The 72,089-nt window shown below is 37.3% G+C and overlaps 1 protein-coding gene across 2 annotated transcripts; it reads right to left on the bottom strand.

Moving 5' to 3' along the window:
* Positions 1–25,400: 25,400 nt before the first annotated feature.
* LOC105042871 (F-box/LRR-repeat protein At3g48880) lies at positions 25,401–38,003 on the bottom strand. 2 transcript variants are annotated; one of them, XM_010920218.3, is made up of 5 exons: positions 37,880–38,003; positions 37,747–37,796; positions 37,493–37,658; positions 27,217–27,590; positions 25,401–26,491 (listed from the first exon to the last, which is right to left on the bottom strand). In XM_010920218.3, exons 4-5 carry the CDS (start codon positions 27,570–27,572, stop codon positions 25,882–25,884), a joined length of 966 nt encoding a protein of 321 aa, XP_010918520.1. In that variant the 5' UTR covers positions 27,573–27,590; positions 37,493–37,658; positions 37,747–37,796; positions 37,880–38,003; the 3' UTR covers positions 25,401–25,881. The 2 variants fall into 2 exon arrangements, with proteins under 2 accessions (XP_010918520.1, XP_010918521.1); XM_010920219.4 differs by having other exon boundaries at positions 37,623–37,658.
* Between the last annotated feature and the right edge of the window lie 34,086 nt (positions 38,004–72,089).

Below are 72,089 nucleotides of genomic sequence, written 5' to 3'. Positions count from 1 at the left end.
AGTAATTTAAAATCATCATATTTGATATGTTATGATTTAGTAATAATTTTTTTTTAATATTTATGAATAATTTATTTTGTATTTTGTAAAAAATTATGATCATTAAATATATAATATCAAAAATAACCTTAATGTATGTCAAATTTTTTTTTTATATATTTTAGTTCTCATAAATTAAGCAAATATACTGACTGTTATAACAGTTATATTTAAATAAATCAAATAATTAAGCAAATCACCATTTTGTGATGAGAATCATCATTAATTTCTTAAAAATAAATAATTTATTATTAACTTATAAAAAAAAATGTTCTCAACTCTTTTATAGCCAATGTTAAATAAATTTGTATCATACATTTAACCATTTATTTTATTGTTGTTATTTTCATAAAGTGGTGAACAGTTGTATCAAGATAAATCAATGATGTATTATGTCAAAATAAATTAACGATAGAGAAGCTAGAAATTTTTCTAAATGATTCTTCTATATAAAATTTATAAAATATTTTTTCTTTGGTGCACAGGTTACTTGCTATTTTATTATTATTAGAAGAATGAGAAAAAAATTCTATCAAAAAAAAAAATAGAAGTAAAAATATTTGACATTAGATAGAGAAAAAATATATTGATTACTTTACGTACTATACAAAAACATGACAAACGCGTAAATTGAACTAAAGTACAATTGTACTTCCTTTTTCTTGTAGCTATTCTCTATCTTTTCTTTTCTTTTTTTTTTTTTGTTTTTATTTTTGTTTGGAGGTGGGGATGTTAGGTATGGTAATCAATTAGGTCACGAAACAAATCAACCACCCAAAGTCTATATTCTTTTGTAATACTAGCCTTTTTGGCCAACCAAGTCTGCTGGTCCATTACTCTTTATAAACTCTCTGAATTTATGACTAGCCTAAATATGTGCAACTTGGTATTTCAAAAGGAAAACAAAGTTGAATCCAACACTCAGTGCATAGATATAGTTCCAAGAAATTTGTGCTCATAGAATTTTAATCAAATATTTTAGGAAATAGATAGATCTATAAGGCAAAGCTGTATAAGAAAATCTATGGATCTCAAAATCTAGGCAGCTCAACTATATAGACAAATCTATGTGACAAAAAAAAATTTATAATTTTCTATATAGATATCAATATTCAGTAAACAAGAGAAATCCAATTAAACATAATAAATCAACATAAGTAAAGAAATCAATATCTCGCAATCAAGAAATCACTACAATTAGAAAAAAAAATAAGATGAGAATACAAAATCATTAACCATATAATATCAAAAATACCTCTAACATAGGCAAGAATGATTTTTTTATATATTCTAATTCCTATAAATTAAATAAGCATGCTGATTCTTATAATGGTTGTATTCAAATAAATAAAGTAATTAAGCAAATCAGTACTTTGTGATGAGAGTCATCGTTAGCTCCTCCAAGATAAAGACTTTATTATTAACTTAAAAAGAGAAAGAAAAGGCTCTCAACTATTTCTAGCCAACTTCTAGATGAATTTGTATCATAAATTTAGTCATTATTTTGTTACTAGTATTTTTAGAAAGTGGTGAACAAATTTGTCAAGATAAATCAATGATGACATACGTCAAGATAAATCAATGATGATATGTAGAGGAAAAGTAGCAATTTTTCTAAATAATTTTTTCATGTAAATTCATAGAATATTTCTTCTCTAGGTACATAATTTTCTTGTTGTTCTATTATTAGTAGAAGAATGAGAAAAAAAAAATCTGACCACAAAAAAAAAAAAAAAAGAAGTAAAAATATTTGATATTAGATAGAGAAAAAATATTTTGATTTTTTATATACCATACAAAAATATGATATATGCATAAATTGAACTACGGCACCATTGCACTTTTGTTTGAAGCTATTCACTGTCCTTTTTTTTTTTTTCGTTTGGAGGGAAGGAGGGGATGGTGGTATGGGAATCAGTTTGGTCACAAAACAAATCAGCTATCCGAAGCTTGTATTCTTTGATGATACTAGCTTTTCTGGCCAACCAGTCTACTGGCCCATTACTCTTTATGAACTCTTTGAATTTATGGCCAGCTGGAATATGTGCAACTTACAATTTCAAAAGGAAGATAAAGTTGAATTCAACATTGAGGGCACAGACAGAGTTCTAAGAAATTTATGCTCATAGAATTCTAATCAAACATCTTATGAAATAAATAGACCAATAAGACAAAGTTATAAAAAAAAATCTAAGCATCTCAAATATAAAAATAAAAATCCACAGGATGAAAAAAAGCATGATTTTCTACGTAGATATCAATATTCAAAAAATAAGGAAGATCCTATTAAACATAAGAAATCAGAAAATAAGAAAATCAATAACTCACAATCAAAAAATCACTATAGATAAAAATAAAAGAGGAAAAAAGAGAAAGGAAACAAGATGACAATCCAAATCCTTCACGGATGATACTTCTTCACAAGTGCTCTTTCCTGGACTGCTCTTTCCCGAGTGGTACTTTTTTCTGTATAATATGCAGGCATTTGGCCAATACTCAATTATTAAATCAAGGGATAAAATTATCCTAAAGTTTTATCTCAAGATCACCATGTTGGAGTAATTTTGGATACCTATCCTTAAGGATGGATTTCTCTTAAATGGTGATTTGAAAAATAGGGGTTGTTAGGAGTAATTTGGAATGGACCGGTGATGTATGGAGACTTAAGCCCATTATGATCTATCAAGTCCATATCGGCATCCCTCAGGCGATCTGATTGTTGTGGTCAGCCCAACTCATAGTTGGGTCGAATCCGAATGTCTGCTCCGACCTTCGGTTGGAGGATCAACTGGTCGACCTCTAGACACATCTGATCCTTATTTGGCTGGCATAATGGGACACCTCTGGTCAGCATAACAACTATAGGTTAGTTGGACTTTCGGATCAACCCGTCTAATCGAGCCTTGATTGGAAAGCTATCAGTCCTAATTCTTACTTGGCATGCCACACTCTCTGATCTTTCTTTGGAAGCAGATCAACCAGACCTAGGTATAAAAGACAGGCACTAACTGGCCATAGCTGTCATTCTTATTTGAGCGTAACCGCTTGATTCGGAAAATCATGTCGGAATATCCGTCTGATCTAGGGAATCTCACCAGTATAATAGCCTGATTCGAAGAATCGTGACAAAATTATTATGCTAGATTCGGTCGGCTAATCTTCCAAAAATGGTTACACAGCCATTTTCTCTATAAATATCCAAACCCTGAGGATCCAGATAAGTAATCTATTTTTATTAAGCTCAAAACTCTACTTCTCTATTTGCGTATTCTGACTTGAGCTTCGAAGGATCCTCGCCGGAACATCATATTTCGGCTCAAATTTTTTTGTAAGTTGTTCCAATGCTGTGTTTCCTTATTTTTCGGCGTTAATCAGAAACCAGCCACAACAAATAGAGGAAAGACCGAATCTCTGGTCCTATAGAAGAAGCAGACAAATAAAAAATTTTCAACGATGGCTCCACGTAAAACATCATCTCGACGAACCAACGCCTCCACTTCTCGACAGGTACAGAATGAAATAAATCATTCTGCCCCTGTACCTCCGATGGTGGAAGTTTCTATGCCGGCATAGCAACCCGCAGTGGTGACCGTGGAGCAGTTCAATCTATTTTTTCAACAGGTGCAGCAACTCACGACTGTCGTTCAGGCAGCGATTCAACCTCTGCCGGCACCTCGGTCGGTGACTCAAACCCAAATCCCTCCAGCCCAGCGAATGGCGGTGGATCAGACCCGAGAACTAAGGAGATAGCGGTCTCCGAGTTCTCTATCGGGGCATGATTCAAACCCCGACTGACGATCACCTCCGCACTCTGAAGTGCATACCAACTTAGATGTGAAAGTCGAGCGAAGACTTCGAGAAATGGATTGGAAGATTTAGCAGATTTGCAACAACCCATCAGCATCATCCGATGGGTTCGATTCTGAACCGCCTTTTGTGGCGAGCATTCTCCAGGAGCCTATCCTACCAAACTTCAAGATTTCTTAGCTGGAGAGCTACGACGGGACCACAGATCCCATCGATCATATCAACTACTTCTGAGCAGTTATGCTTCTTCAGGATGCTTCTGACGCTATTTTGTGTTGGACTTTTCCCTTCACTTTGAAGAAGGCAGCCCGATATTGGTATTCCAGTCTAAAGTCAACTTCTATTCACTCTTTTCGACAGCTAAGTCAGGCTTTTATTGCTCATTTCATTACCAGCCGGTGGCAGCAGAAATATTCGGACTATCTCCAGACCATCAAGCAAAAGGAGGGCGAGTCTATTCGATCTTACGTAGCTCATTTCAACAGAGCTATATTAGAAGTCCATGATCTAGATCACTCGATCGTAATGTTTATCCTGAAGAGCGGATTATTGATGGGGGACTTCAAAAAGTTGCTGTTGAAGACTTTTCTCCAGAATTTCTCAAAAATATTGGCTCAAATAGAGAAATATGTCCGATTAGAAGATTTTTTGACGGAGAAAACCGTTCGAGCAACCCCAGCTGTGGAGAATTAAGAGCAGAGAAGAGCTCGCTCACCCAAACAGAATAGTGAAAATTGCCGTCGCTCAAGGTTCCCGTCTAGGAAAAAGAATGTTTTGCCGAGGAGAAATCATTCACCTCCAAGGTGATTTGGTGATCTCACTCCGTTGAACACTTCTAGGAGAGAGATCTTGATGGAAGTTTGAGCCGAGCTGCCTCCACCTCCAAAGATGCGAACAAACCTGGGGCACCGTAATTCGGACAATTATTACCTCTATCATCGTGACCAGGATCATGATACTGAGGATTGTTACCAGCTCAAGAAAAAAATTGAGCGTTTGATCTGAGAAGGGAGGCTAGATTAGTTCATTCGATGATAAGATCCTCCATGTTGATATCCTCCAAGGGTTGGATCGCAGTAGCAGAAGCGCCCCGCACTTCAGCAGCGATAGCGCTAGCCTCCTTAGCCTCAACTGGCTCCAGCACAACCACAAGCTGAGGGGTAGGCGACAGTAGAAGATCAACCCCTGCGAGGCAAAATTAACATAATAACTGGGGGGTCGTCTGGATTGGTGGAGCCACATGTGGCAAAGAAGCCTCGGCTTAAGGAACCAATAGTCTTCACTGAATGAGATGCTGAAGGTGTACAAACTCCGCAGAATGATGCGGTAGTTATTACTGCTAATATCGCTGACTACAATGTAATGGAAGCTCAGTTAATATTTTGTACTTTGCTACCTTCACTGCAATGGGGTTTATTCTAGAATAGTTGAGTAAATTCAGTACTCCTATCCAAGGTTTCTTTGAAACTTCAGTAATTTCGGAGGAAACTATAAGACTGCCTCTTACGATAGGAACCAAGCCCAGACAAGTGACCATCCATGTTGATTTTTTTATGCTTAACTTACCGTCAGCCTACAATATAATTCTTGACTAATCAAGTCTAGGGGCACTGAAGGCAGTAGTGCCAAGCTACTATTTAATGATGAAGTTTTCGAAAGAGGTGAGAGTGGGACAAGTCCGAGGCAATCAAACCATGGCCCGAAATGCTTTGTTGCTAAGCTATAGACGGAGGAACAGCCAGTGGCATCCCAATTTGAACTCTTAATAGATTTGGACGCCCGCGATAATCTGGCTGAGGAGCATGCTTAGTCGTCTGAGAATCTGGTGGAGATTCCTCTGAGAAAAAAAAATTTCATCAAACTATGAAAATCGGATCATCCATAGATTAGGTAACTAAAGCTTAGCTAACTGCTCTTTTGTAGGACCTGTTTGCTTGGGCAGCAATAGATAAGTCTGGCATAGACCCGGGGGTGATGACCCATCACTTGAGGGTGGATCTAACTTTTCACCCTATAAAGCAGAAGAAGAGAAGCTTTACCCCAAAGTGCCAAAAAGTAATTGCTGAGGAAGTAGACAAGCTCGTCAAGGCTGGTTTCATTCGAGAAGTAATTTACTCTGACTGGCTTGCCAACATGGTGCTGGTCAAGAAGGTGAGCAAAAAATGATGCATGTGCATCGACTTCACTGACTTGAACAAAGCCTGTCCCAAAGACAGTTATCCTCTTCCTCAAATAGATCAATTAGTGGATGCCACTTCTGGACACGAGCTCCTCACCTTCATGAATGCCTTCTCTGATTATAATTAAATCTAGATGGCACCTGAGGATGAAGAGAAAAGGGCCTTTATTACTGACTTTGGGCTCTATTGTTACAGGATGATGCCCTTTGGGCTAAATAATGCAAGGGCGACATATCAGTGACTGGTGAATAAAGTATTCAAAGATCAAATCGATCGCAACATGGATGTCTATATGGATGATATATTGATAAAAAATCGAGCAATTCAGAACTACATAACCGACCTCCAAGAAACTTTCAGCACCCTGCGTCGATTCCAGATGTGATTGAATCTCATGAAATATGCTTTTGGAGTTAGCTCTGGAAAGTTTATCAGATTTATGGTCTCTCGATGAGGAATCGAAGTGAATCCAGAGAAGAAAAAGATGATTCTGGAGATGTTCCCACCAAAAAATGTAAAGAAAATTTAGCGCCTCATTGGAAGGATCGCTTCACTCAATCATTTCATCTCTAGGTCGGCTGAGAGATGTTTGCCTTTTCTTTAAACCCTCAAGCAGCCAAAGGACTTTCAATGGATGATTGAGTGTCAGAAAATATTTAAAGAATTGAAGCAATACCTCAGCTCGGCACCCTTGCTTACAAAGCCCTAATCAGGAGAAGAATTGCTGTTTTATATATCTTGCCATATCTCCAACAGCAATTAGTTCGATTCTTATCCGAAAAGAAGGATGAATTCAAAAACTAGTATATTACTTAAGTAAAGTCCTTCAGGATGCAGAAACCAGATATACAAGGTTGGAGAAGTTAATATTTGCTCTAGTCATCACAGTAAAGAAGCTCCGATCCTATTTTCAAGCTCATACTATAATATTGTTTACAGATCAATCGATCAAGGCAATCCGCCACCGTTCGAATATGTTGGGATGGGTTGAAAAATGTGCCTTGTAGCTCTCCGAGTTCAACATTAAGTTTCATCCAAGACCTTCAATTAAAGCTCAGATTTTAGCAGACTTCGTTCTTGAGTACACCATCCCTGATGAGGAGAGATCAGAGGCTGCAAAAGGTAGCTCGATGGTGCTAGAGGAACAAATAAATATGGACCCTGATCCTGAGGACCAGTGAATTTTTCATGTGGATGGATCTTCCAATTCATCGAGATCAGGAGCTGGGATCATTTTAACTAGACCAAAGGGTGATGTGGCGGAGTACGCTCTATGGTTTGAATTTTCAATAACCAACAATGAGGTAGAGTATGAGGCTTTGATTGCCATCCTCAGATTTGTAAAAGATGTGAGAGCCAAACACTTGAAGATCTTTAGTGATTCTCAACTGGTGATGGTACAAGTCAAAGATGAATATGAAGCTTGGAAAGAAAACATGAAGAGATACCTCGAAAAGGTGAAAGAACTGACCATATTTTTTTTAAGCTTTAATATCCAACAGGTACCTCAGATGCAAAATACACGAACAAATATGTTGTCAAAGCTAGCAACCTCCATACCAAATGAGTTTCAAAGAGGCTCTTACATCGAGGTATTGGAAACCTTGAGCTTGGAAGAACTTCATGCCATCCAGCAAATTGATGAAGAGCCCTATTAGACTGACCCCTTGCTAAAGTACCTCAGATCGGGTGAATTACCACCAACAATTGAAAAGCTCGAAAAATCCACAATCAGGCTACTCGATATGTGCTTCATGATGACAAGTTGTACAAGCGATCCTTCTCTCTTTTACTTCTGAGGTGTCTGCGATCGTCCGAGGTAGACTATGCACTAAGGGAGGTCCACGAGGAAATATGTGAAAATCATTTGGGTGCAAAAAATTTTTCTTACAAAATTCTTTCGATAAGACTATTATTGGTCTTCAATGCAAAAGGATATCTCAAATTTTGTTAAAAGGTGTGATTGCTATCAAAAAATTTCTAATATTCAACATCAACAAGCGGTATCCCTTGCTCCCATCGTCGCTCTACGACCTTTTACTCAGTGGGGAATGGATATTTTGGGTCCCTTTCCTCAAGCCTCAGATTAGCACAAATTCCTCTTGGTGGCTATTGATTATTTTATGAAGTGGATGGAGGTCAAGCCTCTAGCCCATATTACAGAGGCTAAGGTTAAAGACTTCATCTGAAAATCCATCATTTGCCGCTACGATCTCTCGAGGGTGCTGATAACTGACAATGACAGACAGTTCAGTGACTCCCGACTTTGAGAGTTTTATGAAGATCTTGAGATTGAACAACGCTTCACGTTAGTTGGATACCCACAAGCTAATGAAGAAGCTGAGGTGACAAATAGGACTCTTTTGTAAGGTCTGAAGGCTAGACTCAATCGGATTGGGAGTCCTGGGTGGATGAATTATATCATGTGCTGTGGGCATATTGAATGACTTAGAGGATTCCGACGGTGAAACCCATTCAATCTTGCATTCGAAATCGAAACCGTTATACTAGTTGAGATCGAACTTTCTTCCCTCAGGATCGAGGAGTACAATGAGGACACCAATTTGGAATGGTTGCGAACCAACCTTGACTTGGTTGAGGAGAGTAGAGAATGAGCTGCCACGAGAATGGCTTCCTACCGATAAAGGGTAGCCAGATACTACAATTCTCGAGTCAAGTCTAAGGAATTCTGAGTTGGCGATTTGGTGCTGCGGCGTATTGAAATCTCACAACCTACTGAGCAGGAGAAGCTATCACCCAACTAGGAAGGTCCTTATCAAGTAGATGAAGCAGTGCACCTCGGGACTTATAAATTGAAGCAGCTTGACAGAACTCCACTCCAAAGATCATGGAACTCAGTTAATCTCCGCATGTATTATCAGTGATATTATAAATTTATTGAAGTATATGCTCGAATGAATACTTCAATTTGCCAACGTTGGCACTTTTATATTTGAATTTGGTCTCTGATTGGTCTTGAGATATTTAAACTCGACCTCTGATCGGCCTTGAGATATTTAAACTTGACCTCTTATCGACCTTAGCCTTGAGATATTTGAACTCAACCTCTGATCGGTCTTGAAATATTTGAACTCGATCTCTGATCAATCTTGAGATATTTGAACTCGATCTTTGATCGATCTTGAGATATTTAAACTTGACCTCTGATTGATCTCAAGATATTTAAACTCAGTCTCTGATCGGCTTTGAGATGTTTGAACTCGACCTCTGATCGACTTTGAGATATTTAAACTCGATCTCTGATTGATTTTGAGATATTTGAACTCAGCTTCTGATCGTCTTGAGATATTTGAACTCAGTCTCTGATCGATCTTGAGATATTTAAACTCGGTCTATGATTGGCTTTGAAATATTTAAACTCGGCTTCTGATCAGTCTTACGATACTAAAAGCCTTTGATCGACTTATATTTAAACTTAGTTCTATGGCAATCATATGAAGTCAGCATGATTCGAAAAATAGAATATAAAGAAGAAAAATATAAATGCATGAATGAAAAAAATTACTGTTTATTTCGATGAAGAAAATTTACAGGAGTCTAGTCAGCTCTTTGTCTAACATTAAAAAAGAGAGAGAAATATATTAGACTATACGGATGGAGGGGCATCGTTAGCTGGTTGTACTTCATCAACCTCAGAAAGTACCCCACCATCAAGATCTTCGACGCATCGTACTCTATGGGAAATTACGAATTCAAAAAATATGTAAGTATTTTCTCACTTCTTCTTTAGCTATATTAAATATCATCCATGTCCATGTCGGGATTAGGAAGCTAGGACAGATCGAGTTTGGATATAAAACTCGAACTGCATTATGATAAGCTTTACCAGAATGACGTCTGCCAGCAAATACGTGTGGATCGTCAATTGAGAACTATCTATTAGCTGTTCATTGGATCGAAAAGAAGAAGCTCTTTCTCCTTCCATCGAAGATTGACCTATTGGTTCCTGCTCTTTCGATTGGGATCTGTAGCCATGGGTAACCGAAAGAGGCTCTCCTGGGCTGACGATAGTGATGGAGTGGTCACTTGGATACCTCGCTATTGTACATCCTTGGGAGCGATGACTATCTTTTTGCTATCCAATGCCTTTTGCAACTTTAAAATTTTTTTTTGACGTTGCAGAATTCATCTTAATTTGTAATGTATGCTCGACCTCGCCATCCAAACTCCTTGTACTTAATCAAAGACTCTAAGGCACGAATTTCTCCATGAGCAGAGTCAAGCTGACAACGATATACAGTCAGTTTTGTGCCACATCCCAAGATTTCTTTCCTGCTGCATCGGATATCCTCGATATGTCTTCATTAATTGTGCCTTCTCAGCACTATGAGTTTCAACTCCTCGCCGAACTTTTTGTTGGAGTTTGCTGGCTTCTTTCTCAGTCTCACCAAGTTTTTTTTTAATTTTTTACAGTCTCTTTCCCCAATTGACAGCCTTTCTCTCAAAAAATTTAAGTTTCTTCTCCAAGCTCTCAATATAAGTTTTAATCTCGACTGTCATCGCTGGAGAAAGAGGAGTGGTCAGTAAAGGAGAAGCAGCTATTGAGCCGACGTTACAAATTCATCCACCAACTATGCAAATAATTGAAAGCGGTAAATTCAAAAAGCTTATAATTTTATTTCATTAAATGAAAGTTTTTTATATAGATGGACAAAAAATAAATAAAAAAAAAGAGAGGCAAAAAGTACAAGTGTTTAATCCCCGACCTTCTCTTCGAGAGTCATATCTGAAGGAGGTTTCGAGAGACCTACGTCAGCAGTTGAAAAGGAGGACAGCTTGGCAACTTTCTTCTTCTCGAAAGCAGGGAGCTTGGAGACAGCGTGGATTTCCTTGCCATCTTCTTCTTCATCTTCATAGTCTAGGAAGGCAAGATCAAGCTCCAGTTGCTCCTCCTCTATCAGCTTTCGGTAGTCAGCCCAGCCTTCTTTGTGGGCCTGATGAAAAATTCTCTCACTGAAGGTCACGTGGCTATTGTAATTTTCTTCAGACGCTCTAAATATCTCGATCGCTCGAGCCATCTCCTCGACGAAGGTAGGTGATGCCTTGAATTTCTCAATGGAGGAGCGCCTGGCATCTTGAATGCATTCCTCAGTTCTTCTCTCCTCCTCTTTCTCCCTCTTTAGGGCAAGGGCAAGATTGGACTTCACCTGCTCAAGGGCCTTTGGAGATACTTGGTCTCAGCCTCCAGTTCCTTAGCTTTCACCTAAACTATCTAGGCATCCATCTCAGCTTTCTTCTCGACCTCTTGCGCTTGAGCCTCCCTGGCCGAGTGATCTGACAGGTTGACAAGAATATGAAGTAGCTGTATTTCAAATCGACTAAGTTAGAAGGAGCATAATGATTAAAAAGAAGAAAGGGATAACACAATAAATACCATACCTAATGGCCAATGGTCAAGGACAGCTTTCTTAGATAAAAAATGCTCATCTTGTCCATTTGCTCCAGCTTCGTCGGAATGACGGAGTTTTCGATAGTTTTTCGAGCTACTTTTCAATCTTGAAAAAATAAGCCCTCTGGAATGTTGTCAGAAAGAGCCTCATCATCATCGGTCTTCTTAGAAGACCCGTCCTGAGCAAAAGTCTTGGAAAATTGGGGTCGCTCGACGATCTCTTCTCGAGAGTCAGCGATCAAGATTGGAGTAGGTGCAGGTGTTGCCAAAACTATTTCGATCTCGAAAGAAAGTGCTTAGTCGACGGACACAGGCTCTTGGCTGAGCTCGACAGACTTCAATTTTTTCTTCTCTTGATCTCGATGGCCTGTGTCTTCCTCTTTTGTAGAAGAGAGGCCTTCAATTTCACAATATCTTCCACCGAGGGTTCCATCTCTATAATTGTTCAACAAACATTAAGTTAGAAAGCTATACATACATACACACACACACACATACATACATACATATATGTATATATAAAGAAAAAGAGAGAAAGCATGAGAGACCCCACTCACTTCTAGGTTCACTAGAAGAAAGTTTCATTGAGAAAAGAGATTCATCAGATAAAAGCTCATCCAGATGAGGAGCATTACGATCTAGAAGATCACTAAGTCTTCTCTTTTCCTCAGCACTCAACTCTGTGGGCTTCAAAGATGAGGCTTTGATCTGATCCCAATTTAGAATCCCTCAATCTTCTATCGACGCACAAGAAACAAAAAGAAACAGCTTTTCTAGCCATGAATAGATGAGGGAGCACCAGAGACTAGGGGAGTGATACCTCTTTGGTAGGAAACATACAATCAATCAGCATATGGATAGGTGTTTTTTTAATGTGAGGAGAGCTTGAAAGAGAGGAATCGAAGGTTGGACTCCCATCTGAGAGCAAAGGATAAGAAATCCTATGATATACCTAAAAAAATTTGGGGACACAGAACAGTAAGCAATCCCATAGAACCTAAAAGGCTCGAAAATAAAGGAAAAGATGAAAAACCTGAGATCTGCTCGAAGATGTTTCTCGTACACCACTAATCGGCCTGGAGGTGGATCGTGGACTCGAGCACTAGAATCTAAAAGTTCAAGGCAGAACCCATCCGGAATGGAGTATTGAGCTCGGAGCAACTCTAAGTCACTCAAAGTCAACTTGGGTTGAATCTCTCTGGGTCCAACTTGAGGATTGATTTTGAACCTAAAATTTTTTGGATCCTTTATTTTCTTTCACATGAGACTCACTCATAGAATTTTTAGAATCTGCCATGGAAGTAGAGACCTAAGGGAAAAATGAAAGGAAGAAAATACCAAAGAAGAAAGTAAGAGGGACTAACCTTCAAGTAAGAAATCAAAAAGAGGCAACTATCTTTCGAGAGCTCTTCACACAGTGAAGAAAGAAGAAAATCTATCTGTGAGAACTTAGGAGCAAGAAAAATAGCGGAGGAAAAAAAGACTTCATAGATAAAACAAAATAAGGGGAGGTAAAACAGAAGAAGCCATCCCTTTTAATAGAATGACGCATATCTCTTGAAGGATGTCAAGTCAATACCAATTCTAAAAATGAGTCACGCATCAAGCCTTCATTAGCTCAACAACTGGCTTATGGTCTTCATATTTAATGCATCCCAGTAGAAAAGAGCGGCATCTAGAGTGACGTCCGTGCAGATTTCAAAAATTTTATCATTAGTTCGATCATTTTTTTACCTAAAAAATTGCATGCAGATGCATAGTTTAAAAAGACTTTTCACATCTTCGGCCATTCAGAATATCAGAATAAATACTCCCATAGTCCGACCAGAGCTCGAACTAGAGAGTAGGGGGTATCTGTTAGGAGTAATTTAGAATGGGCTGGTGATGTATGGAGACTTAAGCCCATTATGACCTATCAAGTCCATATCGACATTTCTCAAGCGGCCTGATTGTTGTGGTCGGTCTGACTCATAGTCGGATCGAATTCGAATATCTATTCCGACCTTCAATCAGAGGATCAGCTAGTTGACCTCCAGACACATCCGATCCTTATTTGGCTAGCATAATGGGACAACCTCTAATCAGTATAACAACTGCAGGTTAGTGGGACTTTCGGATCAACCCATCTAATCGAGCCTTGATTGGAAAGCTATTAGTCTCAATTTCTAGTTGGCGCACCACACTCTTTGATCTTTTTTTGAAAGTGGATCAACTAGACCTAGATATAAAAAGCAAACACTAACTGACCACAGCTGTCATTCTTATCTGAGTGTAACCATCTGATTTGGAGAATCATGTTGGAATATCCATCTGATCCAGAGAATCTCGTCAGTATAACCATTTGATTCAGAGAATCGCGATAAAATCATTGTGCTAGATTCGATCGGCCAGTATTTCAAAAATGGTTATACAGCCATCTTCTCTATAAATACTCAAATCTCGATGATTCAGATAAGTAATCTATTTTCATTAAACTCAAAACTTTGCTTCTTTGTTTGGACATTCTGACTTGAGCATCGGAGGATCCTCGTCGGAGCACCCTCCTTCAGTTCAAATTTTTTTGCAGGTTGTTTCAATGTTGGGTTCCCTTATCTTCCGGCATTAATCAGAAACCAGCCGCAACAGGGGTGATCAAGGATTATTACTATACAGGATCACTGAGATGCAACTAAACATAGTGAACTCGTCACCTTCATCCAAATTATCCTTAATCCTAGGTGGATCACCCCATACCAAACACTTCTTATAAAGAATTTTTATCATATTTTAGTATATATATATAATAAATATAAAAATTTAAATGCAAGAATTAAAAAAATAAATCAAGTTGAGGCAATACTACTAGCATACCTTATATTTTTTATATTATAGACTTCGAGAATCATTGTATGCCAAAAAAAAGGTAATAATAAAGAAGAATAAAATGAGTAGAATAAAAATAGGCAATATAATATCAACTCATCTGTAATAGCCCAATCCTTTTTGGACTCTTGGATCCGATTTGAAGTAATCAGGGCCCGCCCGATATAGCACATGCGTGGCATGTGTATGGAAGGGAGGAAGAAGACTCATCTCTCTCGATTATATCAAGATCGGGGCCAGTGGTTGTTGGACTTAGGTTAGGAATCCTGTTTATAAGAAGCCCCCTTCCCCTCCCTTGGATTCCACCTCAGTTGCTTGAGAAATCACCATGGATCATCTGAGATTTCTCAAATTTTTCCTTGAGTTGGTGTTGGGAAGAGATTGTCGAAACCCTTCCTCTAGCTTCGTTGGATCTAGGTAAAGGATTTAGCCTCGCTTATCCTATTCATTTCTAAGTATTTTCCCACCATTTAGAGCTAGTAATTTATTAGATTTACCTTTAAATAGGGCAGTCCTTATTTTTCTTTTAATTCCATTGACTTCCATCAGCCATGGCTGCCACTATCAGGAGTCGCCATAGGTGGGTTGGCTCCGGGTCTTCCATCACCATACTTGGAAGAAAGGAAATGGGGAGGATATCTCCTATTTTGAAGAGGAAGAAAAGAAGAGAGGGTTCTTCTTTCTCTCTCTTTTTTTGTTATTTATTTATTTTCTCTCTCTTAGATGGATTAGAAAAATTTTCAAAAAAAAATTTTAGGGATTGGGGGGTGGACTCTGGTGAACCCCGATAAGGGTTCTAGATAATTGGTTCTATTTATTGGATCTTATTTTATAATATTACTTTGGTTTTGTAGAAGAACAATCCATCAGATAAGAGAATATCAAGCAAAATTTTTTGACTCTCAAATCATAATCTATTGAGTTCTATTTGTCACCTATTGAGGTAAGAATCTCCATACTAGATCATCGGTATAAATATTTATTTATTGACATATCCCATTGGATTTGCATCGTGAGATTTGATTTGCATGAGATGATATGGCTTATGTGATTTTCAATGTGAGTATTATTTATAGTTAATGTTGTATGTAAATATCAATGCTAAAGATATATTATGTGGCAAGTAACTTTAATCATTTTGAAACTTTGTAAGAAATTTGTCGATAAATTTGGAATCAAATTTGTTAAGACTAAAGCATAAATAATCAAATGAATAAGAAATGATTTTGATTAATCTTGTCATGGGATAGCCTTCAGAGTTTATATCTGGGATAGTTGGCTAGGAGTTTATGCCTGAGATAGCCTCCACAGGCTTACTGTGAGATAGCCTTCAAGAGTTTATGCTTGAGATAGCCTCCATGAGCTTATACATATGATAGCCTCTACGAGCTTATACTTGAGATAGCCGGTTAGAAACTTATGCTTGGGATAGTCTTTATTGGCTTATGCGTGGGATGGACTCTAGAAGCTTATATCTGGGATAGCCACCACGGGCTTACCTATGAGAATTTGATGGAACATGAATTGAGACATGATCTTGGTTAGTCCAAAGCTGGAAAGATAAAGATTATCAAATTTAAAATTATGAAAAAAAAATGAATGATAAGACTAGTGACGCCAAGGCTGAATGAAAGTTTGAATAAATTATAGAAACACCCCTTTAACTTTAACCTAATTTCATTTATACCCTTCAACTTTAAAATATGTCAAATTAATCTTTCAAATTTTTGAAATGTTTCAATATTGTCATACTATTCACTTACCAACTAATAGTATTAATTTTCTATTTCAATAGTCAATAATACTCTTTGTTCATATTAGATGGATCACTAAAAAGAAAGAGATGGAGGTAGAGAGAGTTACCGTGGAGAGAAAGAGTGATACCACAGAAGTCGGCATGGAAGGGGAGGACAGCATCAAAAGCCTCATAGGCAGGATTGGAGGAGGAAGAAGAGAAGGAGGAGAAGGGGATAAGAGGAAGAGGATGAGCAAGGAGGGACAGCACTCATGGGTGTGTTTAGAGAAAGAGGAAGATGATGAGAAAAAGTGGGTGAGAAGAAAGAAAATGAGGGAGAAAAAGAGAGGAGTAGATGGAGAAGGAGAGATGGACAGGCTTGGAGGAGGAGGAGGAGAAGTAGGAGAGGAGAAAGAAGAGGAAAGGGAGGCTGAAGAAGAAGGGTTCACCGACAAAATAGGCGGAGATGGAGGGAGCTACTATGGAGGAAGAGGGCTCACAACCAGTCTTAGAGGAGGAGGAAGAGGAGGTGGAAAAGAAGTAGATGAAGAGAAAGAGGAGGAAAAAAAGAGGTCGTGAGTGAGCTTGGAAGAGGAGAAGAATAAAGAAAAAAATGATAAGGAGGAAGAAAAAGAGGGAAAGAAGAGATTGCCGGTAAGAAAGAGACGGAGATGAGAGTCACCATGGAGAGGGATATGGACAGGCTTGGAGGAGGAGTAGAAGTGGGAGAGGAGAAAATTGGAGGTAAGGGCTTGGAGAAGGACGATGAGGAGAAGAAGGAGATGAGGAGTAAGAGGAGGATGCGGAAGGAGAGAGGAGAGATGTCGGCATCGGAGGTAGAGAAGGAGAGCAATCGGAGAAAAAGAAGGAAGAAGATAAGGATAAGGGTAGTTTGATCATTTTATAAAATAATGATATCATTCAATGAATGAGATAGATGGGAAGAACATATTAAAAGATCTTAAAAATTTGAAGAACTAGTTTGATATGTTTTAAAGTCAAGGGGGTATAAGTAAAATTAGACTAAAGTTAAAGGGATGTTCCTATAATTTTTTTTTAAAATTTTTACTTATTGGCATGTGATGATTCATTTCTTTGATAAAATATTTGATGCATTCATATATCAATATTTGAGTTATTTTAGATATATGATATCAGTCTTCATGTTTTCATTTTAATATGCTTATTGATATTTTTAATTTAATTATTATATTAGTGTAAATGTATGATGATTCTTATTGAGCTGGAAAGTTCATACCTTTATATTATATTTTTTTTAGAGACACATAATACTTGGTTATGGGTTGGGTGAGAAGAAATGCTGAAACTCTTAGTACATTAGTTCATTCAATTTTTGATACTTTTAAATTTTTTAATAATTATAATTGAACATATTGACTATATATTGTGATGAATCAACTCAATTGACATGTTTGATATTTATTTATTTTTTAAAAATATTTAAATTTTTATTTTATTTTTGGCCTTATATAATATCTAAGGTATTACTCTAGAGTTCATGCAATCGTATCATATGATCGATTCAGATGCTGGATTCGGGGTATGATAGTCTTATATTTTTATGAGGAACATTGGAAGAAGCTGCAAAAGAAGATTAAAGTGAAAAAAGGGTGTTAAATAGGAAGGGGAAGGGACATCAAATATTTAAGATAGGAGAGGATGAGGTAGGAGATTTGGGAATTGAACACACGCAAGCCCACACACGAGGACCATAAAGAAAATAGTAATTTTTATTTCCTAAAGCTGTACCTGAATTTATAGATACCATATAATAAAATTTTCAATGCTTTATTTGTGAACAAACTTGACTAACTCAAATATCCTACACTTGCTCTTTTGACATGTATATATTTATATTACAACTAATAAACATGTTCTTTTTTATATTTTTTAATTTTTTAAGGAAAAGCAAGATATGAATTGAAAAGGGTGGTGTTGTGGACCTCGATCTCGACCTTGGCCGACCAAGTCCTCGGGTATGGTCGAGATGAGTAAGAGTCGGCTATAGCCAACCTAAAGGAATCCAGAGAGTATGGTCCGTTTGGCAAGTCATCCTGATATAGCAAGATGATCATTTTAGATGAATAATTCTTCTTACTATTATGGAAAGGTCAAATGAAGAAACCCTAACTGTCAGGATTTGATTATGCTTCAAACGGCAACTATTAGCTAGCTTTACATCCCAAACATGGGTGCGATCATCGCTAACATGATCGATGTGTACTTTTTAGTTCTTCGATGTTACAACTCTTACTCACCCTCTATAAATAGGGAGAAAAAAGAATCCCAGATAAGCTATCGAAAATGCCTCATGACACTCCATACTTTCTCTCACTGTTCTCTAAGTTCCAGCTAACTAGAGGCCGGAGTGTCCCCATCAGAAAACCTTCCAATCAGAGATTTTTTGTAGACCCAGCCCCAACACTCAGGAGAACTTTTCTTTAGCACCATCTCTAGTCGAGGACCCCTCCACCTCATCTTCAGCCGAGGAGTCCACCACTTATCCTTCGTTTGGGTAGATCAACTCCAACCTTTTTGATTTGGATTTGACAGCAACAAATTGACGCTAGAAGATGGGCCATAATTCCTTATCAAAGCTTATTTTAAGAGAGAATATTTTGTATGAGGTCATAAAGAGGAGCTTCTAATACCTCTCAGCATTCCAATGACGCATGACCCAGTGATATCTCATAGGAAGCCATTGCGCCAGAATTGGTTCAGGTACCACCACCTCCTCAACCTGCACCAGCGATCTCCTACGACCAGCTTAATAGCCTCATTCAGCAGGTATAGGCTTTAACTGTTGTGGTAGAAGGAATGCAGCTGACTACTGCAACTCAGCCTACCTAAGAAGCCCTATCTCGAAATCAAGCTAGATTGATGAGACAATATTTACCTCCTCATAGTTCGAGATAAGGGCACAGTCGATACAGCTGACCCATGAGCCTCAATTGAGGATAGCATAGGCAGTGCTCACTGACCATGCAGTTTGAGAAGGACTCCACCCCAGGCAACCTCTCTCCTCAACATCACAAACTTCACACTGCTCGAGACGTCTAGGTGGATAGGGGATTTCAAGAGATGCAACAGTGAATCGAGACTTTGTAAGATCGAATCTAGTAGCATGGAGTGGAGCTCAGCTTTAACATCGATCCTGCATTTTCTAAGAGGATCATAGACGAGTCACTCCCCCCATAGCTCAAGATGCTGCAATTGGAGCCATATGACGAGACATCAGATCCCGTTGACCATTTGGAGAGTTTTAAAGCTCTATTGCTCTTCCATGGAGTAACTGATAGAACTCGCTGCTGAATATTCCCACCCATTTTGTGGAGAGCCACTCAATATTGGTACTTAAGCCTTCAGCCTGGCTCGATCAATTCTTTTGAGGAACTCAATGATTGTTTGCAACTCACTTCGTCAGCAACTATCAACAGCATCGTGGCTCGGATTCACTCATCAGTATTAAGCATGAGATGACAAGTCTCTCCAAGAGTACATTAACTTCTTCAATGCCATGACTACACGATTTGGATTAGTCAGTGGCCATGACTGCTCTTAAACTGGGCTACTCAAGAATGATTTTCTTTTCTCACTCAAGAAGAGATATCTTTAAGACTTCACCAAGATATTAGTGAGGGCGAAAAAATATACGAGTGCGAAGGAGATATAAGCTCGACATGGGGAACACCCTAGCAACGAGCCCCAAGGGAAGAAAGGAGACAGCGAGCACAAAAGCAGGGAGCATAAGTACATGCTGATAAGATGATAGAAGATCATACTGATCTCGGACATCTCATGGTGATCAGATGAGATCCTTGCTTAGATGCCATCGATCTAGATGTCCACCTCAGAGATTCAATAACCATACTCCCCTCAACATTCCTCGAATCCAGATACTAATAGAGATCGAACATGAGGGAGATCTATCGAGGCAGAGAAAAATGATGATAGCCCCACCTTACAAATGAGACACAAGAAAATACTATCGATATCATGGGGACCACGGCCATAATACTGAGGAATATCTATAGTCTAATGATGAGATCGAGGCATTTATCAGGTGGGGATAATTGAGGCAGTATGTCGAAAAATGGCCAAATCGGAGAAAATCAGGCTTGAACCACCTCGACTTGATGGTCTTCAGGAGAATGAGACTATGGGGGGTTGATTCATACCATCTCTAGAGGGCAGCTTGACAATTCGACCTCAGAACTTGGTTCAGCTCAAGAAGAGAAGTAGAAAAGGTAAAAGATCGAAGATGAAGAAATCATCTTCTCCGATGCTGACCTCCAGGAGATAAACTATCCTCATAATGATTCGATTGTAGTAACTTTAAATATTTTGATATGATATACATCATATTTTGATCGACAATGGAAGTTCCATAGATATTTTATTTTACGATGCTTTTATAAGAATGGGCCGGGCCTATGATCAGCTGAGGATACTAGATTCTCCTTTAGTCAGCTTTTCTAGCAATGCAGTACCAATGGAAGGGGTCTTCTCCCTCCTGATGACTGCAGAATAAGCTCTAAGATAGTCAACAATCCAGATCAACAAATTAAAAAGATCAGTGCAACTAATTTGTGATGCATATTAGATTGCTACTGGTGTCCATGTTCGGTTGCTGAAACATATTAACCTTTTCAAGTCAGCTTCGGCTTTGAGTTTCTACTCTTTTCAACCGATCTTGACCTAAGCTTGGACTCGAGAATGGGGGTAAGTATTGTAGACCTCAACCTTGACCTTGGCCGACCAAGTTCTTGGGTATGGTCGAGGTGAGTAAGGGTTAGCTGCAGCCAATCTAGAGGAATTTGGGAAGCATGGTTTGTTGGGTAGGTCATCTTGATCCAGCAAGATGACCATTTTAGGTGAATATTTTTTTTTTCATTCACGGAAAGGCCACATGATGAAGCTCTAACCATCAAGATTCAATAATGCTTCAAACAATAACTATTAGCTGGCTCTGCATCCCAAATGCAAGTGTGATCACACTAAGTGATCCATACGTACTTTCTAGGAATGGCCAATCCCTCTGACATACACGACTCTTACTCATCCTCTATAAAAAGAGGAAAAAAAAAAGGACCCCAGGTAAGCTCTCAAAATGTCTAAAGACACTCCATTACTTTCTCTCACTGTTCTCCAATTTCTAGCTAATTTGAGTGTTAGAAGGTCTTTATCGAAAAACCTTCTAGTCAAGGATTTTTTTTGCAAATCTCGCTCCCGCACTCGGGAGAAGTTCTCTTCAGTATCTCATCTCTAGCTGAGGATCTCTCCACTTCGTCTTCAGCTAAGGAGTCCACCACTTAGCCTTTGTCCAAGAAAATCAACTTCGATCTCTTTGATTTAGGATTTGACTGATGGCATTGGTATTTGGTAATCAAGGATTGTATAGGTTATTTGGCTAGCAATGCAACTGATAATTCGAATAACCCCTTATATGCATCGTACCAATTTAAGTGAGACATATTAATCTTCTTAGCCATATATCGAGAGCATCTCTTTGTTTTGTGCATCCTAAAGTATGTCAGTAACATGACTCAAAAATCCAACATATTGTTTGACTTGGATGAAAATTTGAGGGTGCTGAAGAATGGATGAATCAATTGCAAGACATGAATTCGTTCAGAGGTGAAAAGTCGGTGTCCACAATTTCTATATAAGATTTGGAAAAGGTTATCATTCATTTCATTTTAACATCTCTTCTCTAAAATTTGAAATGATTTTTTTTTTTTTGGAAGTGTCATGTCTGGCATGCACTATTTGATCTCCTTCAAAGTTGAAAATTATGGTTGAGTTGTTTTCTGAGTCAAATTTCTTATTTTTGCTCAATAAATCCATGAATGCACTTGGTTTTTACCTTGCAGGAATATGACATGGTATATGTCCTTTTCATTTTCAAAATAATATAATAATTACTAATAATTGATAAAAAAATAATTTAGTAATTAAAAATTGATGCTGTCTAAAACAAGATAAACATCATTGGTTAATTATACGAGAATTTCAGTTTTAATACATTATTACTACAAATGAACGCCAACACCAGAAAAATTATAAAAATGTAAATTTTGCATTTTACTATATATAAAGTTAAAGGTTAAAAGGTTGGATGCTGGTACGAAGCCTCGAGCCTCACCTCCCCTCACCATCCCCCAACCAAAATATAAACAAATAAATAAATAAATAACGGTATTCATCTACCAGCGGTCGTTCTCGCTGGTTTTAGTCTACATTTTTTTCCCTCAGCCACCCTGTGCGTTGAAAGACAGGAAGAGGCAAAAACAAAAGTCTTCCACGACTAAGCAAGGGGAAAAGGAAAATGTTTAATTTACAATGAGCATCGTTCAGCGATTAGAAGGAAAGATAGGTGTCGTCAAAGTCATCCCTTGAATATTTTTATAAAAAAATCAGTAAAAAAAATATTTAGAGCATGAAGAAAATTAGAATTAAAAGGATGCATGGTTGGACAACATGAAGTATTCGGGTCCCATCCTAGTGCGAGACATAGCTATCCCAGAAATCTAACGGTAGGTTAGACAACAAGAAGTATTAGCGTCTCATCTTACTGTGAGATATTTCTGTATCAATTGTGTCCCGGAAAACCTAACCCACCAACCTGCAGGTCCCACGACAGATGCATGGTTTTGTACGTCAGGGAGACAACAAAGCATCATCCCCTGTTCAAGTGTAGAGAGAAAAATACTCATAAAATAAATTTTTATTGATTATGAAATAATTTTATATTAATTTATTATGAAATATAAATAATCGTAATGAATAATTCAGAAATCTATAATTATCTATGATCATATTATTATTTTAAATTTTATTATTATAATTATTTGATACAGTAAATATTGATATAGATCTGATTTGATTACTGATTTATATAATGAATGGACTAATTAGCATTACAAATTGAGTTAGATCCATATTTTACTCCTATATATATATATATATAAATTTTAAGTTATTAATGATTTTTATATTCCTGAAGGATACTATCTCATTGAGAAGATATATGAAGATAGAAAGGAAGTTCTATTCTATCATTTTTTTTTTTTTCATAGAATATTGCTTTATCAATCATCAATGACCAGTGAGCACTCCCAAGATAACATAGAATTTTATTTTTAATTTTTTTTATAATTTTATGTTTTAATTTCTATATGCTGTTTATGGAAAAATCCTACGGGCTAGATAACACGAAGCGTTGGTGTCTCATCTTGCTGTGAGATATTTCTGTATCAATCGTGTCCCATAACCTAACCCACCAACCTGCGGGCCCCACGACACCTGCATGGTTTTGTACGTCAGGGAGACAGTAAAGCCTCAACCGCTGTTCCAGCGTAGATAGAGAGAGAGAAGGTACTTCTCCCAAATTTATTAATAAATAAAATTATTTGCAGCTGGTAGCATGGAGGAATGGCAAAGGATTTAATGAGTTGTACAAGTTGATACTGTAAGAAGTGGTGAATGAATCAGTGAGGGGTGAGCATCAGTGGGGAGAGGGTGCACATTAACTTTTTGTGGCTATATCACAATCTATCTCGGCGTAGGTTTCCCCACGGTTTAAAGAAGCCTCTTAGTCTTCCCTTCGCCTGAAGTAGACGACCTTCATTAATTTGCCAGACTTCATCTACTTGGAAATATCTCTAAAGCTCTGGACCCTTTCAGGCTAAGCTTGAGTTACGGTTTAGGTGATGGCTCTTCCATTAAGCTTCAGTTAGCTTGCAAAGATGACTTGAACATTGAAGAAAACTTTAAGAAGAAGGGATGGATTCACATCTTCTGCTGAATCCTTTATAATAATATAGAATCTATATCGATGGAAGATGCTTTCCTCCTTATTTTTATCAAAATTTATATATGGACGAAAGAAGCTCCATAGTTGCAAGAATGATCCCATGCACCATTGATAGCTCAATACATGAGGTATCATCCGTTCTCATCCATGAATTTCCCGATTTTACTGCACCTCACGTGGGATGGATAGTTTATTCCTATATAAACTAGAATCTCTCTCAACTTATCATCAATATAGGACTAATAATGCACTCCCTCTTGCACCTCAATGGACAAAAATGTATGAAATCTTATTAAATCTCGTGACCGACTAAACTGGAGAAGATAGCACTCAATTTAAGATTGGTAATTATCTTCTAAATCCAACGGGCATATCATCCATTCTTTAGGCTTGGTTCTTTCTATCCATTGCCACCGACTGGTCTCTTTGTAACTGAGAGGAGCGATGGAAGTATGGAACATTCCGCCAGAGAGTCACGATCACAAGACCGTGCTGTCTGAATCTTGTTCCGTGTTCATCTCTTGGAATATTAATTCCCGAGAAAACATCTTCCTCTTTCCATAAATTTGTACTCCTACTGGATAACTACAACTCGACCTCTTCCTCCATTGCTCTGTGGAAGTAGCTGTATTGATATTGTATTTTTCTGCACTTCTTATGAAGCGGGTGGAGTTCTTCTCTTCCTTTATATATATTTTTAAAAAAAGGATAGATTTTTCGTTTTTTTTTTTTGAATTTACGGTGCAAAGGTTTGTTTAGGCTACCACAAAAACGTAAAACAACAATGTACCATCTATAGCAATAGTGGTGATTACATTGGTGTCCGTATACTTTATGCAGCCAAAACATTATTAGGAATCCAAGAAATCACTGATAAATTTTGCAACATTTAAGGAATTCTGATGGACTGATTAAATGTTAGAAATCGAGAAATTATTTATATAGATAAAAAAGGAAGATATTAGATCTGTGCACATTGTCATATGTTTCATAGCAACAAGAAACAGATGGTGGTTTCCCTTACATCTCTAATGCTGTTATGAGGTATTTTTACCATTCATTAGGCAATATATATCTTTAACAAAAGATGTGCTTATCTGAGTTGTGTTGCATTGAAACCAACGTTCTGGAACAAGAATTATCTCTTAAAGTCCATAAGGATCATTGAAGCATCAACAGACTGACTCAAAAATAGCAGGATTTATAAGATTGCTTTAAAAAATATGAAATATGTTCAACAAACAATATAATTTACCACCTTCCTACATAAACTTCTAGTTCATATAAAACAATATAGTCCATTTCTACATGCAGATATATCATATGAGACCTAAATACATGCAACAAAAGTTTATCTATACCAAAAATAAATAAATAAATAAATAAACGTCCATTTGACCAACTATATACAACCCCATCTTGGTTTCCTTATATAATGAATATCAGCCAAAATAAAGAATGACATATACAAAAAGTACAATTAGTCTATGATTTAAAAGCTTCGAATCATAAGGTTTCAAAATACGAGACTCAAATAATAATTGTCAGAAATTTTTTCTTGAAAATCAAATAGTATGTGCCCATAAAATCATTTCGGACTCCAACCCACTAGCATTATGATTACACCATCACCCGAACAACAGAAAAATAGGTTTCACGTGAGAAGTGCGTAGCAACTCTGATACTGTCAAATCCTGCAAGATTTGCCACTCCACATTTTCCAATTTATATGTCGGTTAAATCGGGTCTTTGTAGAAATGGTGACACTAATTTGTTTCTGTATTTCTGAAATAAGGTAAGCAAAGAGCATGCTCTTCATCCATACCCACTTGCTCAAGTATACCAAACACCATCAAAATCATGCTCCTACTTGAATATAAAAAAGCTCAAAACAACTCTAGATATGAGTTTTAAAGCTGTTATTATTGTATGGTTATGGGGAAAAGTTACATGGAAACTCTCCTAAGGAAGGTTGGCATCCCTAAAATATTTTCTACATCATCATGGAGAATCAGTCTTGAAACCCTTTGCTGATGTCCTCATCAAACAACCTACCATAATCTCCCATATCAAGAGAACTCACCTCATCCTGGCGCCAAAACCAGGTTTCATACTGGTACCACCGCATAAGACCTTCATCCTTGATCATCCTCTGACATGTAATGCATAAGCTGCTCTGACATTGGAAGAATTCACGTAACCTTGAAGCTTTTTCAAGGATGGAGTGGTCTAGTTCCCTGAAAACCTGTTTGCGTCCTGCAGGTGAAAGGCCCTCCAGAAGAAGGCAGTGGGATATATTGAGTACCTCTAGATTATCCATGAAGTTCAAAATAAGCAGCAGGGCTTCCCTTGTAATTATAGAGCATCGCACACTCAACACTTTCAGCTTTGGAAGATGGGAAGCAATAGCTGATGCAAAGTGCACATCAAAAGTACCCATGATCTTAAGTTGTGAGAAGTTCTTGCAGCTCCTGCTTATTTCTTCCATGATATATGGTGGATGAGCAATTGTAGGCATCGTCAGTGACTCCAGCTTTTCCCACCGCTGGATAGCTTGGCAGATTCCAGTTTTGGTGATTCGGTTCCAAGCTGGCATAACTAGTCGTTTGAGATGAGGAGATCTGTTTTGAAGACACAGGTATCAATTTTAGTGATGCAAATTCAATGACCATTAAACTTATGATAACATCATAACAAATAAAGTTAAGTTTGTTTCTGGCTGATGTTGATTGCGGTACAACCGACAAGAATTTAGTGATGTTTGTGCCAAAAAAATTTTACAACTGGAGCAACTGATGCAAGTATTTTTGAAGTGATGATATGTGCTTATCTATAGTATGAGCACTTTCCATTTGATCATAAATTGATCATAGTTAAGAGCACATAAAACCACTCGAGCATCTTGATGCATGTCCCTGACAAATACTGTTTCCCAATAAGTGTGTTTCCTGAAGTCAAGCTCTTCTTCACAGGTTCAAAAATTGGGGGCAACTAACACTGTTATACATGATTATCTTTGGGATGTGCTACAAAATTTTGCTACGAACAATTTAATGAAGGAGAGAGATAAAAACAAATTGTTTTACCATGCATGTTATGTAATTATCTAATTACATAACATCAAATGTAGGTTTCAATGCAGATATGTCAAAAAAGAAAAGGCTAGCTTCAGATAAGGAAAATTGTGGGGTCGTAGTAGGCTAATAGTGACATATAACTCCTTTAAAATGTAATTTAAAAACAATATTTATGAAAAAGCTTATGACCTTATATTGATGTCTCATAGAAATTACGAACCAAAAAAACGTTCCCTATGGTAAAAATACATCATTATTAGGACCATTACCTCTCAGAAATGTAACTCAGATGCTCATCCTTCATATATAGATTATAGTGGAATATCATGCAAGTCACGTTTCCTCGACTGAGTGCCATTGCAATCCTCAGTACTTGTGTCAGCCTTCTGTCAGACCTTTCATTCACCCAGATGTATGGTGATGCCCTGGTTTGAATAAAATTGGATTTCAAAAGCCCAAGATCAAGAGTATTCCATATCAATGGATCTGAGCAAGCTAAGCGCCATGACCGACAAACTTGAGAAACTGGAGCCAGCTCAATCATGTTTAATTCCTTGAATATCTTCACTAGCACATCAATTTCCATATCTTCCCATCTCTTACCAATAGATTTAGTGTCTGCCATCCTTGACAACTCAAGATTCTGGGGCCAAAGTAAAGCATTAGTATATTCATAGATCGTCAATTCTTGAAGTTAAAAAAGACCAATGTTCAGGGAGAACATAAATTAACATTTCACATCAATGACACATATTAATGACATGCTGAATATTTCCGCACAATGATTTACATGTACTCAACATGTGTAGGCTATTGCAGTGAATACAGTATGAAAAAGCATAGGTGGCAACAAATTCCATCAGTCTCTATTAAGAAACTGCCAAATTAAAAAAAGACAGGAATGACATAGTCATACCAAACTATAACCATGTTAATCAAAACCTGTTCTAAACAGATCTAGTTAAAACTAAACATATGTAAGTTTACATGCTGAAAATATAAACCTAGATCTTAAAATTTTATTCTTATTTACATATGTATTAATGTGTTAATGGCTAAAAAAGTAGAATAGTTATTAAGGATTTATGGTTATTTTAAAACTCCAAAAGATGAGTTGAAATTTTACTTGTTCGGAAATTTAAATAAACGGGTAAGAAGATTTTAGGGTCATATGGAAACTAATTTGGGTAGTTCGGTTCATTATATATAGTCTCTATAAAGCTCCAGGTTTTAACGATCGTAGGAACCACATAGCAACAGTGGCATTGATAAAACTCCATCGACACCCCCTGCCTCTCTCCGCTATATCCATCCATGTGTTGTATTCGCCTATCCATTTGTTGTCTTCCACATTTTTTACCTTCTTTTTCCCCTTTTAATTCTTCTCTTTCTAATTCTTCTTCCTTATTCACACCATTGTCTTGTCTCCACTGTCTAATTTTGAGGTCAATAAACCACATTACCCAGAGGTCTTGGGAAGGGCAAATTGGTGACAAACCTAGCATTTGGCCTTTTTTATATACAATTTGCACTCGTCGGCCAAAGCCTTTACCACTGTACTGCTACCAAGGAAAGCCCCCTATTTTTAAAGAGGTCGATGTGCCATATATTATTTAGTTCTTATGAACACCAAGAGACAAGCTTTTTCTGCACAGCATGTCATATCTAGATGGAAACACAATGCTTAGAGATATTTATTAGGGCTCCTATGATATCCTTTTTCTTTACATAGGCATTGATCAGCAAACCTTGTAGACTTTTCTTCCAATCAAGAACTATTTATTTTAACTAACACAAATTTGGTATCAGATAAAGTTCCTAATCAATTAGGAAGAGCTTATGCTAGTGCAAATCATCCACATAAAAATTCACATCCAAACAAGCAAGGCTTCAAGTATCTATACAAATGGGCACCAGCATGGTTAATATCATTGCCATTCCAAAACACCCAAAAAATAAAAAAAAAATCTTTTTCATATTGTCGCATCAATTCATGTCAGGTGCGGAGATAGGCCCGATATGTTATATGCTTCCTGACACAACCAGCACTTGCAATCTTGAAAACAAGAATATTCTAGCATTTACTTTAGCTAGTCTTTGACTTTGATTTGTTTTAGATTAAAACTATTTTGTTCGAGGTTCACCGAACTGGCACCCTAACCCATACCAGTCAGCTACCAATGCTAAATGATACGGGTCTGTACCATGCCAAGTTGGAACATACCAACACAGGGAGGGGAGAGAGAGGAGAGGAAAAGAGAGGGAGGGAGAGGGGGAAGAGGAAGAAAGAGAGGGCAGAAGAGAGAGAAAGAGAGGAAAGCTGGAGATAGAGCCACCATGCCACCACTGCAACCGAAGCGAAGGGATATCAATGCGAGAGAAGGGAGGTAGGGAGGGGGGAGAGAGAGAGAGGAAGTGAGCGGTAAACAGGGCATCCGTGAGCTCCCCATGCATGGCTTAGCCACTAACTAAACAGCACAGTACCGAGGTCTTGATGGAGAGAGGGGGGGCGAGAGAGAGAGAGAGAGAGAGAGAGAGGAGGGAGGGGAGGCAAGAGGCTTACCTATTGGTCAGCGAGGGTGGTGAGGTGAGATGACCATGATGCTTGAGCAAATAGGAGTGCAAGATAAAAACAATCGATGAGCGAAGCAACAAAGTGATCAAGTCTTATCCCTGTTTTGGTTTTATGTGCTGAACCATACCGGTAACTGACTGGTCTGGTTCAGCAATATTCATCAAGCCATGATTGTTTTCCTACTAATATTAAAAAAAAAAAAAAGCTTATTGACATAGGTCAACAAAAGCCTATTCCCATGACCTAGGGTTCACTGAAGGATTAATTAACATTTAAATTAGTCAAAAGGTTTCTGTATGTTCATGTATATTCATATGTCAGGTTTAAAGAAAAGAAAGAGCAATTGTTGTTTGTGTCTTTTCATTTGTTTGCTCGCTTCACTAGATTTCTTAGGTGTAATTATTATGCACCATTTTGAACTTTGAGAGTGCATGCTTACTTCTTTGGATTATTAAAGTTGTTTCTACACTATCATGATATCTTTAGATGGGTGTTTGCTTGCTCTCAAATTCTATTGAGCTTAGTGCCTATCCAGACATTATTAGGATTGCTCATGTATTTTCATTTACCAGGAGTTGTTATGTACTTGGCTAGAATCATAAGAATGTTGTTTCTTGTGATAATAATTTTAGGGGTTCAGTTTGCAGTCCCAACAATCTCTTCACTATAACTGTATGCTCATCTCTTTGAATTTGTAGTAGCCCTTGAGATCTTCCAACTAAGGATCGCTCTCATTCCCCAGGGCCAAGTTAGTGAGCCTTTAAGTTAGCAAATGCCTTGTAACATGTCTCAGATTATGCCAAACACAAACAAGATTTCCATCAGGAAAACCAGCAAGATGCATCTCCGTGACAACAAGGCATGCTGCCACATTCCTTCAAATGCATGATCAAATGGTAGCAATGTTGCAGATTGTTATGAGAAAACCATAAAAATCAGAAAAATAGCCTGAAAGGGTCATGAGATGAGCAACCTTGATGGAGTTACACCTCCAGGATAAGTCAGGAAGACCGGCTATATGAGAACATTGTCAGGATTGTTGATGAGACTTGAGAGCAGGAAATTAAGATACCATAGGTGATTCTGAGGGGTTTTCAAGGCTATGTCACCTAGACACATCAATTTTTTTGAGGAAGTAAGAGTGATGACATTTTTCAAAACTTGGATGCAACACAACATGGCATGAGTGGCACTCCAAAAATGGTGCGCGTACATCTGTTGGAGTGTCCTAAAATAACATTGTACAACAATTACTGACTTTTGGATTTTAATTATGTTACTACTACAATTACCCAAAAAAAATTATGTTACTAGTGCAGAAAATTTATTTAACATCTCCAGGCTCGTTACTACAGAAAATTATGAGGTTCGTTCTTGATTTAATCTCATTGCAAGTGCGCCACATTCCATATGTATGTTTATAAGTTTATGGTTGCAGGGAAAACAGCAGCACCATCCTTAAGGACAATATTTAAATAACTATGCATCCTTGAAAGAATGAATCCTCTAAAAATGAAGGTGGATGAAACTGCTGTGCAGAGTAAACTGAAGAAAAAGTCAGACTTTTGAGTAATGGTGATTTTTAAATAAACTCAAGGTATTTGAGTTGTTGTAGCACTTGCATGAAAAGAAGCTAAAAAAGTTTAGTATAGCAAATTCCTGAGATAGTTAAACATTTGCTTAAAGAATTTGTGACCTTACTCAAGAAGACCATCCACATGGACTCCCATCTGTGACAGAGATCGATAATTATTTCAGAGTAAATGTAACGTTACCTCATTTGACTCAATTATGAATATGATTAATAGAGCATAAGTAATTGGAGTCAGAGTTGAAATAGGGAAGAACTTATTTTCGCCAAAACTTCTGGTAATGTCCTATTTCATTGACAGCAATAATTTTTCTGTTTGACTCACTTTTCTCTTGATATCTTCCTTTTTCACCAATTCTATTCAACTTTTTACTTAACCAACTTCCTTTCTTACCTACTTTATTTAACTTCTTGTCAACTTTCAAAGGCATGCATGGTTAGCTGCAGCAGCAAAGCTGACGCCATGGTTATAAAAACAGATCACATTAGGCAACACTACTTTCAAACACATAAGGTGGCCCTATTTCCTCATTTTCTTTTTCATACATAGATCATACAGTGTTCCCATTGAATTCAATTATACACTTATTAATTTTACGGAAGTCTCATTTGCTTTTCAAATGGTAATAAAACTAAACAATGCTTTTCTCCAGAGCCAGTCCAGTCACTAAAAGCATGCAATGTTAATGTATAAGCTATGATTTTGGGAAAATATTCCGACATTGTTTTTATTTAAGTAAATTGAAACTCAAAAGCGCAATCTCCATTCCCCAAGAAAAAACGATATCTCAGCTTAGATTATAAGATATCCCTCACATTCAACCAACCCTAATTTAGGTCCCTCAACACGCCTCACCACTGGATGTAGGAATGTCAACAAACTGGTCCACAGGCCTATTTGTATATCATTTTAGGCTGGATAATCAGGTCAAATCTACACAAAAGTTCGGATATGTTTGGCCTAGACCTATCCCATTGACAAGCCTACTGTAAGATAATGTATCAACAGCCCTTCTCCACCAGCAGCCTGACCAATGACCTAAAAGCTCACCAACCACACACAGCCCTTTTGAACAAGAGCATTTGATTTTGGAGGAAAGAGCATGAAAATTCAAAGTCAGATATCAAGAGAAATATGACCATAACTGCACAATCTCATCTAATATGAAATATTCACAAGAGAGGCAGTTGTGGATGAGCATCTTAACATCATAGGTCACATCAAATTGATTGCACAGGATTTCACCCATTTTTTGTAATATACCTTGTAAGACCTACCAATAAGAATCAATATTTTATTGATCCTAAAACAGCAATCTGTTCATGGCTAATTATAATGAGAATGTCAATAAAAATTTTGTGCCCCTCTTTAATTAAGGTTTAGCAAAATATAAAAAATAGTAAAGTCAAACTACAATACAATAAAACTACACTATTTTTTTGAACATTCTAAATACCACCAGAACAGGACAGCACCGCTGGTATCGTACCTTCAGGTTAAAGCTAGCAACAGAACACCCACTAGGTCACAGAAACATGTTAAAAATCAGGGCATCCCCATCATGTCAAGCGGGTTCCAAGTGGTATCGACAAGTAGACACTCCAATTCGACCAATATGATGCATGTATCATGCATTACAGCCACAATGGCCTGTACCACCTGACACTAAAAATTCACCCAGTTCAGAGGCATCTGGTCGAGACTCCTTTAATGCTGCAAGTACAGCAACACAATGGGGCCAGCATGGTGTTTATGAGCACACCTCATAAGAAGCACTGCTCTCTTTTGACTTGAGTGAAAAAAGAAGGGAGAGACAAAGAGAGAGAAAGCAAGAGAGAGGGAGGAAGAAAGAGAGAAAGAGGAGAAGGAGAGAGGAGTGGATGAGAGGATGCAGTAGATCAGCGAGGGAGGGCCATCAAAACAAGCGAGGCCCTCCTTCCCTCTTTTGCCAAAGGTTGGGAAAAAGAAAAAAATAAGGGAATCTGCATCTTTTTTTTTTTTTAACCTAAATTTCAGATATGTTGTGGAATGGACAATACCCTACAATATGGTGATTATTTTACCAAAAAAAAAATTCTATAAACTATTAACATTTTGATTAGGATATTGATAAATGTAAAATAAATGAAATTGAATTTGAAAAAGAGTACTGTTCTTGAATTTGTAGTGTGCCCACCCAAGCTACCACTTCTTGGCTTAGATAACATGATCTGGAGGCGCATTTTGGAGCACCAAGCCTAAGCTTGAATTTGTAACAGATATTGAGTTATGTCATGAAAATGGCATTGAATCAGCTAGTGAGAATATATATAGCACCAACTAGGGTGCTTATGAAAGCCCTGAAAGAAATCTATTATTCAAAATACTTCTAATTATTTAATTAAATTTTTCATCAAAACATAAAAATGGAAATTCTGAGAAATATAAAAAGATAAGCATTTATGTACTCTAATTTATAAAAGTTGTTGTCATGCATTTCAGTGGATAACAGATTATTCATGACTTTTAAACTATTTTTAAGGGAGAAAATATTTAAAATAAAAATTGATTAAATGTAAAAATATGGAGCATGCATTGATGACAAATAAGACAAATTTTAAAATGACTATCTCGTCTTTTATCGATTGGCATATTTGCTGTGATTTCTAAGTTATTTTTGGTGCAGAATTGATTAAAAAACTTTAAAAGTTTTGATTAAATGTCAAAAAATGGAACACCTAGAGTTAATAAGATATAGCATATTGAAATCTGATTATTTATGGTTGAATATGCAAGGAGTGTCGGCTTTTAGGTGGTACCAAAGATTGATGGTGGTAGGAGAGGCAAAGCAACATGCTCTTGTCTGAACTAAAATGAAAGTGAAAAACTAGAGAAAAAAAGTTTCGAGAAAAAATTTACCGTCATCATCATTAGTTAACCATCTTACTTCCAGTCATATCAGTAAAGAGGTTCACATAGAAAGAACTTATATGCAGGTTAATACAAATAGATGATTGATACACAGGAAACATTAAATGTGAAATCTTTAAGTCACTTTTAATGTTTCCTCATTGATCAATCATCTGTTTGCATTCAGCTGCACTTAATAATCTCTTTTCATGGGAACATTTTTATTGATGTGATTGGAAAGAGACGTGGTCAAATTTATGATGATGAGGGCATATTTCCTCTCTGGACTCTAATAAGCCTTTCAATTTCATTCTAGTCTGGACGGGAATGCTGCTCCACCTCCTCCACCACTGCTCATTTTCAGCATGGACAAATCTAAATTTTTGTGTCCATTTTAGAAATTTGAAAGTGAGCCATCATTGTAAATATTCTACTAGAATATTATGAATTTTTTTGTCATGTTTCATCCGTCATGCATCACTCCTGGTTGTTGCTAGTTTCTACACCTTATTGAAAGCAGAAGTGTCGGTAACCATATGGGTACTCTAACAAAGCATACGCCATTGAAAATCACCAAAACATGGAAAAACATAACAAAATTCAATTACTTTTCATATCACACATCAAAAAGTCCAAAACAATCAGAAAAACAAAAAAGGAAAAAAAAATTGCATCTGGGTACATGACCAAGAAGCAGTCCTATACCCCATGTTGGTACAAGATGGCCTAGTACCAAACTGCTCTGATAGAGAACCCATACGACAACCAGCAATGGTATTTAAAACCTTAATTATGTCTTTATAAATTAAATTTGTAAGACGACAACAACAGACACAATTAGATAAAAGTGAATATGACAATTGCACATAAATATATAAATTATAGCAAGGTTCCTTAAGAATCCATTAATTAATGAAAAATAAAAGAAAATCATGCTCTTATCTCCATGCACCATCAATTTGGATGCAAAAACTCTTGTGATTATTAATGGTTTTACCATGGTGGGTTACTTAGACTACTAATAAAAAAATGCACTCTGTTTTACTCCCATCCCATTTGTCCGATTCCCACAAATTAATTAAAAAAAAAGGACAAAAGATTGGCCAAGCCTCCTAAAAGGGTTTTCTTGCAGCCCCATGGCAAACCCATTGTAAAGCTTTTGCCTATTTATCCAACTAGACAGTCTAAGTGGACCCCTCCAATGCATGGACTCCCGACTCCCACAACCATGCCGTCCTCTATTGGTTGAATGATGCGTCCACCAATAAAAGTTTCAAAAAGCCTCTAATCATGCAACATGTTGCCATATGAACTCCAATTGATCTCACTAGGCCCTTAATTCAAGGTAAACCAATCCATTCCACATCTTCCCCACTTTCCATTCCTTCTATCTACCTTAAGTTGAAGAATATTTGATTGAAGTGTTTATGCCATCTAAAAATATCTAGTTCTGTATTTGAGCTTTCCCAACAACATTACAAAAAGATACAGTTTTCCTTTTAAATATGGAGGTACAGTTTTTTCACTCCTGCTTCTGTTAAAAATGTTCCCCATACAAGAACTTAATGCTGACATTATTTTTGGATATGATGAAATGTTTTTGTGAGGTAGCCCAACTTGAGGTTATTGCTCTATGTATCGAAGATTTTGATTGCTTCATAGCTACCACAAACTCTATTCTTTGATTTTAAGATATAATTTGATATTGTAATTCTCAATGCATCGGGTTGGAAACTAATTCAATACTTTACACTTCTATGGATAGAAAAAGCAAAATACCAATAATTACCAATTGTAGCCGTAATGCATCTAACCTACAATCTTCATTCACACGATACCAAGTTAGCCCATCTATGAATTCCAGTATAAAACTAGAAATTCCATCAAAAATCCTACTAGGTTTAAGGTTTCTCAGTCATGAGTATCTAAAGGTACAATCAACTTCAATTGAAAAAAAATAGCTTTTTGGTGGTCAATCTTGTTGGACAACTATTTCAGGTGACGAGGCATGTGGGCCCCATTCGACAATAGTTGAATAGATATATTGAGATCTCACTATCTTCTATCACATGAATTTAGCCTATTCAAAGGAGGCCATTAGCTGTAATATTCTCCTACAAATTTTACTGGTAACCATATCAAAGCCAAACAGAGACTAGGAAAGTTCTATAAAGCAGCCAGACTTCCTTTGCTCATCAATCCTATTACATAACTTAATTTGAAGCTCACTAATACCATCTCTAAAAGGAAAAAGGTAATTCTCTTACTTTTATCTTGTCCATCTCTATAATGTTCAATTTTCTCTTCTTCCACAAAAGATTACTAATGTTAGGAAAACCGCAAGTATAGTGGCAATCAAAGTTAGTAAAACTAGAAAATTAATGCTTATGTTAAGGGGATCTAGTAATTGGGAGTCTTATGGTGGACCATCAAGGTATATATGGAGTTCTATTACACATTTATGTAAATGTTTTTCTTCATTTTTTTTTTTTGAAAAAAAAATCAGGTGTTAGTATGAGATATTGTTTTGATCTACATAAATAATCTTATCTTTGTTCAAGCTTCAAAAATATGAGCGAAATTATGAATTTTGCAATTCTATATGTTTCATAAAAGTCATCTCAAACATATTTTTTAGCATCACTTGTCAATCCATCTTAATTACCTATGCACTATAGCTTAATATCTTATATTTCATTGATCACGAACTGCAAAAGCCTGATGACAACAATTTATGACTTGTTAACATTACATTTGATTAAGACTATGCTTGCAATAATGCAAGGGGATAAGACCATACAGGGTCATGCAACTCCTAAAGAATTAAAATCAGTAAACCTAAATTCTGCTACAAATTATATAAGTTTAGTTACATATGTCATACACCACCTAAAGGATCATAATGAGTATACCGAGTTTTGCAGGTAAATTCTTGATTATTATATACATAGCTTTAAGTGCTAAATATCTTGAGATTTATAATAACCACATTGTCAAATGCATCTCACAATTCTAAGATATCCATGATGCTTGTAACCGGAGTACTAATACACCACCTGATATGAATAGTTAAAAAGGGAAATGAGATCTGATTCATGGGAAGTGAAGAACATGTTTTGTGCATATTTTTCAATGCATCCTCTAACAAATCTGCTTTTCATGCTGATTTATAACTAGTCGGGGTGTATAACAGGGACAACATGTATTTATTCTCATGATAATTCCTTTCATTTGGGATATTCCTTCATACCGATCATCATTTGACAGCAATAACAGCTTTTATTGCAGTATAGATATCAAAACCTTGTCTAATCCACTAGAATTATGTCTTCCTAACGATTCTCAAACATCTTACACCAAAGAAGGCAAATAAAAGATAAAAAATAAAACAACCTTAATCATCAAAACCACGCATAAGGAAGAATGTAAATAAATAAATTCACAAATGGAACGATTAGCTAATGCCATTATGCAAACAAGATTACTCACACATCAAGAAAGGGGTAAAATCTCCCAGATTATTCACAAAGAAACTTTGCGTCGGATTATTTCACGATAATTGGAGGGAAAAATCCCCAATTTCTGCAATAGATTGACATTTCGGGGGAAAACCATGTACCTTCTCCACGCTCTTTCCACCTCCAAGAAAAATTGCCTGAAATCTCAAAGAGAAAAATCCTTTATCACACCAAAAAAAACGTATTTAAAAAAGAAAAACACGGACTTTTCCCAAAAAATGTCACCTTTTCTTCTTCCCTCCTCTCAAATCCTCTTCTCCAACCATCCAATCATTCTAATAGCATCACCAAGAAAATTAATTAACAATAAAAATACCACTGAAAACCAAAATTCATCAGAAGGAGTAGATCTTCATACACTGGAATTGGAATAAATACACAAAAAACTTCTACTTTGTCTTCCTCGGTCTCCTTCGCCGTCCCCGTTCGATGGTTTCCGTTCGGCCGCTCCGACCGGAAAGGGGAAATCCCTCGGATTTTTTTCTTTTACTTTAAAAAACGTGACTCAGCTCAGTCGGCTCCTTCGAAATTACCGAAATGCCCTTTATTCCACGTCGTTTACCACTTACAACGTGTCAGTCCGTTAGTTTGTGTTACCAAAATGCCCTTCCGCCGTTGGGCTTCAGCCACGCTAGACTGGAAGTGGCATCGACAGTTCTGAGGTATTTTGGTAAATTCGATAACGGTGATCTTTCCTGGGTTTGACGGAGGCAAAATGCTTGGATACTGTCGAGGCTTTGGCTTTCCTTCCCGTGGCGTGGGGGTCGGACGGACGGATGGGAGTTTGTGGAGGCCGGTTGGGTCATTTTAGGTAGAAAGATTAGGCCATCAAAGATGATTTATCGATCAATAAACTAATTTATTCAAAAATATCAGCCAATAAGATGATGGCATTTGAATTAGTATTTTAAAATTTTATATAATTTTATATTAAATATAATTATCAAGATTTTGATTTAGATTTCTATATTATCGATGAATAGCATAATATCTTTTATATTTTTATCTCTAGTTTTCATTTCAAACCGTACGTATTGGTTTACCTTTGTATCAGCCATCCACTAAAATAGCAGTGAACACTAATTTGAGAAGTTGTGTACACATCACATGATAAAAAAAAAAAATTCTGTGTTGCTTCTTGTTATTAAATATTAATTTTTTAATAACTACAGCTCTATCAAATAAGCTACATTATATTAAAATATGAGTTTTAAAATTATAAAAATTAATTTTAATTTTATATATCTATTTTCTCAAAATGCTTATTTACTTCGCTATAAAATATCTTGACTTATCATCTCTAACCTGTCCAATGAAACTTTTCTAATTAAGAAATCTCTTTTTTGCTCCTAAAATCTGTCTATTATCTTCCTTATCTCTCTTTGCAAAATATGCTTAATAAGATAATATTTAGTTAATAGATCTCTTTCTCATTATTTTATTTTTGATAAAAAAATCCTCTATATAAAAAGAGATGGTGCATAATCCTCAAATGCCAGTGAAAGCAGAATCTAACTCCAATTCATATGGTACAATTATCAAAAACTATACCAGATATGCAAGATAGCATAGTCTCCTTCTTTCTCACTTCAACATGAATCTCTAATTGGAAAAGAGCAATAGTACGAGACTCCTGTTGTATGCATAGATAATTCTCTTGTCATTATAGCAGAAAAATATTTGCATAACTTCTAATATTTATTTCCAAACACAAGGCTGGTTAATTATGGAGCTATCACATCTATGATTGTGGGTCCGATGAACTTTTTAAAGTGTTTTCATTTTTATCTCTATATCAATCCTATCTTCTTTTGATTTATATTCTCTTTTAGCAATCTCTTTTAAAAGAAATTTCTTTAAAAGAGATAGAGATCTAAGATTAATTAAAGGAGATTGAGAGAAGAAGTCAAGGTTAGGACCTGCATGAGTTCCAGGAGTTTCAATGGAAGACCACAAATCTAGATCAATTAATTAATTAGACTAGAAAATATAATAAAGGCATGATTAAGAAAGTAAATTTGAGTTTCAACTAGTAGCTTTCTCATCTTACTGCTAAGAGGGCTCTCATTGAGGAGTCTATTGACTATCACTTTTGAAATACACTACAAACGAGAATTTTACCAACTAACATGGTCATCATCTTCATTGTAGTCACCAAAATCAAATCCGACCACGAGGCATTAATCAAATGCCACTAAAATCCAGCCCAACCATGAGGTACCTCCAGACCAATGTCGATGAAATCAGCAAAGATTCAAGTCAAACCTGTAAGTCAGTCCGAGTCCTCTATTGGTCAAGCTCTGAGCTGAAAATGAAGTGGTCGTCTGTCGCTGTACTTATGTTGAGGATGCCAATCCTATTCTCCAACCTAAAATAAAAAAGAACATCCACTTGCTAGAATTTGTCTGACAGTATGTAGTGCCTTCCAATTTAGATTTTAGTTTGCAGCGGCAACTTGATATGGGTCGACCCATGGGATTCTCCAAGCATCTCCAACTTGATGAAATACTAATTTTGGCATTCTCCAAGCATCTTTATCTATTAAAAAAATTTTAATTTTTTTGAGATACAAATTTAAATTTTTCCAACCTTGTTTATAATTAACATGGTAGGATATCTTAGAAATAATGGACAATCCCAAACTCTAATCATATAACCTGTATCAAGGTCAACAATTAATTTTTTACACAACTAATAAAAATTGTAGCATATACTTTTAGATGAAAAAAAATTATAACATTAATTTCAAAATAATATAATCCAATAGTTGATGATGACAAAATTTTTCAGTAAAAAAAAAATATACAAGTATCACAACTATTGAGAGGTATATATATCAAGATATTGGGGCCTCCTCCACGTCCGCCTCTTGTAAATGCATGTCATCTCTGGCTGTTGGCATGATGGCTCAGGCATGGTATCAACTGATGGGAAGGGAGGTGATGGCATGCTTGGCCTATCAACATATGTCTGGCATCTACCTCGGATAACTCTCAGTCGATCCCGACCTCTGGCCCTCCCATGCTGATCAAAGTGCTGCTCATCAGATCGATACGATATGTCTCTTGGCTCGCTCATCCTCTATGATATAGATGCATCATCTACGGAGAGGTTAAAGTCCAAAAAGCCAGCATATAAGGTATGCTGGGCATATGAAGAGGTACTCAGATCATCCATTGATGGTACAGTATAAAGTTATCTATCCTCTGAGATAACTCGCATAGTATTAACAAAACCGTCCATAACATAGACAAGTACTCAATCCTTACACTCAACAGTGACTGAATGGAAGTCGCTCCTTACCGTATAATATAGCGACGTAATTCTCTGAAACTGTCAGTATGAAAAAAATAAATAAATATTATTCATAAGTATAATAATAACAACATAACAAAATGAGATAAAAATAAAATATACTTACCATAATATCCATCATGCTATCCGAAAGATGGAACTTCATCTTGGACCACTCACTCATCAATGGCGAAATGAATCACCTAGTGATTGAAAGAAAAGAAAGCCTATTTCTATCAAAAATGCAGCGGATAGCTAGGATGCATCTAAAAATTTTCTATAAATAGCTTAATAAAGATGAGATCTTTATCTGATATGCAGCAGAATAGAGATCAAATTTCAAAAATTTTGAATCCAAAGCCTTGCGTAGGTCTCAATTCATAAACTCTCTACTTCGTGCGCACGTCAAATTTTGCAGAAAAATGGGATGAAGTCTCAAATTGAAGTACTTTTGCAAGATAACAAAGGAAAGGGAGAGAGCCTCTAGTGTGACACCTCACACCAGCAAGAGGGATGTCCAAGAGGCCTTGATACCGTGGAGAGGTGGGATGCCCAAAGGAGCTCACGCCAAAAGGAAGGGGATGCCCACAATTCCTTTCACACCTCTTCTTTCTCTCTTTTTCACCTTAGCACATAATCTAATTGTTATACCATGATAGTTAGAGGTCCTCCCTATTTATAGATGATTTTTTATGATCCATAAGACTAAAATTTCTAATTCAAACAGGCTTTGAATTAATCTATATCTTATTAAAGGAGTCCTAAAGGAAAAAAGATTAGTGCCTAACTAGGCACCCTTATGCACCCAAGCCTATACCCAAGGGTGGAGCGGCAACAACCAGCACTCCATCATTTCTTGATCGACCATGAGGAGAGAGAGTCTCAGTAAACATGGACTCTAAAGATCTAATTCAAATATGGGTCAATTCGAGTCCAATTCAAATCTGATTCGAATTAATTTCGAATAAACTGTTAATCCTAAACTATTTAGGATTTAGGACCAAATCTAACTTAGATTTATAAATTCAATTAAGTTTAATTAAATCAAATCTAATCTAAATTAATTAATATTTAAATTTAATCTCTTATAGACTTCTTGGATTAAAGATCAAATCTCGTTCATCTTCGAAATTGAACTTGAAATATCATGTCTAGTGCTAGCTAGACATAATCAACTGTTTAATTTCGTATGACCTATAACTTAATTCTTAATTAAGTTAATCTATTTATTTAATCAAGTCACATATTTTCAAATTGAACATATAGACTTAGATCAATTCTTTCCTACATCGCTTGACTTTGTATGTGACTCCATAGGTTCGAATACTAAGTTGGTAGCATAGAACTATTTTCTGTACTAATCGAAGTTACCATCTAACAATAATTTCCAACATCTGGATAGATTGAATTATCGTAAGGCAATATTCAAGAACCTATGTATATGGTTCGCATAATTCATCCCTTTGATCCTGAATGCTCTAGGATGATCTAGGGTTAAATTGTCAATCCTGAAGGATCATCCACATTGTATTCCAACTTTTAAATCCATCACATAGATATCCTGATCAAAATTTTACTAAATTGAAATATAGTGATACATCAGCTCTTATAATTCGGAGAGATCAATTCTATCTTAATCCATACATAGACTTTGTAAGTATTTGACTGTACCCAGTAATCTTTCATTACTGTATTAAAAATATAAATAGTGCGGTATCAAAGGACAGTGAGTAGCTGGCAAGTCACTATGATGATCTCAGGTCTGAGGGACACTTATGCCTATATGCTTCGTGAGCTGCTCTTGACAGCAAAGCACTCAGCAGGTGAGCCATTGTTTTGTGATGATGTACTCCTATATCTCACTTGTATGCCATACTAGTATCTCTACACTCCTTAGTTAAGAGGACAACCAACCCATATGGCATACAACGACCTTCACTCGATAAACATCATCATCCTTTAATGACATATTATTTGATCACAATATGTTTAAGAACTATATGATAAATCTTTCTTTATCGATTACTTCATAGTTCTAAGAACATCACAATATGAGAGTTCTTCAAGAAAGATGTATTTTTGTGATGAATGATGTTAAAATAATTTTTATTCATTGATTAATAATTTATATACATATTATAAAATGAGCATAATCATCCAAATGATTAGCTTTAGGATATATTTTTCAATAACTTTCACTTGAACTAAAGCCAATCGGGATAATATCTTATGCCCATCTTCTACTTATGATCATCGAACTCTTTGATCCCAAGAGCTTTAGTGAAGAGATCAGTTATGTTCTTCTTTCATTGATCTTCTAAAGCTCGATGTCATCTCGATCCACGATCTCACACACAAAGTGATAGCGGCACAAAATGTGCTTGGTATGCTGGTGTGACTTTGGTTCTTTCACTTGAGCTATGGCTCCAGTGCTATCATAATACAATAGAACAGGACCATTAACAGAAGATGTAACTCCAAGCTCGATGATGAACTTCTGCAACCACATCACCTCTTTTGCAACATCGGATGCAGTAATGTATTCTGCTTTGCATACAGAATCGGTCACAATATATTGCTTAAAATTTTTTCAGCAAATTGCTCCTTCATTTAAAGTAAATACATCGTCTGACATACTTCTATTGTCATTATGGTCTGACTAAAAATTAAAATCAGTATATCTCATAAGTTTCAAGTCAGTATCCGCATAGATAAGTCATTGATCTTTAATATTTTTTAAATTCTTAAGGATTGTCTTTACAATCTTCTAATGGTTTTTATCTGGATCAGACTGATATCTATCCACTATCCCTAATGAATAGGCTACATTCGATCTCGTACATGTCATGACGTGTATGATAGATCTCACTATCGAAGCATATGGGATCCTACTCATATGCTCTCTCTCCTGAGGAGTTGTTGGACAATCCATCTTGGAGGGAGCAATTTCATGACCTATCGACAGATAGTCTTGTTGGAATTCTCCATATTGAATCATTTCAATATGGTATCGATGTACGTAGATTGAGATAATCCAAGTAACCTTCTAGATCTATCTCTATAGATCTTCATTTCTAGAATGTAGGATGCTTCTCTCAAATTCTTCATGGAGAACTATGATAAGAGCCACAGCTTTACACTTTGCAAAATTAGTATGTCATTTCCTATTAACAGTATGTCATCTATATATAGTACAAGAAAGATGATTACAGAATCGTTAGGCCACTTGTAAATGCAAGGCTCTTCTTCATTCCTAACGAAGTCATATTTTTTGATCACCTTATCAAAACACATGTTTGAACTCTTAGATGCCTGCTTCAGTCCATAAATGGACCTATTTAGTTTGCACACCTTAGATTCGTCTGTGGATGTAAACCCTTTACATTGTATCATATATACCTCTTCTTCCAGCTTTTCATCTAGAAAAGTAATTTTGACATCCATTTGTCAGATCTTATAATCTAAGTATGCTGCTATCGCAAGAATAATCTGGATGGACTTGAGCACTGTCACAGGAGAGAACATCTCGTCATAGTCAATACCATAACATTGACGATAATCTATAGTAACTAGATGGACTTTATAAGTCTCTACCTTTCTGTTCACTCCTTTTTTTCTTTTATAAATCTATTTACACTCTATATATTTTATCCCTTCGCGTGGATCAACTAGTATCCATACATCATTGATCTCCATAGACTTCATCTCGGATTTTATGGTCTCAAGTCATTTTTAGGAGTCGGACCTTTGCATGGCTTTCATATTAGTGATCAGATCCTCATTGTTCTCATCTAATTTGATAGAATCACTATTTCGGACCAAAAAATTATAGTATATGTCTGGTTGATGCAGTACTCTATCAGATCTCCTTAATGTTGCCTCTACAGACTTTGAATTCGATTCTCCAATCAAATTTGATTCTGTATGTGCCGGTTCTTTTACCTCATAAACTTCACCAAGTTTAATTTTACTGACATTAGTTCTTTCTCTAAAGAACTTTTTTTTCAAAAAGACTGTCCTATTACTGATGAACACCTTTTATTCTTCAGCGAGGTAGAAGAAGTACCCTTTAGTTTTCCTTGGGTACCCTACAAACAAGCATTTATCGAACTTTGGTCCAACTTATCTGTCTTTAAACGCTTGACATAAGCTGGACACCTCCAAATCCGAAGGTGTGAGAGCAATGGCCTACGTCCAGTCCATATCTCATATGGAGTTTTATCGACAGACTTGCTTGAAACTTTATGCAGAATATAGCAAGCAATTTCAAGTGCGTATCCCAAAAGGAGATTGACAGATTTACAAACCCCATCATAGATCGAACCGTATCTAACAGAGTTTGATTCTTCCTTTCAGACACCTCATTATTTTGTAGTGTTCCAGGAGGAGTCCATTGAGAGAGAATTTCATTCTCCTCTAGATATATTAGAAAATCACTAGTGAGGTATTCACCTCCTCGATCTGATTGAAGAGTTTTAATACTCTTTCTAGTCTATTTTTCTACTTCACTATAGAATTGTTTGAATATTTCAAATCATTCGAATTTATGCTTCATAAGATAGACATACCCATACCTCGATAGGTCGTCTGTAAATGTAAAAAAATAATAGTATCCTTCTCTGACATCTATATTCATGGGTCCACATACATCACTACATATTAGACCTAAAACATCATTGGCTCATTCATCTTTTTCTTTAAAAGATGATTTGGTCATCTTACCAAGTAGATAGGATTCACAGATCTGTAATAATTCACAATCATTAATTTTAAAGACACCCTCCTTGATTAACTTGTCTATCTTATTCTTGTTCACATGACGTAGCCTACAATGCCAAAGATAGAATCACTGACATTATCTATCTTAGGATGTTTATTCGATGTGTACATTACACCAACAGGTTATGATAATATATATATGTCATATTTTAATTATCCACGCATAATTGTAGTATCATTCACAATAATATCATAAAAATCATCTTTTATTAAAAATTTAAAATCAAGTTTGGCCAAAAGACCTACAGAGATGAATTCATCAAAAAGGAAGGACATTAATGACACTCATCTAACATGATACTTTTAGATTTGAAAACAAGCTGCATAGTTTCTAATGTTAGAACTGAAACAAGACTTCCATCTCCAACATTCAGAAACTGCTTGCCTTTTCTAAATTTTCTATTGACCTGCAGTCTCTGCAATGAATTATAAATATTAATCAGATTTTTGGTATCCAATACCCAAATAGTAGTATTATAAATAGAGAAATTATAAGGAGTTATCGTATAAGTACCTTGTGAAGCAATCGATTGCTTGATTCTCTTGTTCTTAGGCCTGTTTGGGCCAAGGATAGCTATATAAGCAGAACACTTTCTTTTCCAATGATCCAGCTTCTTGCAAAAGAAGCATTCTACCTGACTCTTATCAACTTTTGATTTTTGCTCTGCTTTGGCTTGAGATCGATGGTATAATTTTTCTGTACTTTCTTCTTCTTTCTTTTCTTAGAGGATCGATGACCTGCAGATGAACCTTCCACTACATGCACCGACTTCTTCTAGAGCTGATGATCTTTCTTGAATGTCTACAGCAATCCTAGCAAACCATGGTAGTTCACTGCAAGCTTGATCATTCTATAATGATTAAGAAGGGTAGGTAGAATTTTGATAGTGAATTGAGGATAGCATCTTTGCCTAACTATTCATGTAATGAAAAGCCAAGTTTGCTCAAACATTCAATCTGCTCAATCATATACAATATATGATCAATGACTGACACCCCCTCTCCATACAGGCATTGAATACTACGTAGGAGATTTTGTATCTCTCCGCATCTCAAGAGTGTCGAAGGACTCATTCAATATTTGAATCATATTTTCTGACTGTGCATCCTCGAACTTACAGCTAAGTTCGTCATTCATGGCTACCCTCATGATGCAATGCACTGTCGAGCGATCACTGAGCTACTTCAAGTAAGTATCTTTTACAGCATGGTGTGCATTGATAGCAGGTTCTTCAGGTGGTGGATCCGTAAGCAGTTACAGGATCCTCTCATACTCCAAGACGATCTTCAACTTTCGATACCAGCTATCGCAGTTGGGTTCGATAAGCTTGTTACTGTCCAACAGTGAATGGAGCGATAGTGTGTTGGCTATAACTGAAAAGAACAAATATAAACCTATTAGTATATGAATTATTTTTAATCCTAAAGATATGAACTTTAGTCTAAAGGTTCTCCTACTATTTTATACGAATTGGTAGCCTCTACCTCCAATTTGAAGAATTACATTAATTCCTTAGCGGGTACTAAATTTCACACAGACTGCATTCCGCTCGAGTGTGGCTCGACCAACCCTAGTGCATCCATAGGTAGATTCATAATCAATTATTTCTCAAAATAACTTCTAGTAATTAAGTTTTGCCCTAGACCTCTCTTCAGCAGGCATGTGGCACCTCCACTGAAAATCCTAATTAGGTCCAACCATTAACATAACTACACCAAGCACATCCAACAAATGAATGTCTAGGCCCAAGTGTGGCTCGTCCAACCTGAGCATTGATCTAAGAGGCACAACAAGATAGTTATATGATGAATGATAATTCCAATACCTAATAGACACCAGGCGTGTGGCGCCTCCAATACCTATTTAGATCATTGGACTCAGTATCACGCACCTTAATGAAAGGCTATGAATAAGTTATCTCCATAACTGTATCATTTTAAGAATCTAATAATTTAAAAAATTTAATTTATTGATTTAAGAATAAGAGAAAAAATTGACCTGCAAGTCATAAATCCTCCCATTGACTTCATCAAGTCATATAGAGGATTAGACACAAGCTGGTTTAAAGATACCCGAATTAGTTATACTGATTAACCTTAATGACATGGGTCAGCTCGAATCGATTAGTGATTTAATCAAAACATAATCTATCATGTTGGTCAAATAAGTGAGATCAGTGAGAGGGATATGTCATTCACTCAATGTAGACGCCATCTAGGTGAGTAGCTCCCTATTAATAACCATATGATCAAAACTGTCAAACTTATCTTAGATACCAACTAGTTAATCAGTTTTGATTTGATCCACCAGTAGATTCAGGCTCAATCACCGAGCCATGATCATGTTCCATTTAGTAAAGTCAAAAATATAGACTTGATCAAGTTTCAATTATTAAAGTTGATTTAGAGAAATTCTGATCTAATCTAATTCAACTCTTGATTAGATTTAATCAATTTCTCTATTCAGTCCATATTTATTTTTAACCTAAGATCTAATCCATCAGAAGGATCTGATTCATGCCAACCCATTGTCCATCAATTTATGTGGTGTCTTAGAAATATTCAATTATCAAATCTAGATCATTTAAATTGAAATCCAAATTAAGTATGTGAAACGTGTGTTTCAATTTGTAAAACTATTCTACTAGGATTTCAAGTGAAGCATACCATATATTTCATATCATGAAAATAAATTTTATATATGTGTTTAATAATTAAATATATATATATAAGTATGATCTAAACTTCATATATACATCACATGTATCATGACTACTTTTAGATCTCTATTAATTACATCTAATATAGCATGCTTTTTAAATTTTAAAATAATTTTATATCTGAATCTATCATATTATAATAAATCATAAATCACTTTAGATCTAATTTAAATTTATTTATGATCAAAATAATTTATAAAAATCTGTTTGCTCTTCTTCTTCATGAAACTGGATCACAATGACACCCCTACACGTCTAAGAGAATCCGTCGAATGGGTCAGAGAGGGAGATGAATCTCTTCTTCCTCATACGATTGGATAGTCTGGTGATCTTATCAATCCAAGTACTGGACTACAAAAATCTGAAATCTTATTTCATATGAAATCACATCAACATATAGTTCGACAAAATATTTTATATCATGAATATGACTTTGATCTCATCAACTATGTTCTTCATCTAATCTAATCAGATTTGATGCATCATATACATCATATCAGATCTAAAATATATCTTATACTAATTATAAAATATCAAATTCAGATCTAAAATCTTATAGAAAATTAATTAGATGCACATATGAACATATAAAGATTAATTTTTTGGTTAGATCTCTTTTGATGTTGTACAAAATTTTGTTAGAAATCATATATGAAAATTTATTAAAATAGATTTAATTCATATATGAAATAAGTCCAACTTTATAACCAAAATAATAATATTAAAATTTTATTAAAATAATTTAAAATAAATTTTAAAATAGATTATTATTCTAATAAAATTTGATAATAAGAAAAATCCTACTATAACAAATTTATAACAAATCTTAACCAACTATTGATTAGATTCTTGTAATCTAATCAAAATCAGATCATAAATTTTATTTAAATAGATCTAAATTAGATCTAATATCTAATATAAAATTTTAATAACATACAATATATAGATAAATCAAAAAAATTAATTATGCATCCATGTATCAAAGTCTGGCTCTGATATCAATTGAAGAAAAAGAAAGCCTGTTTCTATCAAAAACACAGTGGATAGCCAGGGTGCATCTAAAAATTTTCTATAAATAGCTTAACAAAAATTAGATCTTTATCTGATATGCAGTGGAATAAAGATCAAATCTTAAATATTTTGAATCCAAAGCCTCACTTAGGTCTGAATCTACAAATCCTCTACTACGTACGCACGTCAAACTTCGTAGAAAAGTGAGATGAAGTCTCGGATTGAAGCACCTTCGTAAGGCAACAAAGGGAAGAGAGAGAGAGCCTCTGGTGTGATGCCTCACACCAGCAAGAGGGATGCCCAAGAGGCCTTGATGCCGTTGAGAGGTGGGATGCCCAAGGGAGCTCACGACAAAAAGAAAGGGGATGCCCACAACTCCTTTCATGCCTCCTCTTTCTCCATTTCTCACCTTAGCACACAATCTAATTGTTATGCCATAATAGTTAGAGGTTCTCCCTATTTATAGATAATTTTTTATGACCCATAAGACTAGAATTTTTAATTCAAACAGGCTTTGAGTAATCCATATCTTATCAAAGAAGGAGTCCTAAAGGAGAAAGGACTGACGCCTAACTAGGTGCCCTCATGCACCCACGTCTACACCCAAGGGTGGGGCGGCAACAACCAGTACCCCATCACATCTTGATTGGCCATGAAGAGAAAGAGTCCCAATAAAAGTGGACTGTAAGGATCTAATCCAAATATGGATCGATTCGAATCCAATTCGAATCTGATTCGAACCAATTTCGAATAGACTATCAATTTCAAACTATTTAAGGTTTAGGATCAAGTCTAACTTAGATTTATGAATCTAATTAAGTTTAATTAAATCAGATCTAATCTAAAATTACTTAGCACTTAAATTCAATCTCTCATAGACTCTTTGGATCAAAGATTAAATCTCGTTCATCTCCGAAATTAAATCTGAACCTCATGTCTAGTACTAGCTAGACATAGTTAATTATTTAATCTCATATGACTCATAACTTAATTCTCAATCAAGTTAATATATTTATTCAATCAAATTACATACTTTCAAATTGAATAATATAGACTTAGATCAATTCTTTCCTACATTGTTTGACTTTGTGCGTGACTCCATAGGTTCAAACACTAAGCCGGTAGCACAGAAATCGTTGTCTGTACTAATCGAAGTTATCATCTAGCAATAATTCTTGATGTCTGGATAGGTCGAATTATCGCAAGGCAATATTCAAGAACCTATGCATATGGTTACTGCATAATTTATCCCTTTGATCCTAAATGCTCTAGGATGGTCTAAGGTTAAACTGTCAACCTTAAAGGATCATCCACATTGTATTCCAACTTTTCAAATCTATCGTATGGATTATCCTAGCTAAGATTTTACTAAATTGAAATATTGTAATGCATCAGCTCCTATAATCTGAAGGGATCAATTTCATCTTGATCCACACACAAGCTTCGTAAGTACTTGACTATATCCAGTAATCTTCCGTCACTGTATTAGAAATGCAGGTAGTCCGACACCAAAGCATAGTGAGTTGCTTGCAAGTCACTATGGTGATCTTAGATCTGAAGGACACTTATGCTCATATGCTTCGCAAGCTGGTCTTGACAGCAAAGCACTCAGCAGGTAAGTCACTTGTTCTGTGATGATGTACTCTTATATCTCACCTATATGCCATACCAGTGTCTCCACACTCCTTGGTTAAGAGGACAACCAATTCATATGACATACAACGATCTTTACTGGATAAACATCATCGTTCTTTAATGACGTATCATTTGATCGTGAACATGTTTAAGAACTATACGATAAATCCTCATTTATCGATTACTTTATAGCTCTAAGAACTTCATCACAACACAAGAGTTTTACAAGGAAGATGTATCTTTGTGATCAATGATTCGAAATAATTTTTATTCATTGATTAATAATTCATATACATATTACAAAATGAGTATAATCATCCAAATAATTGACTTTAGGATATATTTTCTAATAATGCTCCTGTACCACCACAGATATGGATCATGATAATCCATCATGGCGAGTATGGGTGGACCAGCACAATCAAATCCTTCCATCGCTCTCATGCATCAATATGCTCCTATCGATCTCATCATCTGCATCATCTGATAAGTGATGGAACGTGTCGCGAAGCCAATGAAATCTCAGTGAAGGCCTGACAACATCGCCTCTGGCAGTCTAATCCCAAATAACTCATCACATAGATCTGATCAGATAATTTGTGCAATACCGGTGATGGCAGGCCCATGCACCTATAATCTAAGAAGAACGGCAACATCCTACAAAGTGATCATTGCCTCCCTGATGCATAGGTGGAAAATGTGAGTCTCCTGACGCCATCACTCCACTATGGCTGTGATGAGGATCTAATCAAGCTGTATATCGCAAACTCTAAATAGTCCAAAAAAACTTGATGTGTGAAGATACTCTCGGATCCTCTTATGTGGCTGCTAGGCACACATAGCGGTCGAGCCTCTGTGTCTATAGTGTAGGGGTTCCATGTCTTCCACAGAATATATACGATCACTACGGTATCGAGTCTGGAGATAGAACATGGTGGGGTCAATTGATCTCGGATGCATGTCAGAGTCTGAACTAGCCATGTCTGAGATGCAAAATGTATAGACGAGCGTATGATAAAGATAGTAAGAAACATCAAAGATGGTAAGAAATATCAAAGATGATAAATAGCCAACATTAACAATAGGATCATTTCATAAAATTTTTCAAGCATTTATATGATATGATTATATAACCAAAATAGTTTAAAAAGAACATAAGCGATACATAAAGATAGTCCACATATCACCTAAAAAAATGATAAATCAGCACCGTTGGGGGCATCTGCACCAGTTGTGTCTTATTTTCTTACATAATGGACACCGTATAATATTTTGGCACTCCATTGCGTCCATATCATTTCGAAACCTCTTCGATTGTGGATGCTCCTTTTCTTATCTTCTTGTGGACAGATGTAGTATGAGTCTAGGTGCAGTCCACTCAGGCCAATAATGTAGACTTTCTGGAGGATGGAAGGTAGGTACATATAACTATTCATAATGTGCAATAGTATAACAGTCATCAACGAACTGTTTTCAGTCCAAATTCTTGCTAGCACATATAGCAAATAAGTGAGAGCATGAGTAATGCAGTAACTACCACTTCCTATATGTGCATGTGCATGCCTCTAAGTCGACTGTTTGTATATAATTAGATTTATTGGGGCTATAATACCTTCATCTCAATCAAATCTCATATAAACCCGATTGGTTATTGTACTTAACCATATAATGCTTCTTCGACTTTAGTTGGCATCCATTTAACTTTTGTTTAATCTTATCTATGAATATCCTACCAGCCTCCCTTCTTCGTGCTGCAAGTGCACATCTGATGCTAAACCACTTTAACAAGTATTCGAAGGAAAGACGAACAAGAGTGGTAATGGACAATGAGTGAGTCCCCTTCAACATCTTATTAAAACTTTCAGATAGATTGGTATTTATTATTTCATACCTACATCCACCTGTGTCATGCACTAGCGATCATTTACTTAGATCATCAAGTGGATATATTTTCAGATATTGAAAGCAATTGGACCATGTTCTTTCAATGTGTTGCATGCTTTGATCAAACTTTCAAGACTAATTTTGCTTTATAGTTTGATGAAAATAAGCTAAAAATACAGCATCATTGAATCGACCATTTAGGTTAGCCTCAATATGTCTAAGATATAATCTATGATACCCATATGATGCTGTCCATCTAACAGATTCATCTAAAACAGTAACTAATATTTTTTTGTGTCAGTCTGAAATTATACCAATCTCCATATAGTCACGTGCCACATAATAGCATAAATGTCATAAAAATCATGACCGATTACTATGACTCTCGTCTTCACAAATAGCAAATGCTAAAGGATAGATACTCCTATTTTTATCCCTTTCCACAGCAATAATGAGAGTACCCTTATATCGATCGTATAGATGTATTGCGTCGATACTAATCAGTGGGTGGCAGAATTGGAGCCCTGAATACATGGACCAAATATCCAAAAAACTCGATGGAACACCTCTGTGTTTGTCTCTATCGTAGAAAATTTTGTAAAATCTATCATGATCCCCTCGTTGGCATAATAAACTGTAGCTAATCAAAGATCCAATGTGTTATAGAACTTTATCCAATCTCCAAACAGCTCATCCATAACAAGTTGTTTAGCTATCCACATCTTTCTGTAAGATACCTCGCACTGCCATGCATCATGTATATAAGCCTGATAGGCTGATATGGATATGGATATCTCTATCCTAACTGATCTTTCAATGATATCGATAATCATGCATGCATCAAGCTGTTGGTGATCTCGCATCACATCTGTATTCAAGCATGTATATGATCCTTTATATATCGTAATCTTCTATCACTGCATCTTGATCCGAAAGAATGCACGAAGATGCCAACTGTAAGTATCAGACTGTTTACACATGATACTCTATTTAATCCTATCTGACTCGATGACTTTGAAAAGATGGTGGGTGTGAATGGCATATTGTTTCATGACATGTTGGACATGTTCTTTTGACTTGAATACCATTCTCTTTCTTAACTCTTCATTTCCATCAAAAAATGGATGCTTTGATAATGCTATATGGGATGCGGCCTCATCATCGTCGAATGCATTAACTAGTCTGAATTCAAGAACAAGAGGTACCTCATATGGTGGGACAGCCTCTTCTGTACTAAAATCTCCACTATCACTGCCATCAGATTTTGTATCATCATCATCATCTTCGTCATCAGTAGGATTAGGATCATAACTAACAGCGGCTTCATTTCAAATAAAATTATATTGATCGTTGCGGTTTCCAATCCTCTAAGTCTAGCATATGTTGCATGTGGCTGATTAAGTGGTACAGAGTTGTAAGGTTCGTGCTCCACATGCTCTATGGTAGCTATCACATAAGTAGGATCGACCTTCGTATCATCAAATATGGTATTATATGAATATTGATATACAGACTCTGTACCTATCATATACTGAGGATCATCAGTTACGGATGCTACTGATCCACCAACGGTACATACAGAGATGCCTCCGTACTTATATCTAGCTTCATCAACCATTGAAGCTGCATCAAATAGAGATCCCTCCATCTTTGATTACGTAAGTGGGGTAGATACAGTCTAAGATACACTTACATATTGTTCACCATCATTCGAAACTCCTACCACTGTCGGCTCAACAAAAATCTCAACTGCTAAAAAAACCCTCTATGATGGGATGCCTAAAATGGTATTCGTGTTCTGATCATCTTCAATAGGTACAGCTAAATACTGTCCAACAGTATGAATCAAAAATTTATATAGTAAAAGAACTCCACAGTGATTGGGATTCCATCCGATGATAGCATAGCAGACTCACACAAGTTCTTAGTATATTGCATTGCGGTCCATCATGGTCATCCAGATCTTTTTACCATCACAATATGTATTATTAGTGTCATGACTGATCCTTCCATCCTAGTGAAAGATAATAGTGATAAGATTTGGATCTATTTTATTGAAAATTTATTGTGAAAAGTAACTGCATGAACATATGAACATATGTTTACTAGAAGAAAGTACCTAATATTTAAAATAACTTACATAATAAATACATCCTATCATCAACTAATAGATATAGAAGGTCCTATCCCATTCAGAAATTATATTAATTCTATAGGTCAATTACAATAAATTAAATAATACACAATAAGGATCGAAAAAATTTTTGACAGTATTTTTTCTTAGTTCTCCCCACATGGTTGAAGATGTATGAGGAGAACTAAAGAAAAATACTGTTCAAAATTTTTTTCGAACCCTCTGCATATCATTTGATTACTATAATTATCTATAAAATTAATTACAATTCTCAAACTATCCAAATTGGATATTCAATTGATCAATGTACATAATTCTTCCATCCATATAAAAATATATAAATATACAGATGCCGTAGAATATATACATTAATCAAAAGATGGGTTTATAGTTCTATACAATGCAAATTTTTAAAAACAAGTGATTGAGTAGGAAAAAATAGAACATAAAGTAGAGTAAAGCAAGAGCAAAAAGAGACTCAGAAAATATAATACTGTTCTAATAAGGATCATTAATTAAAATTAGCAATCTAAAATTTTCATCGTAGTTAGGGCTGGAACTGGACCGAGCTAGGCCAGACCCTGCCCCTATCTGAGCCCGATCTGAAAATTTTTTCAATCTTCAGATCGAGCTTAGATCTGATGATTTTAGAAAAAATCAGGCCCAGGTCCATTTCTATCTGTGGACATAGGATTTGTCAGTTTAATGGAGAGGGGTTAGGCCGTGTAGACCTCCCCCTTTATGCCTTAGGACACTTAACGAATTATGATAACAAAACAAAACTAAGACCTCTGATCTCCCTCACGTGCTCTCCTTTCTCAGGAGCCGATCTCTCGGAGATTGAAAAAAATAAAAAAAATAAAATAAAAATGAAGACCCAAATCGAAATCGATCTCCCTCAGATGCACTCCTTTCTCAGGAACTGATCTCCCTGAGGTCAAAAAAAAATAAAAACAATGACCCAAATCAGAACCGATCTACCTCAGGTACTCTTCTTTCTTAGGAAAACCCAAATCAGAACCTAATAAAGACCTCTGATCTCCCTCAGGTGCTCTCCTTCCCCATATATCTCCCAAATTAAATTGGATGAAATAAAAAGAATAAGAAGCAAAAAAAAATTTAAAGGCTCGGATGAGCTTACCTTTTTGCACGTCCGTTGATGCACCTTCCACTTCTCCGATCTTTAGCCGAGAGAGGAGCTCTTTCCCGATGGCCATGGATGGGAGATGGAAAGGGTGTTGGTGTATGTGTGGTGCTTTCAAATCTTGAAAGACCATAAGAGGAGCCATGGGCTTGGTTTCAAGATTTTAGAATTGATTTGAATCCTAGGACTAGGACGAGTTTGGTCCTAGGATAGAGGTTCAGCCTCCATGGGCTTGAGGCCCAAGAGATTTGGGTCTCAAGGGGGCTAATTTATGTATAGGCTGGGTTTGGGTCCATGGGGATGAGAACATGCAAGATTTAGGCTTGGATGAGTGCTTTCATGTATGGATTAGCCCAGGGAGTTTTGGACTAGGGTTTTGGTCCATGTATATGCGTATATATATGTATATTGTAATCCTAATTTGATAAGAGAATCAAAGTGACTCTTTCTCCTTAACCTCTCCCTCTCTCTCTGGTCTTCGCACACTACCTAAGGAGGCAGCCAAAGGGGCTTCAAGCTAGGAGGAAGGGTGGCACCTCCCTCAAATCCTAGCGTCTAGGGTTTTGGAGGGGGCACCCCATCATGTGGGCACCTCCTTTGTGTGATCACCCAAGATCCTATCTCTCAGGTCTCCACGCCCCTCTTCTCTACTGGTTGGGGGTTTGAAGGAGGATATTTTCATATCTAAAATAAAGGATTTTAGATCCGGTATCAATAAGGTTTTGGAAGAGGAAGAACAAGGTGAAGAACACAAAGGCTGTAGTTTTGTAGAAGGTTGCAGGGTCTCTCTCTCTTGTGTGGTATAGCTTCAGTTGTTGGATGCCCCAATACCCTAATTTTTAAGAAGATGGTCAGGTGATCTCATGGAGAGGTTTGGGCTTTGATTTTGTTTAGAATCAGAGGTGTGTAGGGGCCAAGATGGAGCACACAAGTAAAGGCTGTGGTTTGAGAGATACTGCCATGGAGTCCTAGTCCAACAAGGACTCCTCCTCATCAAGATTTTAGGTCTAGATCTAATAGCCCCAAGATATCATATCTCAAGTCCTAGTTCTTAGAGCCTTGGGAGTGGAAGATCAGATTTGGAGGTGCATCCCAGATCTCTGGAAGTGGGGGAGATACGAACTAGGTCACTGCTACAGGGTTCTTGGTGCACAATGATCTAAGGCATGGTGTTTGCTATCCTTAGAGAGTCCGGATCGCCATAGAATTTTGTAGAAGATTTTTTTGTAGGTCTTCTCAGGTCCCCACAGGTGCATGGCAGTCCTAACAATTGGTAACAGAGTCTGGTGGAGCGTGGAAACGAAGGAGAAGTCATACATGATAAAGCTGAAATCTGCACACCTATTCCATGGTATGCCTCGGATCTACCTTTGTTATTACCGTGGTTTGGCCAATCAGGAGCAGTGGGTTGAAGGTGAAAGTTGAGAGGCTTGATGGGAAGGAAGCTTCCTAGGGTGGAAGGTTTGGATATATGTTTTGCTGATCCAACTTTAGTTGGATGCGGTCTTAGAGGAAAGGCCGGGGTGTATGACGACAGACGATGAAGTTCGCTGGTTAGGAGGGGTGCTCATGTGTTAGGGATTGTTTGGTAGATATGGTGTGCTAGAGGAGAGGTTCCCCAAGGGGTAATGGTCAAGGTGGAGCTGAACAAGCAACTATACAGCCTTCGGATGCTGGAGGGTAGAGAAGTAGTCGGGGTGCATTCAGCAGTTCAACTAGAGCATGGATTTGCGGAGCCTTGGGATGATGAACATGGCTGATCCACATAGTGTCACAGTTGGCTCAGAGGAAGGTGGCCCTCTGATAGTTTTGTAGGGATCTGCGATGTGCTGAAGGTCTGAAACGGTAGTAGCGACGATGGAGTTTAGTAGGAGGTCCAACAGGGCAGTGTTGGGCAGTTGATCTCGGATCAGGATTTGTCTTCTGTGGGGGCACTAGGAAGAGTTGTGATTCAGATGGAGCACCAGCCAGAAATGCCTCCATAGGTGGAGGATAGTTTGGTATAGGTTTAGAACTGAGGGGTGCAGAGATGGAGCCAGTTTCCAGCATTGACGGCAATGATGCACAGTATGGTTCTATGCAGGATGTATGGGCACCGGAGAGTCGTGGCTCTGGAGAGACCATATCAGATGGATTATTTGAAGCAAGAGAGAATCCAGATACCTATGAAGAGACTGAGACGAGCCTCAAAATAAGATAGGTAGGTCTGAGCCTTGACAGGGTTTGAGCTGCAGCCCCTTCAGGTGAAGTTGAAGCGACAGTCGGTGCAGGTGCAGAAGAGGATGATGCCAACAATCACAAGTGGGTGCTAGAAAGCAAGCAAGGACCTTCAATCCAAGTGGAGGAGGTCACCTCAGAGGCCTCCAGGGAAGCTCAGGATTGAAGGATTTGGCATTGACGATCGAGGTTTGCACAAAGAGCTGTCAAGGCATACAGTGACAGCAGGATCGTGCAGACAGATCGTGCGGGGGGTTTGCCAAGGCTTGGGGGCACCAAGATGGAGATTGTTGGTGTATGTGTGGTGCTTCCAAGCTTTGAGAGACTATGAGAGGAGCCATGGGCTTAGTTCCAGGATTCTAGGATCGATTTGGGTCCTAAGGCTAGGACGGATTTGGTCCTAGGGTGGAGGTTAGCCTCCATGGGCTTGAGGCTCAGAAGATTTGGGTCTCAAGGGGGCTAATTCATGTATGGGCTGGATTTGGGTCCATGGGGATGAGAACATGCAAGATTTAGGTTTGGGTAAGTGCTTTCATGTATAAGTTAGCCAAGAGAGTTTTGGGCTAGGATTTTGGTCCTTATATATGGGTATATATATATATACATTGTAATCCTAATTTGATAAGTGAAGTAAAGTGACTCTTTCTCCCTAACCTTTTCCTCTCTCTGATCTTCGCATGCCATCCAAGAAGGCAGCCAAAGGGGCTTCATGCTAGAAGGAAGAGGGCACCTCTCTCAAACCCTAGCACCTAGGGTTTTGGAGGGGGTGTCCCATCATGTGGGCGTCTCTTTTGTGTGGCCGCCCAAGATCCCATCTCCATGATCTCCATGCCTTCTCTTCTCTACTGGTTGGGGGCTTGAAGGAGGATATTTTCAGATCTGGAATGGAGGGTTTTAGATCTGATATCAATAGGATTTTGGAAGAGGAAGAACAAAGTGAAGAACACAAAGGCTACAGTTTTATAGAAGGCCGTAGGGTCTCTCTTTCTTTTGCGGTATAGCTCCAGATTTTGGATGCCCCAATGCCCTAACTTCAAGGAGGATGAGCTGGTGATCTCATGGAGAGGTTTGGACTTTGATTTGGTTCATATTATAGGTGTGTAGGGGCCAAGATAGAGCGTACAAGGTAAAGACTATGATATGGAGATGCTGCCATGGAGTTTTAGTCCAACAAGGACTCCTACTCATCAATAGTTTCAGTCTAGATCTGATAGTCTCAAGGTATCACATCCCTAACCTTGGTTTTTAGGACTTTAGGAGTGAAAGATCAGATCTGAAGGTGCATCCCAGGTTCCTGAAAGTAGGGGAGACGCGAACAAAGTCACTGCTGCAGGGTTCTTGGTGTGCAGCGATCTAGGGTATGGTGTTTGCTATCCTTAGAGAGTCCGAATCATCATGGACTCTTGTAGAGGGCTTTGTCACAAGTCTCTTCAGGTCCACGCAGGTGCACGACAGTCCTAACGAGGGGAATGAGAGAGAGAGAGAGAGAGAGAGAGAGAGGAGCTCAAATGCGGCAGTTGGAGTCCTAGATGTGGAAGAAGCTTGGAAGGAAAATTCTATCATGATTAGAGATAGCCCGAAGAAGCTGAGGGAGGAAGAAGATTTTTAGGGTGGTTTAGTCGGTCATCCTATCATAGGACGACTGATATAGTCATTCATGATAGGGCGACTTACTGAAGTGCCCTACCATAAGGCAACTATCCCATATGGCCTTCTACCTACTCACCCACATGGCAAGAGGAGGGTGACTCAGCATACAAAGTCGCCTATTATAGGGTGACTTATTGTTGGGCAGTATTTTGATAAAAAATTTGGAAAGAGCATTATTTTACTAATTTTTTTAAAAATAAATATTATTTTGGTAAAATCACCATCATTTTAGGTAAAAAGATTAGGGCCGTTAGATGGACATGACACGGCAAGCTTCGCCATCAAAGATGATTTATCAGCCAATAAGCTAATTTATTTGAGAATATCGACCAATAAGGTGATGACATTCGAATTAGGATCTTAAAATCTTACATAGTTTTATATTAAATATAATTATCAAAATTTTGATCTAGATTTTTAAATTATTGGTGAATAGCACAACATCTTTTACATTTTTATCCCTAGTTTCCATTTCAAGCCATACGTCTTGGTTTATCTTTGTATCGACCATCTATTAAAATAGCAGTGAACACTAATTTGAGAAGTTGTGTATGCCTCACATGATAAGAAAAGGAAATTCTATGTTGCCTCTTGTTATTAAACATTGGTTTCTTAATGACTACAGCTCTATCAAATAAGCTACATTATATTAAAATATGAGTTTTAAAATTATTAGAATTAAGTCTAATTTTATATATCTATTTTCTCGAAATGCTTATTTACGTCAATCTAAAATATCTTGACTTGTCATCTCTAATCTATTCAATAAAACTTTTCTCATTAAGAAATCTCTTTTTTGCTCCTAAAATCAATCCATCATCTTCCTAATCTCTCTTAGCAAAATATGCTTAATAAGATAATATTTAGTTAAGAGATCTCTTTCTCATTATTTTCTTTTTGATAAAAAGGGTCCTCTATATAAAAAGAGATAGTGCATAATCCTCAAATACCAGTGAAAGTAGAATTTAACTCCAATTCATGTGGTACAACTACCAAAAACTGTACCAGATATGCAAGCTAGCATAATCTCCTTCTTTCTCACTTCAACATGAATCTCTCATCTTTAAGGTATATCTAATTGGAAAAGAGCAATAGTATAAGCTCCTGTTACATGCATAGACAATTCTCTTGCCATTATAGTAGAAAAAGATTTGCACAACTTCCAATATTTATTTCCAAACACAAGGCTGGTTATGGAGCTATCACATCTACGATTGTGGGTCCAATGAACTTTTCAAAGTGTTTTCATTTTTATCTTTGTATCAATCCTATCTTCTTTTGATCCATATTCTCTTTCAGCAATCTCTTTTAGAAGAAATTTCTTTAAAAGAGATAGAGATCTAAGATCAATTAAAGGAGATTGCGAGAAGAAATCAAGGTTAGGACCTGCATGAGTTCTATGAGTTTCAGTGGAAGACCACAAATCTAGATCAATTAATTAACTAGACTAGAAAAGATAATAAAAGCATGATTAAGAAAGTAAATATGAGTTTTAACTAGTAGCTTTCTCATCTTACCGCTAAGAGGGCTCTCATTGAGGAGTCTATTGACTATCACTTTTGAAATACACTACAAACAAGGATTTTACCAACTAACATAATCATCATCTTCATTGTAGTCACCAAAATCCAATCTGACCATGAGGCATTAATCTAATGCTGCTAAAATCCTGCCCAACCATGAGGCATCTCTAGACCAATGTCCATGAAATCAGCGAAGATTCAAGTCAGACCCATAAGTTGGTCCGAGCCCCCTGTTGGTCAAGCTCTAAACTGAAGATGAAGTAGTCGTCTGTCATTGTACTCATGTTGAGGATGCCGATCCTATTCTCCAACCTAAAATAAAAAAGAATATCCACTTGCTAGAATTTGTCTGACAGGAGGCTCTTCGATATCGAAGTTAGGCAAGGATCTTAGAGAAACAATTAAGACTTGAGAAAGAGAAATGGTAGCATGAGTGTAGAGAATGTCAAGAGAACATACCTGGAGATTTCTTAAGTACTATTTATATAGGCAGCAAAACTGAGTAAGGCAGTCATGCACTCTAATTACTCAATGACTATCTGCAGTTGGTGCTAATGCATTATGTCTGCACATTGTGCTTGTTGTGCATGATCATGGGCCAAGCTATAATAGGTGGTTATTAGAGAGAATTTAAATGACGTTGTGATAATTTTTAATGAGGGCTATGTGGCAAACTTTTACTGATTGGTGCATCCATGTTGGTAGAGGTGGGTTCCAAGGCATATCATCCAAAATCCACTGGAGTTGCATAGAATCGATTGTGTAGAAGAGAAATACAAGAGGTGCACTAGAAAAATACAAAAAGCTTTATTCAATGTTCAATAATCAAGACTGAACATGTCAGGGATAGATTCTTAACATCCATAGAAATCATCATTCTATATGGATATAGCTCTTATCTTAATAAAAAGATAATAACAAAATTATAAGGTTTTGTAGAACTTTCAAATCAGATAAGAAGTGTTTCTAAAATAAAAAAATAATCAAAAATCAACATATGATAATCAATTTGTGAGACCACACAATGACTTTTTTATGATTAAGTAGAACTTTGTCAATATATAACATGTTAATAGGATAAGGCTTTAATAAAATAGTCATAATTTTCTCATCCAAGCTCTAGTGGTTCAAAATATATTGAAAAGCTAACTCAATTGCCGATATTCTGGAAGTAGTTTCAACTGGCTCTAACTATAACAATATTATTTTTTAATCCATTATTAACTTGTTTATAGATTTTGGTCCATTAGACAATGCATGAGTCCAAGCTCTCAAAAGAATAAGACTTAAAAGCATCAAATATATTACTGCTATGGCTTCTAGAGCGAGAAGCTTCAAAAATCTTAGAAAGAGAAATCTTTCACCTTTCAATGTCATCTTTTTATCACCTCTCTTTCACAGACCTCGTCAACACATATCAAATCGCTCCCATCCACAAGCTACTAGCACAAATGCAATCCCATTAGGATAGCAAATATTTAGCAACATTAAAGAGAGGGTTTCTTTTCCTCCTCTAGTTCCCTCCCATTTCCTTCTTCAACCCATATCACCTGAAGATAACGTAATCAGTGCCAATACTTAAGCTGACCCTACGAACCTCCACTTCATCAGAGACCTTCTAACCCTTATCCTCGAAAAAATCCAGTTATTACCAAGCATGGAATCGCCCTACTCAACTATATCCAAACTTTATTAGAACAAACATCGAGGCCTGCAAACATAGGAGCAAGACTAAGGCACTTCTATGATCATATCAAAGGAGACGTGTATTAAGTGTGCAACCTTCTTAGCCTGCAAACAACTCATAAGGATAAACGATTTTGGTGACAAAAGAATGGAGGACTATTATATTGAATAGTCAGATCAAAAAGACTTATGCTGAGAGCAAGACCTATATTTTGGAGACTCGGAGTCCTCATATGGAGATCAAAATAAAGGCAAAAATGATGATTGGACTTCTGGAATGGATCAGAAGAAAGATTACCATCGAATAGATCCTCTTCGTTCAGAGGAAAGCCAAACCTCTGAACGGAGAGAATGTCGAGTAGGAGAGGCTGATGACATCATGAACCTCATAATTCAACTACTGCTTTGGTTCTTGTTACCAGGTTTCATATCATGGATCAAATGCAAAATTGGTCTGCTTCTAAGACTGGGTTAGGATGCACCACTTTTCATAGCCCGATGTTGAACCATATGAATCCATCAATTTATAATGTCAAGTTAGCAGATGGCTCTCTAAACTTCTTCATCGTAGGTTTTGAAGTATAGATGATATTTATAAATTCAAAATCCACTTTTTTTGGGGAAAAGACTTCAGAAAAGATAGCAATCTTAAAGAAACTACCAACATCTTCCTACCTACTAGATAATCCTTTGAATATCATTCTAGTTAAAAAAAAAAAAATCTTCAATCTTATCAGCACTTTCGGTAGCCCAAGGATCTCCATCAAAAGTCATAACTCAATATGAAGCCTCCCCTTCCAACTGTTGGTATTAATGGAGGAAACCTATATTCAAGAGAATGACAAATCTAAATAGTCCTCTAAATGGCATCAGCAATCTCAAGAAAATAAGGTGAAAAGAAGTGCTAGACTGTGGTGAAGCAAAAATTTAGTGCAGGGGCAAAATGGTAATTTTAAAACTTTTTCAAAATTACTATTTTGCAGCGGAATTATTAATTAATCTCATTAATTAATACTAATTAACCCTACACTAGGATCTAAATATGATACAACAGCATGCATTTAAATTTGAAATTCAAATTTGAATCAGTAAACGTTTTACAGTACTGTGTTCAGAACACATCACCTTTTGCGGGTAGTCGATCACCGCAATCTGATCACCGTCGGAGGGCTCTGATCATCACGTCGCAACCACCCAACTATCTGACCTCTGCAGATCATCCACATGAAGCTCCCGTCTGATCAGCTCCTCACGAATGCTAGTTCGTGATTTCACCCTTTTGATGGCAGATGTTGATCGAACTCCTTCGATCGATGTGTGCCGACTTCTCGGATGCTCTGGATCGTCTGCACAGTTACTTGAGAGGCTGATGGATCTCTCTCTGAAATTTGGTGGACTCACGACACTCGTGGCACACCAATCTCACTTCCCGAACCCTAGGTAGAAACCCTAGGGTACACACCAAAAACCCTGCGCCCAATTTTCTCTCTTTTCTTTCTTTTTCTCTCGGAAGGTTTTGGACCTTCACCTTGCGCAGAAGCCTTCCTCACGCCCCAAAGTTTCTCTCCTAATTTTTCTTACGCACGTCCCACCTTTCTCCTCTTTTTAAAACAACGTCGAACGTGTCTTATCCGCGTGAGAGGATAAAGACAAGAGGTTACACATTTGAATTCAAATCAAATTTGAATTCAAACGAAAACCAACTTATCCCTATCCTTTTGGGCATGAGAAGAGAAGGGGTGTGGCTATTTGTGCGTGGAAAAAGTTTCACGAGAAACCTTTTCTCGTGTAAGTAATGTGGCGCACAAAATGGATAAGGATGAAAGGGCAAGTGATAAGTTATCCATTCAAATTCAAACATGCTTTGAATTTGAATGGCTAACTAATTAATTTATCCATCCATATGGCGCACAAATGAGGACGTGGGGAAGGGTTTTACGTGAGAAAAATTTCACGAGAAGTTTCTTCTCGTGAATTCAAATGGGTGCAAGGAAGTTGGGTGACGCAGGGAATTTAAAACAAGGTGGTTTGATTCAAATTGAGCCAACCTAGTTTAAAATAGGTTGAGCACAATTAGACCAAATTAAATCCAACATAATTAGGCTTAATTAGGCTTAATAAAATCCTAATCAAATCAGGAATTAACTAAATCTAACCTCTGATCAAATCAGGGACTAAACCACCTTAGCGATTAGGTCAACATTTAACCTAATCGGGTCAATCCAAACTGAATCCAATTCAATTGGACTTGATCCAAAAATAATTACTCAATCAAATTGAGTTAATTAGTGATTAAATCACTAATTAAACCTCTCATAAATGTTGAGTCCAAATCCGATGGGCAATCAGGCATCAGAGACCATCGATATGAAACCCTGATCAAAGAGTTCAAATTTCAAATTCAAAATTCGAAATTCAAAATTTTGACCCCGATACCCAAAATGTGTGGAACTCATGATTAGAGAATCCTAATTCTCAATCATAGAGTCCCAGATAGATAAGACTCATAATCAGCCATCAGATCAGAAAGGAACCTCTAATGTGTGTGACCCCGCAGGTTCGAACCTAAGCCGGTAGCACAGGAACCAATTTCTGTACTAATCGAAGTGACCATCTAGCAATGGTACCCGACGATCGGATAGGTCGAATAATCGCAATCGCAACATTCAGAACCTACGTGAATATGGTTACCGTATAATTCATCCCTTTTGACCCCTGTGTTTAGGATGACTCAGGGTTAAACTGTCAACCCTGATGATATCATCCGAATCGTGCTCAACTCAATTAGTCCTGTGACTCCTCACTAGGACTACCCTGGCCAAGGTTTTGCTAAATTGAAACACGACTGTACACAGCTCCTAAACTGGAGTGGTCAATCCCATCTTGACACACGCACCGACAAGTCAAGTACTTGACTACACCCAGCAACCTTCCGTCACTGAATTAGAAATTCAGGTAGTCCAGTGCCTAAGTGCAGTGAGTTGCTTGCAAGTCACCGTGGCGGTCTCAGGTCGGAGGGACATTTATACCCATATCCCATCGGAGCAAATCTTGACAGCAGAAATAGCTCCGGAGTTGGTCACGTTCAGTGCAGATGTACCATTACATCTCACCTGTATGCCATACCAGTGTCTCCACACTCTTTGGTTATGAGGACAACCAACCCATATGGCACACAACGACCTATGCTCGATAAATGTTGTCGTCCTTGGTAACAACGTATCATTTGGTCGCGAACATGTTTAAGGACTAAACGACAAATCCTCCTTTGTCGAGTCTAAATAGTCCTAAGGACTTCACCACAACACAGGAGTTCATTAGAAGATGAAACATTTGTGATGAAAAAATACCAAAATAACTTTTATTTATTTATAATTTATGTACTAATACAAAAGGAGCACAACCGTCAACAGGCTGACGATTGGCTTTGGGACACTATTCCCAACAATCTCCCACTTGGCCTAAAGCCTATCGGTGCAGTATCTAATACCCATCTTCGACTTGTAGTCGTTGAACTCCTTCACCGCAATGGCTTTAGTGAATGGGTCGGCCAAGTTCTCCTTCCCGTCGATCTTCTGAAGGTCGACGTCACCTCGATCCACGATCTCCCGGATGAGATGGTAGCGGCGCAGAATATGCTTCGTCCGCTGGTGTGCCTTTGGTTCCTTCGCCTGAGCAATGGCTCCAGAGCTGTCGCAGTAGAGCAGAACTGGACCAACAAGGGAGGGTGCTACTCCGAGCTCGGTGATGAATTTCCTCAGCCACACCGCTTCTTTGGCAGCATCTGATGCAGCAATATACTCCGCCTCGCATACTGAATCAGCCACAGTGTGCTGCTTGGAACTCTTCCAGCAGACAGCCCCACCATTAAGGGTAAAAATAAATCCTGACACACTCTTGCTATCATCTCGATCAGACTGGAAACTAGAGTCTGTAAACCCTATAAGTCTCAAGTCCGATTCACCATATATAAGCCACTGGTCCTTAGTATTTCTCAAATACTTCAGGATGGTTTTAACAACCTTCCAGTGATTCTCTCCTGGATCAGATTGGTATCTACTCACTACCCCTAGTGAGTATGCCACATCTGGTCGTGTACATGTCATGGCGTACATGATAGATCCCACTGCCGAAGCATATGGAATCCTACCCATACGCTCTCTCTCTTGAGGTGTTGTCGGACAATCCCTCTTCGAGAGAGAAATTCCATGGCCTATCGGTAGATAGCCTTTCTTGAATTTTCCATGCTGAACCTTTTCAGCATAGTATCAATGTACGTGGACTGGGATAAGCCAAGCAACTTTTTGGATCTATCCCTATAGATCCTCATCCCTAGGATGTAGGAAGCTTCTCCCAGATCCTTCATGGAGAACTGTGACGATAGCCAAATCTTTATTCCCTGTAATGCAGGGACATCATTCCCGATTAAGAGAATGTCATCCACATACAATACAAGAAATACTACTGCTGGACCATTAGCCCACTTATAAATGCAGGGTTCTTCTCCGTTCTTAACGAAGCCATACGTTTTGATCGTCCTATCAAAACGTATGTTCCAACTCCGAGATGCCTGCTTAAGTCCATAAATGGACCTCTGTAGCTTGCACACCTTAGACTCATCTGTGGATGTGAACCCTTCAGGTTGTATCATATACACCTCTTCGTCCAGCTCTCCGTTTAGGAAAGCTGTCTTCACATCCATCTGCCAGATTTCATAGTCCAGATGGGCAGCTATCGCAAGCATAATCCGAATGAATTTGAGCATTGCCACAGGAGAAAACGTCTCGTCATAGTCTATGCCATAACGTTGACGATATCCCTTGGCAACCAGACGGGCTTTATAGGTCTCCACCTTTCCGTCTGCGCCCCTCTTCCTTTTGAAGACCCACTTACACCCTATGGGTTTTACTCCTTCGGGTGGGTCAACCAATGTCCACACATCGTTGACCTTCATGGACTCCATTTCGGATTTCATGGCCTCTAGCCATTTCTCAGAGTCAGGTCTCTGCATTGCATCCATGTAGGTGATCGGATCCTCATCATTTTCATCAAGTTCGATAGGATCACCATCCCGGACCAAGAAACCATAATATCTGTCCGGTTGATGTGGTACTCTACCAGACCGCCTTAAGGGTGCATAATCAATGGGCTCCGGATCTGATCTAATCAAATCCGGTTCAGGTTCAGTAACATGTGTCGGTTTTTCCACCTGTCGAACTTCGTCAAGTTCGACTTTAGAGGCAACAGTTCCTTCACTAAGGAACTCCTTTTCTAAAAAGATTGCCTTAAGGCTGACAAACACCTTTTGCTCATCAGCAAGGTAGAAATAATACCCTTTGGTCTCTTTTGGGTACCCTATAAAATTACACTTGTCAGACCTAGGTCCAAGCTTGTCTGTAATTAAACATTTAACATAAGCCGGACACCCCCAAACCCTAAGGTGCGAGAGTACTGGCTTACGTCCTATCCATATCTCATATGGCGTTTTGGCTACAGACTTACTCGGAACTCTATTTAGAAGGTAACAAGCCGATTCGAGCGCATATCCCCAGAGGGAGATCGGCAGATCAGCAAACCCCATCATGGATCGAACCATGTCTAACAGGGTCCGATTCCTCCTTTCAGACACACCATTATGCTGTGGTGTTCCAGGAGGAGTCTACTGAGAGAGAATCCCATTCTCCCCTAGATACGTCAGAAACTCATTGGAAAGGTATTCACCTCCTCGATCAGATCGAAGAGTTTTAATACACTTCCCAGTTTGTTTTTCTACCTCATTTCGGAATAGTTTGAACATTTCAAATGATTCCGACTTTTGCTTCATTAAATAGACATACCCATACCTAGATAGGTCGTCTGTGAAGGTTATGAAGTAGAAAAATCCACCTCTTGCACTTGAGCTCATGGGTCCACATACATCAGAATATACCAGACCTAAGAGTTCACTGGCTCGCTCACCTTTTCCAGTAAAAGGTGACTTGGTCATCTTTCCAAGAAGACAGGACTCACAGGTTGGAAGTGATTCACAATCACTAACTTCAAGAATTCCTTCTTGAGCCAACCTGTTTATCCTGTTCTTATTGATATGACCTAGCCTACGTGCCAAAGGTAGACTTCTGACACATTATCTATTCTAGAGCGTTTACCAAATTTTTGAACCACATTAACAGGCTGTGATAGTAAGTAAATTCATTATTTAATTGTCCAACAAATATTGTAACACCATTCAAAATGATATTGCAAATATTTCTTTTATTAAAAAATCATAACCGTACATGGCCAAAAGGCCTACAGAAATAATATTTAATAAAAAACTTGGACAATAGTGACATTCACTCAGAATTACATTACGAGAATTGATTACAAGACTCATGATTCCTAAAGCTAGAACTGAAACTTTGCTTCCATCTCCAACATTCAGGAACCTCTCGCCTTCATCAAATCTCCTACTGACCTGCAGACCCTGCATCGAATTACAAATATGATAAGGGCTTTCGGTATCCAATACCCAGGCAGTAGTATCACAAATCGAAAAGTTGCAAGGAGTTATCATATAATTACCTTGCTTCTTCTTTGGCCTGTTCGGGTCCAGGGAGGCAATGTATTGAGGACAGTTCCTCTTCCAATGCCCGTGCTTCTTGCAAAAGAAGCACTCCGCCTGGCTCTGGTCATGCTTGCGCTTCTTGGTCTGACCCCGTGCTACTGTCGCAGCATGAGATTGCACCTTCTTATTTTTTTCTTCTTGTTCTTCTTCCCCTTCCCAAAGGGTTGACGACGAGAAGAAGACCCTCCCACTACATTCACCGACTCCTTATGGAGTTGGTGATCCTTCTCAAAGTTCTGCAGCAACCCCAACAATCCGTGGTAGTTTACTGCAGGCTTTGTCATTCGAAAATGAGTAAGGAATGGGAGGAAGGACTTGGGCAAGGAATTAAGGATCGCATCCTTACCGAGCTGCTCGTGCAGAGGAAAGCCCAATTTGCTTAGGCGCTCAATCATCTCGATCATATACAGTACATGATCAGTGACTGAGGCCCCATCCCTCATCCGAGCATTGAAAATAGCACAACTAGTTTTGTGCCTTTCAACGTCGTCAGGCGTGCCAAAGGAGTCGTTCAACATTTGAAGCATCTCCTGTGGCTGGGCATTCTCAAACCTTCGGCTGAACTCGTCATTCATTGCTGCCAGCATAATACATCGAACGGTGGTGCGGTCATTGAGCCACTTCAAGTAAGTGTCTCGGATCGCTTTACTAGCGTTCGGAGCTGGCTCCTCAGGTGCTGGATCCGTTACTACATAAAGGATCCGTTCATGCTCAAGGACGATTTTCAATTTTCGATACCAGCTATCGAAATTGGGTCCCATGAGCTTGTCATTATCTAATAATGACCGGAGTGACAGGGTAGTGGCCATAGCTGCTTAAAAGAAAACGAGACCTCTATTAGTACATAAATTAATACTAAAGACTTGGACTTTAGTCTAAAGTTTTTTCCAATATTTTTACGAACTGGTAGCCTCATCCTCCAATTCGAGAAATTACTTTAATTCCTTAATGGGTACTAGAATCCACACAGACTACACACGAGCCCAACTTTGGTTGGTCAACCCATGTGCATCTATGGGTAGGTTCTTAACCAGTTGTTTCTCTAAACAACTTCTAGTAATTTATTTTGCCCCAGAACCTAATCAGTAGGCTTTGGCCTCCACTGAAAAGATCTGGTTAGGTCCAACCATTAACATGACTTAATTTAGTGAATCGGACCAATAAATGATCAGGCCCGACTTTGGCCGGCCAACCTAACCACCATCAGAAAGACTCAATCAAATTATCATATTATGAATAATAATTCATTAGCCAATGAGCACCAGGCCTTTGGGCCTCCAATGATCATTGAACTAATGGACTCATTATCATTCACTTAATGGGAGGCTATGACTTAGTTATCATTATAACTTAATCATTTTAGGGACCTAATAATTTTGAGGATTTTATTAAAGAATAGTAGAGAAGAAATCATCCAGCCAATTTCAATCCTCCCACTGACTTCACCAAGTCAGATTAAAAAGGATTTAATTAAAGCTGGCATTAGGAGCACCTAAATCAGTCATACTGATTTACCTAATGACATGGGTGAGCTCTAATCACCAAGTGATCTAATCAAAATCTAACTTACCAGATTGGCCAGGTAAGTAAGATCAGTGGTGGGGATTTGCCATTAACTCGTCAATGATCGAATCAATGCGAGTAGCTCCCGCTTAAGAACCACTGGTCAAAATTGCCGAACTTACCTTAGACACCAACCGGTTCATTAGTTTTAATTTTGATCAACTTAGTAAATAGAGCTCCACCGCGTAGCCATGAATTAAGTCCATCTTGGTCTAGTTAAAGACATGGACCCATTCAACTACAACTATTGAAGTTGAGTCTAGAGTATCCTTGACCTAATCTAATTCAACTTTTGATTAGATTTGACCAATTACTCCAATTCGTCCATTTTTTAAACTAACCTTAGGTCTAACCCAATTATGGACCTAATTCATCTAACCCATTGACCCAAAAGTTTATGCAATTGTCTTAGGTCTTAATTCACAATTCTAGACCTACTAGACAACACTTAATTCTTTTAATTAAGTACTTGGGCTGATGGGTCAGGATTTGGCATTTCGAAAATAATTTTCAAATTTGAAAGATTTTATTTTCTGTTCACCAAATGTGTTAACTCATTTCACAAACGGGTCAGCACATTTCATAAACAGCAATTCTATTGCTCATTTCATAACAGAAAATAACTCAAAATAAATCATAAATTTTCTTTTAGATCTAATCTAACATATTCATGATAAATTTCTTAATTAAGTCCTTTCGCTGCTTCATCGGCATGGGATATAAT

The sequence above is a fragment of the Elaeis guineensis genome, chromosome 4 (assembly GCF_000442705.2).
Source record: "Elaeis guineensis isolate ETL-2024a chromosome 4, EG11, whole genome shotgun sequence".
NCBI lineage: Eukaryota > Viridiplantae > Streptophyta > Magnoliopsida > Arecales > Arecaceae > Elaeis > Elaeis guineensis.
This window is presented reverse-complemented; position numbering and strand designations above follow the sequence as displayed.

What these genes read in the sequence shown, in the direction of transcription:
- LOC105042871 (XM_010920218.3), bottom strand. Translation starts at nt 27,572, where the DNA reads ATGGCAGACACTAAATCTATTGGTAAGAGATGGGAAGATATGGAAATT. An exon ending in CTGAGTTACATTTCTGAGAG is followed by an intron (nt 26,492 to 27,216) that starts GTAATGGTCCTA and finishes TCTTCAAAACAG; the next exon opens with ATCTCCTCATCTCAAACGAC.